Source organism: Ascaphus truei, chromosome 4 (assembly GCF_040206685.1).
Source record: "Ascaphus truei isolate aAscTru1 chromosome 4, aAscTru1.hap1, whole genome shotgun sequence".
NCBI lineage: Eukaryota > Metazoa > Chordata > Amphibia > Anura > Ascaphidae > Ascaphus > Ascaphus truei.
Window position 1 is genome coordinate 302,947,405 of NC_134486.1, and position 72,089 is coordinate 303,019,493.

The 72,089-nt window shown below is 43.9% G+C and overlaps 1 protein-coding gene across 3 annotated transcripts; it reads left to right on the forward strand.

Moving 5' to 3' along the window:
- Positions 1 to 19,693: 19,693 nt before the first annotated feature.
- RSPH3 (radial spoke head 3) lies at positions 19,694 to 58,578 on the forward strand. 3 transcript variants are annotated; one of them, XM_075597759.1, is made up of 10 exons: positions 19,694 to 19,903; positions 20,990 to 21,174; positions 27,517 to 27,604; positions 41,333 to 41,474; positions 41,791 to 41,936; positions 44,381 to 44,584; positions 45,514 to 45,676; positions 48,888 to 48,974; positions 55,656 to 55,760; positions 58,448 to 58,578. In XM_075597759.1, exons 1-9 carry the CDS (start codon positions 19,706 to 19,708, stop codon positions 55,736 to 55,738), a joined length of 1,296 nt encoding a protein of 431 aa, XP_075453874.1. In that variant the 5' UTR covers positions 19,694 to 19,705; the 3' UTR covers positions 55,739 to 55,760; positions 58,448 to 58,578. The 3 variants fall into 3 exon arrangements, with proteins under 3 accessions (XP_075453874.1, XP_075453875.1, XP_075453876.1); XM_075597760.1 differs by having other exon boundaries at positions 55,656 to 55,756; XM_075597761.1 differs by having other exon boundaries at positions 19,852 to 19,934.
- The last annotated feature ends 13,511 nt before the right edge of the window (positions 58,579 to 72,089 follow it).

Sequence of the window (72,089 nt, forward strand, 5' to 3'; positions counted from 1 at the left end):
TCCCCAAAAATATATAACTACTGTAAAACCCCAATTTAAATGAGATTAGAAATAAAGATTTGCAGGCATTTGTACACCATGATATAAGTAATAGAAATGATTTACTAATGTTTAAATATTGGATTTGCATGATTTTGGATGTTCGTTGATTTTGTGGGGGGAGGGGTTGCTCTTAGCTTTTTGGGTAATCTCAAGTGTACAACAAAAGACAGGGATGCCCAATGCTACATCCAATTGACAAAACATATAAAACAATAAGTATAAAGTTTAAATACTTCAATAATAATAATATTTACTTGGCTATTTAGTTAAACTACTGGCCAAAGTGTCATAAGCCTGAATATCAACGTCAAGGAATAACCAATAATGCAGGTCCTACACTCATACAGAGGTAAAGGGAAGGGTTCACAGTGTAGTGTAGGACCTGCTTTAATTTTGGTTATACCTTGATGTTGGTATGCAGGCTTATGACGCTTTGGCCAAAGGGTTTAACTAAATAACCAAGTAAATTATTATTATTGAAGTATTTAAACTTTATACTTATTACTTTATATGTTTTGTCAATTGGATGTAGCAATGGGCATCCCAGTCTTTTGTTGTATACATTTGCCACGCTCAGTAACACTCTTTTTGACATAAATATATATTCATGATGTGGTGGGTGTGGGAGTTTGAGCTACCTGGGAATGAGTGTGTTAACATCTCAAGTACACTCCAGCAAATTATAAACAAAATTGCAAGAATTGTTTGTAGTGGTTGAGCTTACCTTAACACATGAAACAGGATTAGTATCTCATGGCACCAGGTGAATGCTTAGACAAGTAGAGATCACCACAGCACTCCAATTATTAGGTACTCATTTATTCTTCTTTAGTTAACTTCTCTTGGTTATGCCATACAGTGCTTTGATAAAATGCTACATAATGCAAGTCATGTTAGTGCGAATCCCATAACATGTTCAGTACTGGCTTTTCAGGCCCGTGTGGTCCTTCTTCTGGTCTACCTGAGGACCAATTCTAGGCAATTCTATTATAACAATAACAAGCACAAACAGCACTAACACTAAGTGATGAATAAACTAATAAAGTGCTCCACTAATGATTGCTGCCCTTAATGGCCATCTCCAGAACCGTTATAACAAATTGTAAAAAAAAAAAAACGCAAATATAAGTTAATATAAAATAGGCAAATAATAACAAATTGCAGGAAATACAATGGTGAACTAAGTGCTCAAACTTGAGTAACCACTCACAACAGTCCTTAGGTCGCAATCATACCGGCTGCGACAGCACGTGCGTGTGCACGTGTGTCACGGACCACATGCCTCGATCCTATGAGGGCGCCCATAGTGCGTGTGAGAGCGGGCACGATGAGGCGCAGCTGCGTTTTGGACAGACAAATCAATTTGTCTTTCCAAGTGACATCCGTGTCACGTGAAGCGGTTCGACCTCATTGATTGAACCGCTTCACGTGACACGGATGTCACAGCCAGCCTCCGGATTCGCTTGAACATCGGTCTGAAGCACAGTGCGCATTCGCTCGACGACAGGCGTGCGCCAAAGAGAAAGGCAGGACATAGTGCAAATGCAGCTTTATTTAAGATACAAATTAGAGCTATGTACAGTATACATGCACACCTCCTAGATTCACTTGTTTTTATCTCACATCATGTAAGTTGAACATCTACAGTTTTAACCAGCACTTTTGTATTTTTTTCTAGCAATATTGCACCATGTTTTCTCTTCTTACCATTTTATTCTACAACATCTCCGATTTTTTTCGGGGATTTTTTTCCGAATTCCACGCACTTCACCGCGTTCATGCCGTATTCATGTTGCATTTATGCCGGCGTCACCCACGGTTGATGTGTTTATTGATGTGTGTTGATGTGTTTATTGATAATGGTTCGGATTTAATTGGTTGCATTTCTTCGCGTATCCGCCAGGTGGCAGATATTCGTGAATTGTAATGAATTCTAATGTTTACACTACATGTGGCTCACCAACAGTAAAGTATCGACTTGCAGGTGTTTAAAAAAAATACCACAGTGATCCATTGTGAATTGACCTTGGTACTGAAGAAGTTACAATACTGTATCAATTTAGGCTTTTCATATTAAAAAATAAATGCACAGTGTCTGGTGTTGTTTTATTGTCCTGAGAGTCCCGAGATGAGTGCACCACTGCAGTCCGTGTTCCAAAATCCCGACATAACATACGCTTATTTAATATGGGCCGCGATTAATGCAACTGATGATAAGATGGCAACAGTTGGTCAAATTTATCAATATTTTATCGAAAACTATGACTTTTACAAATTTTTACCAGATGCTCATGGGTGGAAGCGTGCAAAAAGGAAAAAGTTATGTATCGATCCGTGTTTTTTTCGTATTGATCCCGCACCCGGTGTTAAAGGAGGGTATTGGTGTGTAGCACCAGATTTTTCCCATATCTTTGATCATGGAGACTTCAAAAGGCGAAAGGTCATGTTAAAACCAACTAAGAAACGTCAGTCGCAGGCAAGCAATGGGCCAGCGACAGCGCCAGCTTCCAATAACGGTCCGACCGTCAGTGAAAACCTGGTGACCGGCAACCCTTGCTATCTGTCCCCGCCCGGATACCTGCAGCCTGAGCAGGATTTCGCATACAGATACCAGCAAGCTTGCATGTACCAAAGCGATTTCCAGCCTCATCAGCTGTCAACTACAGGTGTAGCAGTCCCGCTGTCACCTACGTGTATAATCAAGAATACGGGACTGGCAAAGGCTCGGCACCAGCTGATTGGCAAAGTCTATGGTGAGTACGGTTGCCGTATTTTATTCTTTTTTTTAAATATCAATATCAATGCACAGTAAAGTGATTAATCCTGTAATCAACCGCTTTGCTTATGGTTCTTTACAGTACTTTTATTACAGTATTGTAGGCACAATTCCAGAAAATGTAGTGCAGCAATATCATTGGCTGAGCAGCTTCTACAGTAGATACTGAACAATTGGTGGAAAGCTAGGCGCATGCGCATTGGAACCTTCTTGAAACGCATATGCGTGTCATTACATTTACAGTAGGCGCATGCGCATGTGAACAGGAGACGCCCCCAAGAAAATTATTGGTGGGACTGACTGTGGGAACTTCTTTAGGGGACTGACTGACCATTACAGTAAAACTTGTACTTTTCCTCAGAAAAGAAAACTTTGTCATCTCATGCGGAAAACGGCAAATGGAGGGATTTCGATGGATAATATCGCTTTGTGTAACGATGCCTGCACATTGCTGAATCGGATTTAAAAAACCACGTACCGGAGTCAACAGTTTAGTGGCCGTTGTTATTGATTAGGATAGAATAACTGAGAGCTTCATAGAAAACATGAAACAGTATGCTGCTGTTTTCAGACAGTATACAATACTTTTTATATACATACTGTATAATAAACCCGAAAAATAAAAAGTATGCATTTATTCTACATGTATTCCAGTACATATGTGTATTCTATACCCGTACAGCATGAATTGTTTTAATACTCTTGTGATGTACTGCGCATGCCTACAGTATACAGTACAGTACTGTATAGTATGCCTGGACAGTACGGTAATGTACGTTCTAGAAACACTGTATTTTGTTATAAAAGGAGACAATGAAACAATTTAAAACAAATCAACATTTTCTTTTATTGGTGGAGTAAGTACAAAAACATTTATGGAGTAAGTAAAAACATTTATTTAAAAATACAATTTAAAAACATTTAAAGTGTACAGCAATTCAAAACATTTACAGGTGTATGGTGTACTGCTAATAAAAACATTTACGTACAGTATGAATACAATTTCAAACTAGCAACATTTCCTTTATTGAAGTACAGAAAGTCAAAACATTTACAGCACAGGTGTACAGTATGGTGTTAGTAAAAACATTTATTTATTTATTAATACAATTATGTTATTAAGAATACAATTTATGAATACAATAAGTCAGGCCTGCACAACTCCAGTCCTCGAGGGCCGCAAACAGGCCCGGTTTTCAGGATTGAAAACCAGGCCTGTTTGCGGCCCTTGAGGACTGGAGTTGTGCAGGTCTTGTGTAAGTAAAAACATTTCTTTATTAATACAATTTAAAACAAGCAACAATTCAAAAATTAATCAACATTTGAACAGTCACGCAAATTCGATCCCCAGCAGATTGTCCTTCCAGGGCCGATGCCTTGTATGACGCAAAATGCCATTAATGGAGTCTCTCACTATTTTCATTAAAGGATCGGTAATTGAAAAATAGCGCCGCAATTCCTCCACAATAGTCTTTTGTAAATTTTCAGGAAGAGCCCTTTTGTCGCTATTTCCTTCGTAGTTTACATTGTTGGCCCACCCGCAGTACACCAAGTAGGACACGTGGTGCTTGAAAATTAACATGGCATACTTCTGGTGTATACCACCACTTGTTAACCTATACTTCTCCCTGAGTGGCTGGGGCAGCTCGCGCAGGATGATGTTGGGCACCGTCTCAATGCAAGCGTATGTGGGTTGGATTCTGGGAGTGGGTGTTCTTCTGGGAGCGGGTGTGCTTGTGGCGACGGGCGAGGGTAGGTTGTCTGGTAGGATGCTTTCCTCCTGTCTTGGTCGCCTTGTCAGTGTTGCCTCCTGGCGGGATCTTGACGGGGTTGTCATGTCATCCTCATCAACGGCATACATGAACATATATTCTTCTGATGGAGGGGGCGCGCTTGGTGATGGAAGGTTGAAGGTCCCATTCATCACTTCCATGCCACCCTCCTGCTCCGGTGTCAGAGATACAGGGGCATGAACACCAAGCAAATTATGTATCCCCGCTTTGTCAGTCTCTATCTTCTCCATGCGCTTATCCATCTTCTCTATCTGCTTCTCCATCTGCTTCTCCATCTGCTTGTCCATTTTCTCCATCCGTCGATCCATATTTAGCATGGTCTCTAAAAGAAGATCTATCTTTACCAGCATAGAGTTCCCAGGGATATCGACACTTAACCCATTCAGCATGTGGTCTAACGAGCTGGATCTTGTGCATGGGGTGCTGTGGACATCTGGGTGGATGGGTGCTAAGGAGGATGAGATGGGGGTTCCCTGGAGAGAAGCGGCAGCATCGTCGAAGAGGGATGGAGGAGGTGACCTGTGGATTTCCATGAGAGAAGCGGCAGCGTCGTCGAAGAGTGATGGAGAAGTTGACCTGTGGATTTCTGGGAGAGATACGGCAGCATCGTCGAAGAGTGATGGAGAAGCTGACCTGTGGATTTCCAGTAGAGAATAGAGAAGCGGCAGCGTCGTCGAAGAGTAATGGAGGAGGTGGCATGCGGGTTCGATGGGTTGGCTGCCATTTGTTTTGCTTTGAGTGTACATTTATTAGTCTTAGCCTTTCGCTTTGGCCTTGACTTTGAAACGGCTACCGCCTTTAGCTTTTTCTGCATGACAGGCACGGCAGAAGCGAGTGGGTTCCTGCGTCCGTAGAATCAGGGTTGATCCATGGAAGCAGATGGCACAATGCAGTATCTGGACAAGGGCAAGCTCAGATACAGATCATGAAGTGGTGGGCTGTACAATGTGTGTGACATTTTATGCATGGCAACGAGGTGCAGGTGTTAAAAGTGGGCGTATTCTAATGTGACTCATTAAAGTATAAATACACCATCCATTTTGTGGATTCACTGCACATTGAATACACATCGACTAAACATTGAATATACATTCTTGTGCTTGTATTTCTTTCTACTCGCAGCGATGCCTGTTAAAAACATTTCTAAGGATCTCAGCATGAGAATTAAGGATATGTACACGAGAGGACAACAAATTGCAGAGATCCAACGCTGGTTAGGTGCTTCTGGCCTCATTGTACCAGCATCCACCGTGAGCTATCATGCCCACGGTAAGACCAAAAAACGCACGAGGACACCAACGGTAACTACCGCGTAAGTATATTATACTGTGTATCTATTATTTTTATTGCTGCATATTTATATAACTATATATTATAGATCTATCTATTATTGTTTATATCGCTGTATATTTCTAAAACTATAAAACACAGTATATCTATCTATAATTGTTTATATCGCTGTATATTTATAAAACTATAAAACACAGTATATCTATCTATTATTGTTTATATCGCTGTATATTTATAAAACTATAAAACACAGTATATCTATCTATTATTGTTTATATCACTGTATATTTATAAAACTATAAAACGCAGTATATCTATCTATTATTGTTTACTGTAAATGATGTGGTGTACTTGTGGCCTACTGTACTGTAACTTACAGGATTGTTGTTTTTATTTACACTGTAGAGAGACAACTCTTCTGGTCGACAAAATAAGTGAAGAGAATGATGAGAAGAGTGCCTTAAGGGTCAAAGACACTCGCTGAAAAATCACAATCTCATTGTATCCGAGACCAGCATAAAGAAGATGAGACGCAGAATTGGATGGAAATATGGACGTGTGAGGTTAGTACTGGACAGTACAGGAGGTAAAAGTGTTGTTTAAGAAACTGTACTGTATCTATAAAATTATTCCTTGTCATTACAGAGCGTACCCTATGATAAGGGACGTTAACAAAATCAAGAGAGTGGTACAGGCACAGGCATAGATCGACAGTGGAGGAACTTTTCAGAATTGCATCTTCACTGACGAGTCTACTGTATCGCTGGAGAGATTTGCCACCTTTGCATTCCACATAAAAGGTTGCATATCTATAAAGCCGCGTCCAAAACACCCAGTGAAGATGTATGTGTGGGGTGCAATCTCTAGGCGTGGACCAGGATGCATTGTCATCTTTGAAGGTAAAATAAGTCACATGCTTTTGCCTTATGCACTGTACTGTACTAGTGTGCAGTATTTTGAGCACTTTTCTTTTCGTGTTATAGGAATCATGAATAAAGCTTTTTTCCAAGAGAAAATTGGGCCTGAGATTGTGGAATACATCACACGTGAGTTCCCAGATGGTCACCGTTTCTATCAGGACAACGATCCGAAGCACACCGCGTCAACAGCGCATATTCTTGCCTGCGGTATCAACTGGGTGAAGACGCCAGCGGAGTAAGCGCGGTAACCGTGTCTCATTTTTTCCCACTGTTTACTGTGTATCTCTTTAACTAATTCTCCTTTTTTTCCCCCTCCAATGACAGATCGCAAGACTTCAATCCTATCAAAATGGTCTGGCATCAGCTGAAGGATCATATCCGAAAAGTCGTGAAACCCTCCAAAAAGGATGAGTTGGGCAAGGCATAATGAGTTTTTGGACGCTGTACTCACTGTGGAACGATATAATAAATATATTAACCATATTGCAACTGTGTTGCCCATTGTGATAGAGCGTAATGGGCAAGCATCAGGAAGGTAATATGGTACAGTACTGTACTGTAGAATGGTAAGTACAGGCACACCAAGTACAGTATGATACAGGTAAGTATGGCACAGATTGTTTTACAGTATACAGCATGCACCTAACTGCACAAATTTTTTATTTCCGGAGAGAGCAGCACTAGCCATCTGGTTACAAAGTATTTTACAGTAGCTACAGTATACAGTACATTAGTTCCAGTATAGACTAGTTTGGCAGTACTAACTGCATAGTCCAATATGGAGTACAGTACACAATGCCATAATATGCACATAACTGCACTATTTTTTTCTTTTCTTGTCTTTTCAGAGAAAAAAGGATGGACAGGGGGAGGAGGGGTATCATGTGTAAATTGTGTGAACTGTGTGTACAGTAAAGTGTATCTAAAGTGCAGTCATGATTTACACAAAACCTTCCCTCCCTCAATGAACTACAGAATGAGGAATGAGGAAGAAGATAAAGACAGAACATTTGTATTACTGTTTTTATTATTATTAATGTGCATTATTCATGATTATCCACCGGCCCTCAATTTTCAACTGACAGAAGAACTGAATAAAGACTGCATTTTGTTTTGAACCGTCCCCCCCCCCCCACCAAAGAAAAAGAAAGAATGACAAAAATTGGTAACTTACTGCATCAAAAACATGAATCAGATCATGGTTTTTTTAACTCTCAATTTCACAGTGCTGTGCTAATCAGATTTACATATCAAATTCGAGAAGGGATTATCACAAGCGTTACCGTAAACAAAGCCTCAAAGGGTTGGGAGGGGGGATGGGTGTGTCATATGAATGGTGAACAATACAGTAGGTGTTGAAGTGAAATGGTGAAGTTATACTCGCATGCGCAGTAATCATCAACTATCTCCCTTCCCAAAGAGGATTACACGCAGGTGCAGAGATGTGACTCAAAGACAACAATAGGAAAATTAATAAATGGTCTGAGAGAGGTGTCGATAAGAGGTTGAAATCCTTGAGCGAGCCATGTGTGTGTGTGCGGGGGGGGGGGGGCAAAGCTGCCTTAAGGATATCCTTGAACAGTTCAAAGAAATATTTTCATAATGATTTGACCCCCACACCCCCAAATAAATAAAAATCACATAAAGCATGTGCAGTCAAAAGCACAGTGTCGCAGTCAAAAGCTACAGCTCCGATTGAATATCATAATATCAAGATGTTTTAGGCAGGCACATGTCAAGAAAATAAAAATAAAAAATTACGACAAAAAAAATAATTTTTTTTGTCAGTCTTGAACTTTTTTCCCCCCAATGAGCATTAATAATCAACACAGAAGAAGAAATCAAACCAGGCTCTGAACTGCACTGTACGTTATACACGCAGGAATGTGATGACAGGAATGTGATTGAAGCCAGAAAGCCATCCATTCAAAGGAATGGTGTGGGAGAGGTGTACTGTAGATAAGAAGTTGAAATACTGCAGTGCAGTACATTAGCATGTGTGTGCGGGGCGAGCGAGGGAAGAGCGCTGTATACTGTACGCCGAAATGTGATACTGTTACAGTACACGCCTATGCGTTTCAACAATGTTCAAATGAGACATACAGTACATGCATGTATAAATATGCAAATTTACAATTACTGCGCGCGCACACAGACTGTGTACTGACGTACTGTAGGTTGAACTGCTACAGTATTAGACTTTGAAGACAACAGCTCACGAACGCCCACCTGAGTTTTTAGACGGTATTGCAGTATTGCAGACAACGCTAATAATACGAGCGCTAAAATACCGTAACATATTCCGGAAAAAAAGAAAATATACCGCATCTACCCGCGGTTATCAGAGTTACGCCGCTACGGCCGCACTAGTATAAAGGGGGTCGCAGCTGTATTTTCACATGTACCCTGAGCATAAATTTACGCTTTGTATTTGCTGCTACCTAACCCTGTGGATGTTGGGAAACATCCTGAACTGAGATGCATCTTGCCCAAGGTTTTTGTATAATTATCCATTGTGATTCACATTCATTATCACTTTTATCCTATTCATATGACCTTAATCACTTGATTTAAATTGTATTCACCATTGGTGGTTGCTTTGCGCTTGTTCTCTTTTTCTGCATCATTCCGCCCAATGAGACAGAAAAATAACATAGTAGATCATCACTGGGAAGCTGCACGGAGAAGTGAGCACCATCGAAGGGGACCGTCAACAGTTGCAGTTGAAGTGGTACCAAAGTATTTTGCGAGGTACAGGCCTGCTACACTTTGACGCATTCAAGAGCTCCAACTATCACATAGGCCTAGATACCCAGGATTGGGTAGCCACATTCTCACTGACATTAACTCTACTTCACCCCCCACCTCTCCTTATATTGTGTTTTACATGATTTATTCCTAAACAAATAGTATACTATGTTATGAGAGGAAGAAATAAATGGCTTTCATTTCTTTCTTTTTTTTTCTCTTAGAATACTTGCTCTATAAAGGTTACCTACTTTTATTTTTTGCGTCTGTAATTTCAGTAACATCATATTTTCTATATAGAAAATGCTTCTCAGGTGTTAGTGCTTGTTCTTCATACATCCTTTTAGATGTACATTTACGCTTTGGCCTTCTAAATTGGACATAAGGTATATTGGAAATCCAATTATTGTATTGACAGCTATTTTTAAGGATATCATTATTGCTATCAACTTTCTTGAAGTTTTTTATATTTATATACAAAAATGATCCCCTGAGGGTGTCACAAAAAGTCCCTAATAATGAGCACTCAGTCAAGGTAGGAACAGTAGGAATAGGTGGGCTAGTTTGCCTCGGGGTGTAAAGCCCTAATATAACAATATACAGGAATCATAGAGCAAGGGGCCCAACTTCAGACTGATAATTAACATTAAAAGGAAAATAATAAAGTTTTAGTAGCACATAATAAACAATTAGATTGTAAGCTCTTCGGAGCAGGGATTCCCCTTCCTAAATATTGCTTTTATGTCTGAAGCACTTATTCCCGTGACCTGTAATTTGTATTATTTGTTATTTATATGATTGTCCCATGTATTCCTACTGTAAAGCGCTATGTACATTAATTTTATATACTCATTATTCCTGTAATTAAAACTATTTGGGATCAATTGAAAACAAGTGACTTGACCAGCACATACATATGATGAACATATTGACCATTAAAACAGCTGTATGTGTTTAAGTGTTAACCCTGTCCTCCCTTATATGAATCATAAATATGATACTCTTGTCTGGCTGATACTAGACACACTTCTGTTCAATCCTGTGGCTATCTTATATCCACCATTCAGTTACATTAACATCAGTTTATTTTAATACTAATATTATCACCACTATATTCAGAATCATATATATTTTTCACTTTATTAACATTATCACCATCACTAGAACCATTATCAGCACCCATCACATACAACACTGTTTAGTTAGGCACAACTATTTGATTGTATTGAATTATATTATACACAGATAGGGACACGTATATAGCCACCTATATAGTGAAATACCTACATTACCACTACTATTGCGTATATTCACACTATTGTATACCACTTATCATAAATAATCCCTGCCTTCATCACACTGGAAATATTCAGATCCTGGGATCATAAGATACATATACAGTAAGACCCAGAAGGTTCAGAAAAGATCCTATTGGTTGCACTCACTGAGGAATTATGGAAAGGGATTATATGAGACCCAAGAGATGTCAATATCTCTTCCACTATTAGTGGATACAATATTATTAGACAGCTGACTCGAAAAAGCCTCCCGAGGACATCCAAACTGGATCATAAAATGAAAACAATAACAATTTAATTGCATCAAACATTATAACAGTAACAATAGAAATGAATACTATACAGTGATGTGATATTAAAATCCTCCATGGGGTGGCAGCCCAGAGCTGAGTATTGGATCTGATGAATCTGTCACAGTATCTAGGACAATCCTATAAATCTATCTATTGATCAATATGGACATATAGTCACAAGATAGAGATATATTTTGTCTCTAATATTGGGACACAAGTTGTTTGACTGCCTGTGAGGAGCTGGCAGCATAGCTTCTTTGTATCATTATTTACCATCTATTTGGCGTATATACACTTTTGGATAGATATCTGTGACATATGTTTATACATGTAGGTCCTTGCTATATCCAATTGTACACAGCATGTGGATAACAAACACCATCATATTCAAGGGTTAATCCGACACATGAGGTTAACCCCTATTTACCTTTAACGCTACATCTGGCAGTGTTATACATGCTCCTGGGTCATACATGTACATTTATCTGTGGTTGCGCCTATCTGCTACGCAAGACACGCATACACCTACACCGATCCAATACCTCATTACCTCATCACTGGGTATTTTTTAACATTTCACCGTATATAGTATTTCACGTTGTTTATTATATGTTAATAAAACATTATTTTCCCTTTAATGTTAATTATCAGTCTGAGGTTGGGCCCCTTGCTCTATGATTCCTGTATCTGGTTATATTAGGGTTTTACACCCTGAGGCAATCTAACCCGCCTATTCCTACTGTTCCTACCTTGACTGAGAGCACATTATTAGGGACTTTTTGTGACACCCTCAGGGATTATTTATGTAGATATGCATCTACTTCTCCCGTTATGCACCTTCAATTTAATATTTGACTCAATGGTTACTCCCAATATTCATCATTGATATTAAGGTTGAGCGGTTAGGTCTTTTGTATAGTTCATGAGGTTTTCATATTAACTTGATTGATCTAAATGGATAAAGTAAAATCTAAAAAGTTGATGTTCTGTCTATCATAGTGAGATGTAAATGTTAAATTAAAATCATTGTTATTAAAATATTTTTTTTTTAAATAATTTATAGACCTGCATCTCCCTTCCAAATTAATGGAAAGTGATCAATGTAGCGCCGCCAGAGGGCCAGATTCAAACCAAAGGGGTTGTGATTATGCACAAAATCTTCCTCCCAAATTCCCATAAATACATTTGAGCAGCTTTGTGCGAACCTGGTCCCCATAGTGGTACCGCCATGCCATGCCTATAGAAAAAAAAGTGTCATTGAACATAAAATAGTTGACTTAATACAAATTGAATACCTTCAATGATAAAACTAAGCTGTTCTATTTTGAATCTATTGTCTTTAGATAATGTCCATTCATAAGCACACGTCAGCCAAATATAGTCATTTTTCCAATTCAATCCTTCAAAGGTATTGCGTCGTGTCCTTAAAGTACGCTAGTTTAAGGTACGAAAGAAGCTTTGATGCATAAGCCTGTAAGAATTGATCTATATAGTGCGATAAATTTGATGTAAGGGAATCGATGCCTGAAATCATAAGCCTTATCAGATCCTTATGTCATTTTGGAAGAAAGAAAAACAGTGATATTTTAGAATTTCTATTAAATACAGAACCATATTATCTGCTATTTATAATTCCTACACCCTTACTTTTATCTAAAATATCCTACAATTCTATGTTCTATTCCTTGGATCCTTCTGAAGCACACAATGCAATTGTATTCGATTCGGTTATATAAAAATATATACTGTTAATGACCGTGCCACAGCCTTTGTTGGCTGGTTAAATAATTGCCTCAATAACCATTTTTAACTTGGTTCTCAAAGCTGTGACCATGCAGCAAGCTTAAGCCTATAGGGAACCATGTTAAAAATGGTTATTGAGGCAAAAAGTGACACTGTGTGCTCATTTGCATGTCATTTCCCAGAATCCCTTGCTGCAGTGGAAGTGCTGTATGCTGGGTGATAATGGGGAAAGGCGGGGTTGCAGACCTGCCTAAGACATGCAGATGAGCATACAGTTATATTTGCATATTTGCTTTCCTGTGGAGGGTTTTTGTCACTTTTTTTACTCACCATAACTTAACTCAGTATTATGGTTTAGCCTATCCCATAGCCTCTCTTGCATTCCCAGTAAAATCAACCCCACACTGATGAGACCCATCAAGGTTGAAACAGCTGTGTAGCTGAGACTGTGCCCCCTTGGCCTTGAGTCATCGTTCCGGAAGGGACTTAAGACTCATGCTGCTATTAGGGGGGTACGCCATCTCAGGCAGCGGGAGGTGATCAAGAGCGGACAAGGAGAGAGAGAGAGAGAGATGGTGAAGGGCCGGCGCCTTGGCCTTGGGGGATCGTCCTGATGGACTAAACCCCCTCGCTGCTTTTGGGGTGCCGCACCAGATCCTTGACGGTTGGACAGACGGAGCATGACAGCTTGAGCGCAGGGGGCGGTCAGGAGCGGACAAGCACGTGAGCAGGAGAGAGAGAGAGTGACGGGCCGACGCCTTTGCCTGGGGGGATCGCCATAATAGGCTTAACCCCCCTGCTGCTATTAGGGCGTCGCACCGAAGCTCAGGATGACGAGGACAAAGACGGCGGCGATGGAGAACCGAAAGCAGACCATCAGATTCCTTGTGGTTGAGGCGGAGAGAGCCCGGGTGAGACTCCAGTATATCGTGGAGGAGATCTTGATTGACCTGGTGGAGATGAAGATTGCACAAGCCTGCTAAAAATAACTCATACTTTCTGGTGATAACACTGCAATTTTGTTATATTGCTATTTGATGTATCTAAGCCTTTGATTTTAAATGCTTGCCAATTTTTATGCAGATTGACACTTTTGCCCCAAAAGAGCACAAAACAGCAAAATTGCATCCGATTTGTGAAATTCAGCTGAAAAAATTGCACATCTTTAGTTAAAGGCTGCAGTACAGTTTTTTCACCTATATCTCAGCTTCTCTCCTGTCATTGATAATTGAAAAGAGGCTTTGTAAAGATCAAGGGAAGGCTTCATCTACTGTACTCACCTTTGCTCTCCATATTAATGTTCATACTGTGCAGAGGAGGATAAGCAGCAGATGGCGATATGTATGAACAAATTTACAGTGTTCATCCTCACCAATTCTAATGAACGTTGCGTTTGAAAAAAATACACTGCTGCCATCTAGCTTGCATTAGTGAATGCTACACTAATCCTTATTAATATGATGCTATGACATTGAGTTCTGAGTTTGTGAAACCTGAAACGTGGATGTTCCATTGTATCTTTGCCAAAGTCTGTAAAAAAAAAAAAAAAGATCTACCCGCAAATGAAGGAGCAGTTCAGTAGTTAGACTGATGTACTGTAAACAGATGACAAACAATCAAGTTTGCAATTGAAAAGGAAACAAGAACATAAGGGGGGGGGGGAACACAATTGAAGAAAATAATCAGGCCAAATAAAGAATGAACAATATACAAATATGTGAAAGTAGATTGCAACACATGTATAGCAGCACATCATGTAAGATCCATTGCTATGTAGATCAAAGGAGAGAAGCTTCCATGACATAAAACGTACATTGTGTAATATTGTTACTTAGCCATAGCCCAACAAATACTAGATGGCAGCGTACTGTATATACAGCTCAACCCCGTTATAGCGCGGTCCTCGGGGGCCACCCAATCCAACCGCGCTATAACCGGGGTCGCGATAAAAAAAAAATTTAAATGGCCGCCGCGCGCCCGATAGGGGGGAGGAGGGAAAGGGAGGAGGAGGGGTGAGGAGGGGGGAGGAGGTGGAGTGACGCGCCGGCAGCCCTACACGATACCCCAGCAGCCACCGTACTTCCCCCAGCAGCCGCTCTGCGCTGATCCCACCAACAGCTCTGAATCAATCCACCCCCGCACCGATCCCCCCCAGCAGCTCCGCACCAATCCATCTGCACCGAACCCCCCACCAGCTTCGTACTAATCCCCCCCAGCACCCCGCACTGAACCCCCCCCAGCAGCCCCACGATGCCCCCAGCAGCCATGACACCAGAGGTAGGGAGGTTGGGGGGTAGGGGTGTGTGTGTGCTGTGTGTGTGCTGTGTGTGCAGTGCAGTGTGCTATGTGCAGTGTGCGTGCAAAAAAACAAAACAATTTTTTTTTAAATTTTAATATTCGGGGTCCACGCTCAAACCGCGTTATAAGCGGATCCGTGTTACAGCGGATCCGTGTTACAGCGGATCGCGCTATAACGGGGTTGAGCTGTAGTGGTAAATTACTAAAAATGTAGCCAATAGTCTGACTGTGCATGGAGATACAAATATACACAGTAAGACCCTCCCTGCCCCCCCCTCCCGCCCCTCCTCCCTCCCCTCCCTGCCCCCCGTCCCTCCCCTGTCCCCCCTCCCTGCCCCTTGCCCCCTCCCCCCCTCCCTTGCCCCCCCTCCCTCCCCTGCCCCCCCTCCCTTGCCCCCCCCTGCCCCCCATCCCTTGCCCCCCCTGCCCCTTGCCCCCCCTCCCCCTTGCCCCCTGCCCCCCCTCCCTCCCCCTTGACCCCCCCTCCCTGCCCCTTGACCCCCCCTCCCTCCCTTCCCCTCCCTCCCCCTTGCCCCCCCTCCCCCCCCCTCCCCCTCAAATACCCCAACCCCCCCAATACATATAAAGATACCCCAACCCCCCCAATACATATAAAAAAATACACAAACCCCACCAATAAATATAAAAAATACCCCAACCCCACCCGGGACAAACCGGGACACAATTTTTTTTTTTTACATTAACTGTTTATTTATTGTATCACACTTATACTTTACTATCATTAGTCCTTGTAACATAGTTACGTGTGTGTGTGTGTCGGATGGCCTCACTAATCGAACAAAAAAAAAGCCAGATGTGAATGATTTCTGTACCCATTAACCAGTGTCAGGATGCCCCCTCTTCACAATTTCTAAAGCAGCAATCCCGCCTGGGATCTTACCTGATCCGCAGTCCCCCAAGGTACTATACTGGAGGGGAGGTGTTCCCTACCTGTCTTACAATGTCTCCCGCGTGAAACTTGAGAATCTGGAAGAAAGCAGGATAGGTTACTTCGGTGTAGTTATACGGCAGTTAAGATGAGGGAGAGGGAGACAGAGAGGGAGACAGAGAGGGAGACAGAGGAGGAAGAGGGAGACAGAGGAGGAAGAGGGAGACAGAGGAGGAAGAGGGAGACAGAGGAGGAAGAGGGAGACAGAGGAGGAAGAGGGAGACAGAGGAGGAAGAGGGAGACAGAGGAGGAAGAGGGAGACAGAGGAGGAAGAGGGAGACAGAGGGGGAAGAGGGAGACAGAGGAGGAAGAGGGAGACAGAGGAGGAAGAGGGAGACAGAGGAGGAAGAGGGAGACAGAGGAGGAAGAGGGAGACAGAGGAGGAAGAGGGAGACAGAGGAGGAAGAGGGAGACGGAGATAGGGAGACGGAGATAGGGAGACGGAGATAGGGAGACGGAGATAGGGAGACGGAGATAGGGAGACGGAGATAGAGAGACGGAGATAGCGAGACGGAGATAGCGAGACGGAGATAGCGAGATGGAGATAGCGAGACGGAGATATGGAGGGAGTGGGAGACGGAGACACAGAGAGAGAGAGAGAGTGACACAGAGAGAGAGGTGACACAGAGAGAGAGAGAGAGCGAGAGTGGGTGGCAGAAAGAGAGAGAGAGCGAGAGTGGGTGGCAGAAAGAGAGAGAGAGAGGGTGGCAGAAAGAGAGAGAGAGGGTGGCAGAAAGAGAGAGAGAGGGTGTCAGAGAGAGGGTGGCAGAAAGAGAGAGTGGCAGAGAGAGAGAGAGAGAGAGTGGTTGACTGACACGTGAGTGAGAGGGTGGTTGACTGACATGTGGGTGAGAGGGTGGTTGACTGACACGTGGGTGAGAGGGTGGTTGACTGACACGTGGGTGAGAGGGTGGTTGACTGACACGTGGGTGAGAGGGTGGTTGACTGACACGTGGGTGAGAGGGTGGTTGACTGACACGTGGGTGAGAGGGTGGTTGACTGACACGTGGGTGAGAGGGTGGTTGACTGACACGTGGGTGAGAGGGTGGTTGACTGACATGTGGGTGAGAGGGTGGTTGACTGACACGTGGGTGAGAGGGTGGTTGACTGACACGTGGGTGGGTGGGTGACTGACACGTGGGTGAGAGGGTGGTTGACTGACACATGGGTGGGTGGGTGACTGACTCTTTGGTGGGCCCCCTGACTCACCGGGCCCGGGACGCCAACCCCGCAGACCCCCCGTTGCCATCCCTGTGCCCCATTCTCTCTCCCTTCCCAACCCCCATTCTCTCTCCCTTCCCAACCCCCATTCTCTCTCCCTTCCCTCCCCCCATTCTCTCAATCCCCTCTATTCTCTCCCCCCCCCCCACATTCTCTCTCTCTGACCTGCACAGACGCACACAGCCACTGACCTACAGACACTCGCACAGAGAGATCAATACAGACACTGACCACACACACAGCCACAGATCCACACACAGCCACACAGATACACAGATACACACACTGATACACACACACTGATACAGACACACACTGATACTGACACACACTGATACTGACACACACTGATACTGACACACACTGATACTGACACACACACACACACAAAGTGGAGCAAGAGATGCAGCGACGGATGTAAGTGACTGGGGGCGGGGAAGGCCGCGATCCGAGCAGGCTGCTCTCGCCTCCCCCTTCACCCACTGCCTGCCAGCCAGCAGTGCATCACCACTGCCCGCCCCCGCGCTCATCTACCGCACCAGGGGACAGGGAAAGGGACCGGACAGAAGGCAAAGGTACAACCCCCTCCCCCCCTGGCGGGCGCACCCCCGCACCTACCTACTATCACCCCGGGCGGGCGGCCAGCCACGGGGACCCGGGGCAGAAGGGGGGGACACTGCGCAGCCACCAGTAGAGGAGCGGGAAGAGTCTGTGTCATGCGCTCACTAGCAGCAGGCACAGGAAGTGCCGCGAGCGGCTGTGAGCGGGCTCGGGGGGAGGAAGGGGGGCCAGGTGGGGGGGAAAGCAGGGAAGAGCCAAAGCCCCGCCCCATGCATCCTCCACCAATCCCCAGCGGTCCGACATATTCAAGTAAGAAACCCAACCCCCTGGCATCTGAAAGTACTCACCGGCCGGGCTGCCGCATCCTCGCGTCCTCCTCCTCACTGTCTCTGCTACCGCCGCCGCGCACCGCAAACACAACTAAAAAACGGGGCAAATGAGAAAAACCAGGGCAGGACTGAAAAAAACGGGACAGGACCGAAAAAAAACGGGACTGTCCCGGCAAAACCGGGACGACTGGTCACCCTATGGGAAAGGCCATTGGGGTCTGGACACTGGTGCCCCTGCACCCAAGTACTTGGGGGATATTCCGCGGGTTGGTATACATATGTCTATTGCTGTTCCTATTGATATCATTCTTTATTACCTCCCAGTAAATACTGTTTCCCATACTCTGTGTGTGTATTACTGGGCATATTGTCTTGGGAGGGGTTATCCTACTATGTGAGGATCCTTCTCAGGTGGAGGCGCTGTTTAGTAGATATAATACACCACAGGCTCCCCAGTGGTGGAGGATCAGGCCTCCTGTTTGCCACACAGGTATAGCAGCACACGTAGTCGCCCTGACACAGGTGGAAAAGGGAGCTACATATGTGTAACACCCCTACCCCACCCGGCTGCAGAAGGTAGGGTGTACACATTATCAGTCTCTTGCTTGCACTGCAAACAGGATTTCTACCTGCTTCAGCGTAGTTTCGCTCAGTCATTTACCTTTGGTCTCAGGGCTTCTCCAGTGGATCCAGGCCAAGGCTGTAGTGAATAGTAGAATAAGTAGAAAGGGCGCCAGGAACTTTTAACAGGATGCTTGCTTTATTATCAGCATACCAAACCGCATAGACAGGACAGGCTTTCAGTATCTCTTTCATGCAGTAGTTCCCCCTTTGCCTGCAGTTCCTCCCAGGACCCAACTTAACCCTGGATAGGAGTAGGCTCAGTCCCAGGTCCCTACTTAAACCTGGCTGTAGAACTGCTCCCTGCAGCATAGGAATCTCTGTTGCGTTGGGCATTTAGCACAGTTTGCCCCAGCACACTCTCTCTCTAGGGTGGGTCAACTCAGGTACACCCCAGGCTCCCAGCAGCAGAGGCTCAGGCTTCCTGTGAGCCACAGGTAAAGCATCACACATACCCTGTAGCCACACATACCCCACCCCTTAGCCTGCATGCTAAAACGAGCCTAGTTTTAGAAGGAGACTACATATGTAAAGCAACAAGCCCAGGACACTTGCCCATAGGGCGCTCCCCCTCATTGGCAGCCGGGAGCCAGACAGGGAGGGTTACATTATTATCTAAGTAAATTCAGAAATGTCAACCAAAATCAGTTACATTAGCTGTTTCTGGAATCAAAATGGTACTTTCAGTGAGATCCACGAGAAATTTAGAAGGACATTGATAAAAATCAGTGAGATCGATTTCATATCAAGTCACACAGGCAATCAGCCAAGGACACAGGTCTGTAGGTGGAATTAACAAACCCCCACTTCATTTACACACAGTATGCATCAGCGCTCCAGCAGTGCAATAAAGCTTGGTGAGAAAAAAAAAAAGCCTCTGCCAATTGTTTACAGTCTGGTTGCTAAGGAAGAGCTCTGTGACCAGGCAACAGCTCACACACAGAGTGCTGGCTTTGTTGTGCTTCTGGCTGAGGGAATCTATTGTGACACAAACTTCCAGCAGCAGAGATCTGAGACTGAGGTATTCTGTGACACCCACATATGAGACTGAGGTACCCTGTGACACCCACATGTGAGACTGAGGGGACAGAAGAGCTCTGTGGCACCCACATATGAGACTGAGGGGACAGAAGGGCTCTGTGGCACCCACATATGAGACTGAGGGGACAGAAGGGTGCTGTGACACCCACATATGAGATTGAGGGGACAGAAGGGCTCTGTGACACCCACATGTGAGACTGAGGGGACAGAAGGGCTCTGTGACACCCACATGTGAGACTGAGGGTACAGAAGGGCTCTGTGGCACCCACATGTGAGACTGAGGGGACAGAAGGGCTCTGTGGCACCCACATATGAGACTGAGGGGACAGAAGGGTGCTGTGACACCCACATGTGAGATTGAGGGGACAGAAGGGCTCTGTGACACCCACATGTGAGACTGAGGGGACAGAAGGGCTCTGTGACACCCACATGTGAGACTGAGGGGACAGAAGGGCTCTGTGACACCCACATATGAGATTGAGGGGACAGAAGGGCTCTGTGACACCCACATGTGAGACTGAGGGGACAGAAGGGCTCTGTGACACCCACATGTGAGACTGAGGGGACAGAAGGGCTCTGTGACACCCACATGTGAGACTGAGGGTACAGAAGGGCTCTGTGGCACCCACATGTGAGACTGAGGGGACAGAAGGGCTCTGTGACACCCACATGTGAGACTGAGGGGACAGAAGGGCTCTGTGACAACCACATGTAAAACACTTGAGGGAAGAGAGAGAGACTGACAATGGTGAAATAGAGGGGGGAGGGAGACTCTGTGAAACCCATAGGTGAGATTGAGGGGGGAGAGAGACTCTGTGACACCCATACAGTAGGTGAAATTAAGGGGAGAGACTCTGTGACACCCATATATGAGACTGAGGAAGCCTGTGACAGCAAGAAAACTGACAGATCTGATACTGCAGATACTTTGTGACCCTAAATCTAATACTGCTCCCCTCCCACCTTACCTCTTGACAACTACTATTCACCCTAACATCTCAATCCCTCACCTACGCTGACAAGCTGAGACCGCACAGCCACTTCATAATGCAACTCTCCCTCCTAGAAGCACCTCTCTCCTGCTGAACAACATATCCTAATCACAGTCCCCGGGAGTGCGCCAAACGACAGGGCAGCCATGACCTCTGTACTACCCAGCCAGAAGGAGGTGGGGAGCAGCACCTACAGCTTCTCCAGCAGGCCCAGGGTCGTGCAAACCCGCAGGAAATACAGAGAAATCCAGCTACCTATGTGAGTGCCACATCTCTATGCTGCACCAACATAAACACTATTTACACCCTATATGCCAGGTATCTTCAACTAGTTTCTAGGGGGACGGCATCAGAAAAGATTTAGGAACAGAAAGGGCCACACGCCTATTGTCATTTAATTTTATGCACTAAAAGGGACTTTATTTAAACATTTTACAAGCATCAATTCCATACATATATATTTATTTACATTGCATTAAATTACAAGTGGATTTCAGTGTGAATTACTGCACTTAGATGCTTAAGTAACTGGCATAAAATGACCATGGACAGAATGTCCAAGGAGTCACGGCAGGGCCCTTTGTGGGCAAGATTTGGCCCGCGCTGCCAGTTGAAGAGCCCTGCTATATACAGTACGCAGTGATGTTCTCCTGGGACGCACAATTAATGCCCTCTGCTTCTTTATAATCTACAGGTACAGTACTAGAAATTTGACTTTTAAGGATAAATTAAACATCTTATTCCTTCATTTGCTTTTTTATATATATAATGCACTAAAGCTGAAGTGCCGCTTAGCAACAAATCTTTAAAATATTCATTCAGATTACTCCATATCTGACCACTTTACCAGGGAAAAGGTGGGTGCTGGCTGGAAGCAGCCAATCGGTGAGGGGAATTGCACCTGTCATAGCAATGCTACCCTCACTTATCTGGCTATCATTTTATTTCCTGGAGCATTGGAAAATCATGGTCAAACTGTGCTGAACCGAGTTTTTCCATATACTGTAACAAGAATTCAGATGAATGCAGATTTTCCAAGACATACATAAAAGAGGTGTTGGAGCACTCGCTTAACAATCTTTGTAAATAGGAGGTTCTTTTTATATATACAGTTACCGGTGCTCCCGTTTTCCCAAGGCAGACCAACAGCTGTCCTTAACCCTTTGAGTGTCCGAGGGGTCGCGGGACCGGAGTGCCACCACAATGTGGTCACAGGACCCTGGTAGCCATTTTCCAGGAGTCCTCTGTTTACTTCCCTACTGGGCAGATTTGCATCCTGCGCTCGATGGGAACGCCGGACGTGATTTAAATAGGAGTGCCAGACAGCATGTTGTAGTGATTATGGTTTGGGGCACTCAAAGGGTTACTGTGTAATAAAATATCCAGATGAAGAAGGAAGTGGGCACTGCGAATTCATATAAAATTGCTTTTATTCTGTCATAATCTTATTGGGATGTTTCGGCTGTGAATACCCACTTTTTCAAGGACATGACAACTAAACATACAAATGTGGTAATTTTATAGGCAACACTCACTCCCCATGTGTTACTCTGATCAAGCTCAATTCACCATGGAGCGGTGTCCACCTGAAGATCAGTCTCCGAGTGGTGACATCAGCCGACCTCTTTACTACAGAGAGTCCCTATTCCCAGTCATGACAGTAGATTTTTATTCTTACTGATACACGATCATTTGCGGTCCCAGCGTGGTCCGATGACCGTAGCCCCCAAAACAGTAAAGATTAACGCTGCGGGGGTCCTTGCTTCTGAAGTGGACCCCTGCAGCATTAATCTTCTCATCTAAACTAAAGAAAACTAACCTGCCTCTCCCTCTCTCCCTGCTCTCTACGTCCGTGTCTCCCCAGCAGAAGCCGACTACGTCAGTGATGTGGATGCCCTAATAGAGATATGCCCATATTAGTTCATCCTACGTCAGTGACCGGAGCCGGCTTCTGCTGGGGACATGCAGGCAGAGAGGCAGGTTCGTTTTCTTTTGTTTCGGACTGTTATGTGTCAAAGTGAAAGTTGTTCGAATTTGGGGGGAAAAATCCAAGAGAATTCCTCCAGTGCACTGTACCGGCCCTTATTGTTTTACTGGTACTGTGTGCCGGCCTACTTTCACCACTGCATATTCCCCTTATACATACAAGTGCCAAACGGTAAAACCATGTGCATTAAAACAATTGCAGTATATCACACATGCCAGAGAGGGGTCATGTTAGAAGTAACACTCCCCCGCAGGTGTTACTGTGATCAAACTCAATACCCCGTAGAGTAGCGTTCGCCTGAAGATCGGTCTATGCGTGAGGATATCAGCAGACCTCCGTAGGCATATAGCCATGCAACTTTACTGTGGAGAGTCCATGGCAACACATTCATGTCCATGCTAACTCACATTTCCCCTGTATACATACAAGTGCCAAACAGTAAAACAATACACCTTCAAAACAATTGCAGACCAGTATATCATTACGAATATAACATGCTGGGAAAGTGTAATAACAATCAAGTGCTATCAAATGTTTTTAAACCACACTTTCTAAGGAAAAGAAGAATAGAACAGGAATACTAATATTCATTATATTAAACAAGGATTGTCAGACAATGTCTTATTTTTCATCATTCTTGTCTTGTTGGAAAGGATTAAAAAAAATGTACCATATTTTAATAATTTAAATGGAGAGATATCAAATAGTCTACCTAGTATTTTTGTTCAAACAAAACAAGAGGTTCATCTTACAATTGTTGCTGCATAACAGGAATATCTGTGTTTTTTTAACAACATTTTGAACAAAATACACTCACGTGTTATTATTAAATTACACTATTTGATATCTTTCTTAATATTTATACTAGGTGAAAGTACCAAGCGTTGCTCGGAAATTCTAAGAAACCAACGTCATCCCTCGTCTTCTCCTCTCACCCCACCCGCCTCCATTTCTCCCCTCCCCCCCATCTCTCTCCCTGCCATAATTTTCCTTTAAAACCTTATGATGTCTCCGATTTTTTTCTGCCTCTCTCTCCTTCTCCAGCATTCTTACTTTCTCAACTGACGTCCTCTTTCTTTCTTCGTCTGCTTTCTGTATAAACTTTATAGCTATCTGACTGTCATTATGATGCCACCAGTATGATGTGAAATGCCAGATATATAGCCTACCAGGTACAACAACCAGTAGCTGACGTGCTGTGAGAAATGGGAATAACTTATAGAACGCACCCCCTTTGTTGTGTTCGAGGATCCAAATCATGACAGTTCGTCTTATTTCAATACATAAAGTAATCCTTCCAAGTTTGGTTGCTCTAGGTCCTACAGTATGGGCGTGCGTAATGAGTTACACAGACAAAAATACTGAAATAGATATAAGATATATCAATTATTAATCACAAATCCAAGTATTGCAGTAAAGTATGTGCTCACCCGATCAATCTGGGGGTATCCTTCTTAGTACAGATCCAATGGTGCCGGCCAGGAGAAAAGCTGTGACCCGCTGCTCAGCGTCTCATTGAAAAAATCAATAATCTCCTCCGCACTCAACGTAAAGTTTTGCCGATACAAGTATTCCAAAAAGTAAATGCATTTATTTAAGCAGAAAAAATAGAAAACACACAACGCTTCGGGGGTAACTACTTCGTCACGTACAATATCAATTGTTAAAAGATGGTAAAAAATATATTTTTTTTTCCTTTTCCCAAGGAATTACAATCTAATAAATTGGGGGGTGGGGGCTTGAAACACAAGTCAAGAATGATGAAAATTAAGATATTGTCTGACAATCCTTGTTTAATATAATGAGTATTAGTATTCCTATTCTAATCGTCTTTTCCTTAGAAAGTGTGGTTTAAAAACATTTGAAAGCACTTAATTGTTATGACAGATTCCCAGCATGTTACATAGTAGATGAGGTTGAAAAAAGACGTACGTCCATCAAATTCAATCTAGTTACATTCGTAATGTATGATATACTGGTCTGCAATTGCTTTTAAGGCATATTGTTTTATTGTTTGGCACTTGTATGTATAAAGGGGATATGTGAGTCAGCACGGACATGAGTGAGTGTTGCCTGGGACTCTCCATAGTGAAGTTGCATGGCTATACATCTACGGACGTCCTCACTCGGAGGCCGATCTTCAGGCGTACGCTGCTCCACGGGGTATGGAGTTTGATCATAGCATGTGGGGCAAGGGTTACCTATAAAATGACCCCTCTTTTGCATGTTTAGTTGAGTCATGTCCTTGAAAAAGGCTGTATTCACAGCCGAACCGTCGTAGTAAGATTATGACAAAATAAAGTACATTTTATATAAATCCGAAGTGCCCACTTCCTTCTTCGTTTTCTGGATTTACGTTTATTACAAGAGATTCCATTCAAGTAAAATCACTAAATATTGTGTATGGAAACTAAATGTCAAGTGTCCGTCCTGCAGTTTGTAAAATGTAATAGACATTTAAGTACCTGTTTTTAATTGTAAGCTTTGATGTCGTTTTTGAGACTAAGGGGGCAATAGAGTAAGCTACTGTTGATTTCAATGGAAAGTATTTGTAAAGTGCTCTCTGTCGATGTATAACATGACCTGTTAGCAAAAAGGGTGTAGGAGATACAGAGAGTGGCTGACGGGCACTTGTGAATTACTGTACTTACATAGAAAATATATAAACAACACGAGAACTAAATCCTAAGAACAAACATTGGTTTTCATGAGGCTTCTACTTGTGTTAATGCATTAAACGTTTTCGCCCTCAAACCGCAAGCCGGGGAAATGAAGCAACATTGGAGCAAAGTACTTTCATAGATTGACATTACGAGGATTGAAGTAAAAAATAACTATTACCATTAAAATAAAAAAAAATTGGAGCTTTGTATCAAGCCAATTTTGGGTCACAGAAAGTGTTTCACATATTGCATCATTTTGTGGAGCAGAGTTGCGTCAAATCTTCTAAATTTGACAAACAGTGCTTCTGGTGCAGACTGACAGAAATGTGCTTTCTTTAGGTACTGTACATTAGATTGAAGGTAGAAAAAAAGTGAGGCCTACAATGTGATACATCTCATTGTAACCTGTGTGTCATGTAACGCCTCACTATTAACACTCCCTGAATCACAAGCTGACGCCCATGGATCCAAAAGAAGGAGCAGAGAGATTGACACATTGATGGATAGAGGTGCAATATGAAAATGAAGCTATTTTTGTCAATATTGGTACTAAATTGTCTAAATACATAGTAGCGATTGTGTCGCAGCTTGAAAGCCTGTTTAAACAAGCACAGTAGTTACAGACACTCTGATCTTTAATATTTGTTTGCACAGATGTAGCAAGACTTACTGTCTCTAGAGCCAGAGAAGCGAAAAGCTTTGTCTTTGGAGACCGTGTTTGCGCGGTCGCGCTACCAGGGGGGTGGGTCCATGCTTCCGGATCGGACCCCCACAGCGTTAATCCCCCCGACGCGGGGAAGCCGCAGTGATGTGACCGCAGCTTGCCCTGGTGGCGGAGACATTCTCTCTTGCTACCTCTGAAACTGTTAGCTGTAGTTGCAGTGCTCTCACCACCTGAGGGAGTATGTTATAGGCTGTGTTACAAGTTGGTCAAATACAATTCAAATGAAATACTATCAAGTTTCAATGTAGCAAATATAACTACGTTGACAGTGCACTGACCCCCCCCCCCCCCCCCAAATGGTATTGCAGTATTTTTGCAATCTAATTGCAATGAATAACTTTGAGCCCCATATTTTCTATATACAGATGATTCAGGTGCTATTGCACCTAGGTTAGGGTTGGCAAACTCCAGTCCTTCAGGGCCACCAACAGGTCAGATTTTAAGGAAATCCCTGCTTCAGCACAGGATGCCAATCTGTGGCTCCTTTAAAACCTGACCTGTTGGTAGCCCTTGAGGACTGGAGTTAGCAACCCCTGACCTAGAGGCAATAAAGTGTTTTCCCTGCCCCTTTTTCACACATGGCTAATTCTGCTCCCACTAACGTGTTGTGTCCACTGAGCATTAACGCCTGCTATATCTGTAACTGTTTATACATATACAGCACATATGAGGAGATACTGTAGATTTTGGAACATACAGCATAAGAAAGTACCTCTCAGTAAAATGTACTTGATGCCATTACAGTGACAGAAGAAAAAATATATACTGTCACAGTGGTTTCTTGTATGGAAATAGATGTCAGAACCATAAGCATAGACAAATGAATGTTTATTTAAACTACAATAAATAATTCATATTTAAATAAAGAAATATGGTACAAAATAAGCATGTATCTGCTCCCAGACCTTTTCCTGATCATTTCATAATCACCGTTTCTTATTCATCCATAAAAAAGTGACCTATTCCCCCCAAAAAATAGACCTGACATATTAAATCTGACAGAGAAACAGAGGACGCTATGGGAGTGCTCTTCATCTATCATCACCCTCTACGTAACATTATGGTAACTTCCATCTTGTGGTCAACATCAGCCATCCCTATTATAAGCAAGAGACAAACAGTGGTTTCTATGTTCTTGTTCCGCAGGAAACTAGATGCAGAGTGAACGCTTTTGCTGATAGTTGATAGTGACAGTTATTTATTTTTTATTTGTTTTGTGTCTCTCAGGATAGAAGAATCGTACAATTTTGGAAACATTATGTTTGACCGGAGAGTGGTACGAGGCAATACTTATGCACAACAAACATTACCTTTGGTAAGCAGAACATATGAACATCCTACAAAATTACCACAACCTAAATGTGATGTCCTTGTGTAGTGTATGAGCCCAAACAATGCATAAGTACAAGGTTCAACACCCTCATTCTCAAGAACCTCAGTCGCGGCATTAGTCTTCACAGAAAGTCTAACTTCTATGGGGTTTAAACGTGCAGTAGCAGGCAAAACAATATTTTAAACAACTGAACAGTGTAATCTGCTTCCTTCAATCACTTTTAATTACAATTTTAAATAATTAATGTTTTTGTATATTATTTGGGTACTATGAAATTTGTTCAAATACTTACTGGTACTACAATCTTAGCTGTTCACATTGTAACAATTCTTCAAAACATTTGGTTATCATGGAAACATTGTTAAAAACAAAAATATATTTTAAAATACCTATTAATATTGTTACATTTTTGGGGGTTTCAAATGGCCCAAACAGCGCTTTGAGCTACATATATAGAATATTCTCTTAGGCTCTCACTTTTGAATGGGGGGACTAAAATGTAGTCCAGCACATGGAAGTGGTTTCACAGCATACTGAATAAGAGCCATAATCGGATGTTGTATTTCAGGTAAGGATTCAAGAACTCCAAGATGCTTTCCATATAAACACCACCCCGATACCAGTTAAAAATCATTAACCCGAAATACTACATAGACAGTATAAAGACAGTGTAGGATGGAATAAGTTTAATCCAGTGAAGCATTTTTCATTACAGAAAGACCTGGTAGTCCATTTCTTTATTCAATTCCTTTGGACTCAGTCCAATCCAAAAAACTTCCCTTTGTAATGATCTCCTCGGTCTATTTCCTTCTCTCGTACCACATGAAACTACTGTCATTCCAAAGCTAGTGACAAGTTTTGTATCCAATGGGCTTTTCCCACAAGGAGAAGAAATTGCGTACAGATGTAGCAGACATCATTACCCCCGTTAACACGCGTTAACACACAAAATAACTTGTTAAATAACACATGTTATCTCGTTAATCAGTGTTTACAATAGAACTACTGTTATATAACGTGCCAGCGTTGACGCAACACATTGAGGTAATGGGTGCAATAACATCTGCATGTAAAATTCTTTCTTTATATAGCATGATTTGTGTAGGCTCATAAACTTGTTGTTTGAACATACAGTATCTATTTTCCACCCTATATATTTAAACCCAGATTTACTACATGTTTAGATTGAAAATTCAAAAAAGAGTCAATGTACTATAGTAACTCCTGTAGTTCCTATTGTCCTGATACAGTATATATTATTTCCCATAGCAAATTTACATTGAGAACAAAAACCATGCTGAAGCAACCTTTTGGCTTGTTAGACATCAATGGCATCAAAGTCCCGCTGGAAACTACATCTGCTTTCTTTAAACATTCTCACAGATATCTAATCCTCTTATTTCTTAGAAAAATCACTTTAGTTTTATTTATTAATAATAATAACTTTATTTCATATTGCGCTTTTCTCCCAATGGGACTCACTAGCGCTTCAAAGTTACAGTACAGTGCTCAGTAAGCAGCATATAGAACCACAGGTTTCCAAAACCGGTTGACATTAAAGAATAATACAATCATAAAGCTATTGTGCTGAAGATCCTTAATATCCCCCTCAAAGATATCCACAAGCTTAAATACTACTTTAGATAGTGGGAACTAGTGCTCAAAAAAAAAGATGTACTCACAGAGCCCGAGGAAGGGACACTTCGTCCCGAAACACATATCTCCGACTGTGGGGTGAAATAATCCCATTCTCCTGCCGATGCCATTTTTCCAGTAAACCCACATGACATTGGATATTGTGTGTTACCGTTTTTCTTTTTTTGTTGAGTGCTGGTTCCAACTATTGAAGGCACCTTTAAGAATACACGTGTTGTTACACAATATGTAATATCCCCACAGAGAGAGAAAAAATGTGAATATAAACTCATGCATACGTTTTCTCTTATCGTATTACAGGCTCTTTGTTACCCTGATATGAGAATATCTTACTTTTTATTGTTTAATATGAAAATAAAATATTGCTTATTAAATTCCTCAATCGAATAATTCCTTTACAAAAATAATTCACTTGTAGGGATATTCTCAGCTGTCATCCTTGGATGAAAACTTTTCACCAGTAACAGAGTTTCTAGCTGTAGGCTTTTTATACACGGCAAACCTATGTAACTAAACATACTGTACCTGCTGCGTCTTGTATGTTGTAACCATACAAGAATTGCGTTCATGGGTGAATTTTTTGGGCCAAATTTGGATCTGCAGCTGATCGGCCGGTTCATTTGGTCCGCGGATTACAGCAGATAAAGTCAAAAAGGGCGATTCGCGTTTTGCAGATTTTTTTATTATTATTAATAAATATTAATCCACTCTGTGAATTCCGCAACCCGTGGACGGATTTGTAGAATCCAAAAGGATTCTTAATAATTCGCCAACGGATTGCTGAATCCGCGGTATGGATTCTACAAATCCGTCCACGGGTTGTATCCAATGGCGGTTTTTGATGAATCCGCGCGGATTAAAAGCGACCAAATCTGTTTGCGGATTGTACACCGCAAAACTGATTTTGGGGGGGAAATGTGAGAAAATCCGTGAAACGGATATGGGCGGATTCGCCCATATCTACCTCTGGCAGCATAGGGGTTAAGTCAAACGCTACAATGTCCTTGGATTATCAATTGTTTGTGAGTCAACCGGAAGTGCACAGGTGACAAGTATAGTAACTTGGTAACATAATAAGTTAGGAGCTGTTACAAATGACATGAGTCATAACCATATATAACAACACAGTAACTTGGAGACAGGAGAAATAGTGGTCGGTGCAGCTTGTTTCTCTCACACCACACACCCAGTTACTATTCCTGGGAAATGTATACTGCCTTATGGAATTTGTATTGCAGCGCTGCTATTTGTTAAATGATAAGGAAATACGCCTTATACCTAGGTGTGGCCAACTCCAGTCATCAAAGACTACCCGCAGGTCAGGTTTTCAGGATATCCCAGCTTTTGAGCCACCTGTGCTGAAGCAGGGATATCCTGAGAATCTGACCCATTGGTGGTCCTTCAAGACTGGAGTTGGCCACCCCTGCCTTATACTTTATGTGAGCTCACTCCGTTATACTGCTTTTGCGGCTCATTTAGCGCAATTGATATTTGTGCTGTTCAACTTAAAGCAGATCTGACATGCAGTCTGTACTCTACATATAGAATGAACATGCTACAATATGAAGTATACAGACTTGGATTTCTCCACACCAAAATTATAAACAAATTATTGAAAAATCAGTGTGTACCAAAAGGCAGCCAGCCAGATCATAGTAAAGATCATCCCAGCCACACTTATCAAATGCCTGCAAATATTATTAGAAAAGTATGGCCTATAGATGACAATGTTTGTTCTACAAAGCGACCTTAATCAGTATGCTGATAATGATTGTTGCATCCATGTTCCAATAATAATCACCATGTCATAAAGAATATCAACTATATTAATGCTTTACTTTAGAACAGGGGTTTCCAAACTGTTCTAAAGTCCAAAACTCCACATCAGGCCCCCCACAAGATTTTATCCATCCCGCAGCAACTTGAAATATATATATTTTTGCTCATTATATATAATTTCCCAGTGTAAGCACAGCATCCTTTCTTTGCAATTGTCACATTTCTCTTTTGTTCTGAATCATATCATGCTGATTACCCCCCAAAAGATCCAAATAAAACTTATTCTTTCATTTATGATAAATGATAAAAAGATTTTTCCTTTGGCCCGCGAAAATGTGTAGAATATACGATGTGTCCCTCGTACTGAAAAGTTTGGAGACCACTGCTTTAGAACAATTATACTTGTACTTGCAGACAACCACACTACAGTCTCTTCATATCTATCTCACTCTATTTCTTGGTTCCTTTTTCCGCCTATTCAGGGTCATACTGTATATCTGTTCTGTGCCGATCACGATTCGTAAAGATAAAGCAACCTGGATAGATTTGTATATTTATGGTATAAACTGTATCCTGCATCTCCCTCTTTCTTTCTTTTTAACTGTGCGACCTTACATCCAGATATGTATAGCATGTGTACGTCATATGCAAACAATTATAATTAAACTTAAATACCCCCAATTGCGGATAAGCATTACACTTTAGGGCACTGTAGGTCTGGCCGCACCAGAGGCCACCGAACCTCTGGCTCATGTGATCGTCTTTTTATTTCCAGTGCCTTTAAACATATGATCATATTTCTTGCATATTTGGTCTCAAAGAAGAAAAGCCATTGCATATTTGCACCATGGATTCAAATTATCTTTGTAATGGCAGAGGTTGTGTATTCCCATAAGTAAATATCTTCACATTAGTTGTTGTTAAAAGCACCTTGCCACTTAACTTAATGCTGATAGCGTCCAGCAGGTTCATTGATGCCCCTAAATGTATAAGAAATTGAACTGTAATGTCTTTGGACTGAGCTTGTTTTTGCCAACCTGAAGTATCATATATTTATAGGCAACCCTTCTGGTGTGTTATCACTTGCAGACAGCTCTTCAGGTGTGGATGATGTAGAGCAAGCATGTCAAACTCAAAGGCTAACACGGGCCAAATAAACAAGGTTTAAGTTTAGGTGGGCCTCAAAAAAACAAAAACTTCAATTTTCATAGAAACGTAGGTTTATTTCGAAAAGTACAGTATAAAAAAAAAAAGAACAACGATAAAATTAATGTTTTCTTCCTGACACTTGGCATCTCTGACTCACTCTCTCTCTCTGACTCTCTCCCTCTCTCTCATCTCTCTCTGACTCCCTCTCTCCCTCTGACTCTCTCTCTCCCTCTGACTCTCTCCCTCTCTCTGACTCTCTCCCTCTCTCTGACTCTCTTCCTCTCTCTGACTCGCTCTCTGACTCTCTCTCTCCCTCCCTGACTCTCTCCCTCCCTCTCTGACTCTCTCCCTCCCTCTCTGACTCTCTCCCTCCCTCCCTGACTCTCTCCCTCCCTCTCTGACTCTCTCCCTCCCTCTCTGACTCTCTCTCTGACTCTGACTGTCTCTCTGACTCTCTCTCTGACTCTCTCCCTCCCTCTCTCTGACTCTCTCCCTCCCTCTCTCTGACTCTCTCCCTCCCTCTCTCTGACTCTCTCCCTCTCTCTCCCTCTCTCTCCCTCTCTCCCTCCCTCTCTCTCTCTGACTCTCTCCCTCCCTCTCTCTCTGACTCTCTCTCTCCCTCTCTCTGACTCTCTCTCTCCCTCTCTCTGACTCTCTCTCTGCCTCTCTCTGCCTCTCTCTCTGCCTCTCTCTGACTCTGTCTCCCTCTGACTCTCTCTCTGACTCTCTCTCTGACTCTCTCTCTGACTCTCTCTCTGACTCTCTCCCTCCTCTCTGACTCCCTCTCCCTCTCTCGGACTCTCCCTCTCTCTGACTCTCTCTCTGACTCCCTCTGACTCTCTCCCTCCCTCTCTGACTCTCTCCCTCCCTCTGAGACTCTCTCCCTCCTTCTCAGACTCTCTCCCTCCTTCTCAGACTCTCTCCCTCCTTCTCAGACTCTCTCCCTCCCTCTCAGACTCTCTCCCTCCCTCTCAGACTCTCTCCCTCTCTCTGACTCTCTCCCTCTCTCTGACTCTCTCCCTCTCTCTGACTCCCTCCCTCTGACTCCCTCCCTCTGACTCCCTCCCTCTGACTCCCTCCCTCTGACTCCCTCCCTCAGACACTCTCTCCCTCAGACACCCTCAGACACTCTCTCTCCCTCAGACACTCTCTCTCTCAGACACTCTCTCAGACACTCTCTCTCTCTCTCAGACACTCTCTCTCAGACACTCTCTCTCAGACACTCTCTCTCTCTCTCTCTCTCAGACACTCTCTCTCTCTCTCTCTCAGACACTCTCTCTCTCTCAGACACTATCTCTCTCTCAGACACACTCTCTCTCTCAGACACACTCTCTCTCAGACACACTCTCTCAGACACACTCTCTCAGACACACTCTCTCAGACACACTCTCTCTCTCAGACACACTCTCTCTCTCTCAGACACACTCTCTCTCTCAGACACACTCTCTCTCTCTCTCTCAGACACACTCTCTCAGACACACTCTCTCTCTGACACACACTCTCTCTGGCACATACTCTCTCTGGCACATACTCTCTCTGACACACACACACTCTCTCTCTCAGACACACACTCTCTCTCAGACACACACTCTATCTCTCAGACACACACTCTCTCTCAGACACACACTCTCTCAGACACACACTCTCTCTCTCAGACACACAATCTCTCTCTCAGACACACACTCTCTCTCTAAGACACACTCTCTCTCTCAGACACACACTCTCTCTCTCAGACACCCTCTCTCTCTCAGACACTCTCTCTCTCTCTCAGACTCTCTCAGACACTCTCTCTCTCAGACACTCTCTCTCAGACACTCTCTCTCAGACACTCTCTCTCAGACACTCTCTCTCTCTCAGACACTCTCTCTCTCTCAGACACTCTCTCTCTCAGACTCTCTCTCTCAGACTCTCTCTCTCTCAGACACCCTCTCTCTCAGACACTCTCTCAGACACTCTCTCTCTCTCTCAGATACTCTCTCTCTCTCAGACACTCTCTCAGACACTCTCTCTCTCTCTCTCTCTCTCAGACACTCTCTCTCTCTCAGACACTCTCTCTCAGACACACTCTCTCAGACACTCTCTCTCTCAGACACTCTCTCTCTCAGACACTCTCTCTCTCAGACACACTCTCTCAGACACACTCTCTCTCAGACACACTCTCTCTCAGACATACTCTCTCTCTCTCTCAGACACTCTCTCTCTCAGACACTCTCTCTCACTCTCTCTCTCAGACACTCTCTCTCAGACACTCTCTCTCAGACACACTCTCTCTCAGACACACTCTCTCTCAGACACACTCTCTCTCAGACACTCTCTCTGACACACTCTCTCTCTCAGACACACACTCTCAGACACACACTCTCTCAGACACACACACAGATACACACACTCACAGATACACACACACACGAGAGCAGTGGAGAGCAGAGGCAGCGACAGATGTGAGTGACTGGGCGGAGGAGGGTGCGGGAGCAAAGGCAGGAGATCCGTGCAGGCAGCTCCCTGCACACAGTCACTGATATACACAGATACGCACACACACACACAGATACACACACACACAGATACACACACACTCACAGATACACACACACACACAGATACACACACACTCACAGATACAGATACACACACACACACACACACACAGATACACACACACACAGATACACACACACACACACACACAGATACACACACACACACAGATACACACACACTCACAGATACACACACACAGACAGGAGAGCAGTGGAGAGCAGAGGCAGCGACGGATGTGAGTGACTGGGGGGAGAGGGGGGGAGGAAAGGCATGCGATCCGTGCAGGACAGGCAAATGTACAACTAACTCCCCTTCCCCCCCTCCCATCACCCCCCCTACCTTCTCCTATCACCCGGGGCAGAAGGGGACGGGACACCGCGCAGCCACCAGCAGACAGGAGCCAGGAGCAGGAAGGCAGACACACACACTCACCGTGTGCTCTGCACAAAGCGGAAGCCCCGCCCCCGGCTTCCTCTCTGCCTTCAGCCAATCCCATGCGGCCCGGCCGGCATGAAGGAGGGATGGTGGGGAGGGATAATCGCGGCGCCCCTCTAGGCAAGCCACGGCGCACAGATCGGGTGGGCTGGGCCGCAAATATGTTCCTTGTGGGTCGCATGCAGCCCGCGGGCCGCGAGTTTGACATGCTTGATGTAGAGACTATCTGCACAGCGCTCTGTTTGTATTAGTAATGTGAAAACCCTGGTAGTTTCTTGTTAGTAGCTTTTATTATATTGAATTAGCACACTTTTCTCAGGTCTGCTTCTCCCAATGTGCTTGTCTTTCTCTGTAACAGTACTATATGTATTTTGTTGCAAACGTGCAGCTTGCTCATGCCATCTCCATGTCTTTGGCAAGTAGTTCTGAGACTTCAAGACTCCTAGCATCTTGTTGTAGCTCTATCAGTGTCATTTCAGACATGAGCGCACATCTGCTCAAGTTGGCAGAGGTTCCCAATGCAATTAGCTGCTGCTTAATTTCATCTTCAAGATCAGTGAATTGACATGTCTTTCATTAAGTTCTCAACCTGATAGAAGTACAGTATATTCATCAACAGATTCTGTTTGCAGTTACCTAGCTGTCCTGAAAATATATTTTGCACGTGAAAGCTGCATTTTGGAGCAAAATAAGAAGTTAAAGCATGTATACAATTGATATGTTGTTTAGTTTCTGTCTCGGGCTATGGCATCATATCATTCATACATCTTGGGGCCAGCATGCTTTTCTTCTTACTGCAAGGATTTATGCCCATAGTTTCTATGAGAGGATCAAACGTTTCCAAGCCATTATCTCCACAACCCAGGAGCATTGAGGGCATCAAGATGCATACATTGAGGCATGAGGGGCAGCAAACCTGACTTTCCCCCCCCCCTTTTTTCTTTTCACTGCGTTCAAGTCGTATAGATAAAGCTAATCACATAGAAACTGCAGTGCTTTCAGAATGAAAGAAAAAACTTATTTGCCATTTTTAAAATCTATGGAAACAGTTCCTCTTGTTTTTATTAATAGAGGGTGCAGCATGCCTCCGTTACTGCAGTAAGAGAGACACAATAACACACCATAAAGAAGGAAGATATTGCACTCCAGTGGGACACCACTTGTCACTAGAGTTGCCAGGTAGCTTCTCCAAAAATACTGGACACAATGGTGAAAGGTGCAACGTGCTTGAGACACCCACACCTCTCTCCGCTCCATGCTGTTTCCATCTCTCCTTGGCCCCACCCGCATGCTCCTGATACTGCCTCCTGATTGGCTGCATTACCCAGCAGCAGCCAATCAGGATGGAGGAAGCTGGCTACCCCTCTAGCAACAGAATGAAAAGGAAAACTGCCCTCTAGCAACAGCCCTGTTCTCTCCCTGCTCTGGGAAATCTCGTGGCCCCCCAAGTCGGTCAGGTCACTATGTTCAGAGAGGTAATACCAGACACACACATGTCCACTATTACCTCTCATGTTTTACTGGACAGAATGTCCAAATACAGGACAGTCCAGTTCAATATTGGACACCTGGCAACCCTACTTCTCATCATTCTATAAATAACTTCAAAAATTCAAATCCCCTTTCCCCCCTGCATCCCCACTCCCCTGCACACTGCTGATGGATGTAGGGTCCTTTGTATCATTGATCATTTCATCCATTTATTGCCCTGTCTTTATTGCATTTATTCTCTGAATCATTTGGCGGGGGTAGGGGGTAAATTGTAAAATGCTCAGGGAGGAAGGGAGAAACATTACAAAACTATAAAGTAGTCGGTTAAAAACCCCATATCAGCATTAAGTCCTCTTAAACTCATGGAATGTTTGTAAATCAGTGTTGCTGACCTGAGGAAAAGAGGAGAACTCTTGAAAACTTGTCTTATAATATCAAATGTTGGTCCAAAGACAAAAGGTATCACCTAAGGCTGCGCTTATAGTGCCGTTCTATATATAATATTTTATCTGTATCGCCTGTTGTATCCCTGTTGTTCCAATAATAAATTACCATGTCATAAATAATATATTATATTGATGCTTTATTGCTTTACAGTACGTTAGGTAAATAAACAATAGAAACCTTGATTCCACCCAAAAGTACAAAGTACGTTTTGGGAAATTCTGTTTTGTATGGTTTATTCACCCAGATGTAAAAAAGAAAGATAGCCATTAAAGGCAGATTATGCAGAGAAGGAATAAGACAACTAGAACTACAACTCTGCCCTATTCTCCACTCTTGATCTATATGCCCCGCTTTCTCTCTGCCATTCTCGCCCTTTGAACCCCAGACCCTAGCTAAATTCCCACACGTGCGTGCTGCATTCCTGCACTCGTTCCTCTGAACGCCTCTGGAGGAAATCTCACACAATCGCAGACTTCCTTCACTACAAATGTATGCTATCCTGTTTCAACGCTGCCCTCTCTCAGGCTAAACAAACCTATTTTTCTTCCCTAATCAACACGCACAAGACTAATCCATGCCGACTCTTGTCTTTGACTCCTTACTCAAACCACCCTCTGCTGTCTGTTCTTCTTCCATCTCTCCTCAGGACTTTGCCGACTATTTCAAGGAAAATGTGGAATCCATACGTCAGGCCATCCCCTCTGTATCCTCCTCCCATCGTACACCTCTTCCTAACTCTCCTCCTGCATTCCTTGACTCTTTATCCGCTGTCACGGAGGATGTGTTGTTGCTGCTCTCCTTTTCTCCCTGTACCACCTGCCCTCTTGACCCCATTCCTTCCATCGCCTAAAACCTCTTGCTCCTATTATAGTCCCTACGCTCACACACATTTTTAGCTCCTCCCTCTACTCTGGGACCTTTCCCTTTTCCTTCAAGCATGCAACAGTCATACCATTACTCAAAAACAGCAAACTTGACCCTACCCGTCTTTCTAACTATCGGCCTATCTCCCTCCTGCCTTTTGCCTCTAAACTCCTTGAACGTCTTGTATTCTCTCGTTTGCTCCATTTTCTCAACACCTATTCTCTCCTAGACCCTCTACAATCTGGCTTCTGCACTGCTCACTCCACTAAAACAACCCTCACTAAAATAACTAATGACCTCCGTGCTGCCAAAGACAGAGGTCATTACACTCTGCTCATATTACTCTACCTCTCTGCAGCATTTTATACTGTGGACCACCCTCTTCTCCTTCACATTCTCAATACTCTTAGCATTCGTAACAAAGCTCTATCCTGAATCTCCTCTTACCTCTCCCATTGTACATTCAGTGTCTCTTTTGCAAACACCTCCTCTATCGATCTCTCTGTGGGGGTACCCCAGGGCTCTGTCCTGGGACACCTTCTCTTTTCTCTTTACACACTCTCTCTAGATGACCTAATAACATCTCTTGGGTTCAAATAGCACCTTTATGCTGATGAAACACAAATTTACCTTTCTACCCCTGACCTTACACCTGTTGTACAGATTAAAGTTTCTGAATGTCTCTCTGCTATATCATCCTGGATGGCCCTCCGTCAACTTAAACTTAAGATTACAAAAACAGAGCTCCTCATACTTCCTCCCAAATCTGGCCCTAGTTCCTGCTTCCATATTACTGCTGGAATTACTATCATTGACCCAGTAGCTCAAGCACACTGCCTAGGGGTCACACTCGACTCCGCTCTCACATTCTCTTCTCACATTCAAAAGGTAGCAATAAACTGTCCTTTTTTCCTCCACAATATTACCGAGATACGCCCTTTCCTCTGTTGCTTGACTGCAAATACTCTGACACAGACCCCCATTCTCTCCCGTCTTGACTACTGTAACCTCCTGCTGTCCGGCCTTCCTGCATCTCACCTGTCTCCACTACAATCTATCATAAACGCTGCTGCCAGAATCACTCTACTCTTTCTGAAATCTGTCTCGGCGTCTCCCCTGCTGAAATCCCTCTCCTGGCTTCCTATCAAATCCCGCATCTCGTACTCAATTCTCCTCCTCACATTTAAAGCTTTACACTCTTCTGCTTGTCCTTACATCTCAGCCCTAATTTCTAGCTATGCATCATCCCAACTCTTGCGTTCTGCTCAAGGATGTCTTCTCTACCCCTTTTGTATCTAAAGCTCTCTCCCGCCTTAAACCCTTCTCACTGACTGCCCCACACCTCTGGAATGCCCTTCCCCTCAATATCCGACTAGCACCCTCTCTAGCCACCTTTAAGCCCCACCTTAAAACACACCTGCTTAAGGAAGCGTATGAGTAGCACCGTGGCTGATACTATACACCTCATACAGTAACCTTGGCCCCTTGCAGCCGCACTTACCAGAATGCCCTCCTACTGTCTCTATACGTTCTTCCTACCAACAAATTACTTTTATGTGTTAAACACTTATTCCCTTTATGTGTTATTTATATTATTTATTATTGATATGATTGTCACATAGATTACTGCTGTGAATTGTGATGCGCTGTACATTAATGGCGCTTTATAAATAAATACATACATAGCAATAATGTGTTGGCCACACATACTGTACAGGTTTGTCCTCATTCAAATGTGTGTCCCCATTTTTTCTGTGTGAATTGCTTTACTTTAGAACATTAACACTTACAGTTTTACTTGTGCTCCATCAGACAACTGATATGCACTGACTTTGGCCATTTGCAAGCACACTTATCAGAACACCCTCCTTCTGTCTCTGCATGTTCTCCCCACTTAGATTGTTAGCTTTTCAGGCAGGGACTTCTTTTCCTACTGTCTTAATTTCTGAAGCGCTTATTCCCATTATGTGTTATAATATTATGTCACGTTTATTATTGCTGTAAAGTGCTATGTACCTGGATTGCATTATATAAATATAGATATGCATACCTGCATACAACCACACTGCACCCTTTCCATAGCCATCTCACTCTATTTCCTGGCTTCTTCCTCCTACCTGATAGTCACATATTTGTCCTGGGCTGATGAAGATTCTTAAAGATACAGTAATTTGAATTGCTATCAATCGTGATGATATACACCGGAAACTGCAATGATGAAGGTGTTTATCGACCGAAACATTGGTTTAATTTTTTTCACGCATTTAACGCACTCTAAAATCTACATATATTTGGGGAATGTAATTGGTTATCTGGGATTTCCTTCCCATGTTGCTCACAGCCCACTTTTAATTATCTAAATCTTGTACATGGAGAACAGAAATCCAAACCATTATTGACAGCTGAACCTAAATACACATTCTATACTGTATGCATCTCTGGTATTCATCTGCTGACCATTATTGTCTGGCTTTATTACCTAGTATCATGTTCTCTGCACTCTTTCACGTGATCACTATGCAAGTGGTTCTCAGCCATCTCCTCAGAGAGCTGCACAGTTTAGGAAGACCAGGGGATTAATAAATATTAGACTTAATTAAGACTATGTTAAAAAAAAAAACAAAAAAAAATGAAAAAGGCGTTGCTTGGTTATCCTCAAAACATGACATGGCTTTGTTTCCCCAAGGAGAGGGTTGAACACCACTGCACAATGACAGATGTAGTAAGACTTACTGCCCCCAGCACCGCGGTCTAAGAAGCAAAAGTCAGCAGCGCTGGGGACAATGTCTGCCACCATCGTGCTGCGCGGAGTGCATACTTTTGAAGGGGACCCCCGTGGTATTAATCCTTTTGGTGCCGCTCCTAAGACGTTAAGGCTTGCTACATCTGTATTGTATCAATTCAGATACAATTTTCCAGAAAGTACACAAATGTTTAAGGTGGTTAAAAAATGTATTTTTAATTCATTGTCAATAGTAACCACACAAATCAAACCATGCCGTATAATATGAAGATAATAATAGTAAATATATTAAGTAATATATTTTCTAGTGCTGATATTGTACACTACTCTGTACACAGTATAACAATACAAGTACAGGGATCTTACAATTATGTTGTTAGAATCTGGCCCACAAGAAGTTATGTAATTTATAGTGGGTCCAATGATTCTGGCTGGCCTGGATCAGTGAGTTATGGGGCATGTGGCGGAACCACAAGTTTGGTTCTCATCTCTGTGTGATTTGTGAGGTCTTAATAGTGTCTGTCCTATACGGTTTACTTTATATATTTTATGTTATGGATTATATGGGGTACTACTGGGTTTCCCACTTGTTTGTTGTCCCACAGTCTTCTCAGCCAGACCCAGTGGAACTCCACAGGCAGCAAGAGATCCAGAGGAGAGCTATGGCAAAAAAGCGAGCCCGGGAGCTGCTGCGGTTAAGAACGCCAGAGCCAATAGAGGGCAGGAAACACATTGAAGTTCAGACAGGTATTGGACTTGAAGGGCGCTGTGTTCCAGGCAGACCTATTTAACTACATAGAGTATGTGAGTCGCTAACTATTTGTGTCCTTTTTATAGCCTGCTTTATACCTTAAAGTTACATTTATTAGTACTTACAGTGCTGTGTTTTGTTGTCTGACGTTTGTTACAATGGTATAATGCACCTACTTTGTTATTTGCTATTACTGACACATGTAAGAGCACCACTTACAAAAACAGTATGTGTGGCGGGGAACATGATTTATAGGCATCTGACTCAAAACAGAGCAGATTTCTGCATCATCTTTTTTTCTCATCTTCCCAGAGTTATACTTGGAGGAGCTCAGTGACCGCATTGAGGAGAAGGACATGGAATGCCAGACAGATGCCTTTCTGGACAGACCTCCCACACCTCTCTTTATCCCAGCAAAGACTGGCGCTGACATAGCTACTCAGATACTGGACGGAGAGGTAATGTATGTGCTGAACAGCAAAGCATTTTATTAGAGTCCTTTAAGTCTTGAAATTATGTTAGTCACAGCTCAAAGCAGCTTGGTGTTACAACATGAGTGCAAAGCTGGTGGCACATTGCATTATTTTAGTGCTGGTTTGCATCCAAGTACTAGTGTTAAGTACACCACACATGACTTATTTAGGAAGGGAAGTATAATGAGCCATATAGCAATGGTTAATTTGCTAGGTAGATGTCATAGCAAGAAAATAGCACGGTCAAACTTATCTGTGTCACTTTACAATTGCAAGTTCAGTCCATGGTATAATGCACTGTGGTGTTTTCAGTAAATTATGAGTTAATATGTTGCAAAACAAAGATAGCTCTAAATAAAAGAAAATGACTAAGTATTGTGCCACTAGTAATCTTTCTGATGGGTCATGAACTACATGAATAGAAATAAACATTGTTCCAATTTTAATTGTGTGACTGTACAGATAGTAGAGATGATATTCCAAAAAAGGCAGTTTGTGTTAACTTTTGTTGCACCGACAATACAACACAAACCTTTTTGATAGAGCTATATGTGCATACTGCAGAAAGCCAAGAAAGAGACACTAAGGCCCCAAACTAGAAAGCGCTGTTATTGACTTACTGAGGCGTCAATTTAAGTTAATGCATCACTCAGTGCTCATTTTCGCAGTGTCAAGTACTTTTTTCAGCTGTTACAGGGACATTCAAGTTAATGATATGCAAAAGAGGTGTTCTCTCTAACAACGCATATGCACAGAGTTCTGTTATAGTTAATGAAGGGATTCAATGATGCGTTAGTCGGGTCATATCTAAACTTGGCGTTACTCCAATCCAGACCCTGAAATAGTCTTTTACAGGGTCTGGAGAAGTGTAAGACCAGTTAGGTATCATTAAACTATCATTGTTATTTATAGGGTTATTTTCCTCTCGTTTTCTGTTTTTGAACTTTAATTAAACACCTGTCCAGGGTCTGAATGGGAGAAACACGGCCTTAACTCCATGTTATTTGAAGCTAACACAAGGCAGTGCTAATTTATGGCATTAAACCTATGCTAATGAGATAACTAACAGCCGCTGTTTTTGCACAGATTTAGCTTGTTGGATTACTGTTAATCTTGGGGAACAGAACATCTGTTACTAATGTTGATAACATGACTTTATGAGCCCAGAACTAACAGACCTTTGAAGATCTGCGCCTAAATCTCACCGTGTTTTCCAGCAATAGTAAACGGTCAAGAATTATTCTATTGATAGTCATGTCGAGTAGGAGAAATATTGGGTAATGAAATGAAAACCAAAACATTTTGCAGTACTTTTTTTAATGCTGTTTTTATTACTTGTAGCCAGGCCACCTGTGGCTACTATTCTGCCCTTGTACTGGCAATAAGCCCTGGTACACGCAGGCCTTGCCAGTAGTTGAAATAGAGTTTTCCCCCTCCTAGGGGCTGCACTTGAATGACAGCGGGAGGTGGTGACATCAGGCCTGGGATGACCAATCACGAGACAGACCTGGTGCCCTCCTCCTGGCTGTACTTAAGGGCAGTGCCGACCCAAATTCAGGAGTGCCTTTCCCCACTTGAGGAAGGTGGGTCACACAGTGGAGAGGCTGAGTATTGTGCTTTCTTCAGTCCTTTTCCCTTCTGGGTGAGAGTGAGTGTGGACCATACCTCTGCCTCTGCTAGGGAGGAAGGGAAGAGCTAGGACGGCTCTGGGTGCCCTTGGCCTGTAGATGGTCCAGGGACCATCCTTCAGTGGTAGCTGAGAAGTACTGCATTGGGCAGAAGCCTGCCTTGTTACTGTGCTGTACAGAAGAGATAATAAACCGTTCCTGTTGTTATACCTCCTGCCTGGTGCGTGACCTTACTGGGGGGAGAGGTAATAGTTCCACCGTGGAGATCACCTCCAGTTTCTGGAGCCTACAGCAGATGGAGGCTCTGCACTGCTAAAGAAATATGTAGGGTATGAACCCCAGAAGCCTAGTCTTGTGTCCCCACTACCACCGGCGGACGACTCAGCCCTCTTGCTACCCGCAGGTATCATGCACCACACGATCCGTAATGGCCACATCTCCCACCGGGTGGGGGAAACACCGTTACATACTCTTACCTCTCTTTTTAAATTCTGTAACAGTCGCTGGATATCAGCTTATATAGTTTAGATTCTGGGTGAATGTTTGCTCGCAGAGGAAATATTAGTTGTGGTGTCTGGTGATTAGATGCCTTATCATTCTAAGTAACACAAATAAAAATAAACAACACAGAAAAATCCTAAATGTTTAAGTGCCATGCTTTCCTTTATTTTACCTAAAGATACTTTTTGCCAGGGTTACAGCTTCACAGAATGCTAAACAATCACCTTTATGTGTGTAAAGTGTCAACATTATTCTCAAATACATCTGTAGCATTATTATATTCTGTGCTACTATTTGCAGCTGTTTGACTTTGACCTTGAGGTGAAACCAATGCTGGAAGTTTTGGTTGGGAAGACGATTGAACAGGCTCTCCTGGAAGTGATGGAGGAGGAGGAGCTGGCGAACCTTAGAGCACAGCAGTGCGCCTTCGAGGAGCTGCGCAATGCTGAATTTGCTGAAGCGCAGCGTCTGGAAGAGCAGGAGAGGCGGCACAGAGAGGAAAAGGTGGGAAGATACGTCTTTATTTTCCCTCTGACATATGTTAAAGATTCAAAATACACAAAGAATTAGCCCATAGAAGATACATTTTCCCATGATAAAACAGGTACAGGCATACCCCGCATTAACGTACGCAATGGGACCGGAGCATGTATGTAAAGCGAAAATGTACTTAAAGTGAAGCACTACCTTTTCCCCACTTATCGATGCATGTACTTTACTGCAATCATCCTATACGTGCAGCACTGATGTAAATAATGCATGTGTAACAGGCTCTATAGTCTCCCCGCTTGCGCACAGCTTCGGTACAGGTAGGGAGCCAGTATTGCTGTTCAGGACGTGCTGACAGGCGCATGCGTGAGCTGCCATTTGCCTATTGAGCGAGATGTACTTACTCGCGAGTGTACTTAAAGTGAGTGTCCTTAAATCGGGGTATGCCTGTACCACACATTTTAAGGTTGGTAGCACCTAGTTTCTCTGTAATAGAAGGTGCCTTACGCAAAGGATTTCTGTAAGTCAACAGAATACCTTAAAACACCAGACATACAGCAAAAAGGGCAATGCCTTGATTACTAAAAATGTAGATTTAAAAACAATGTACCTGTAGAAAACTGGTGGCTGCCTGTTGAATGTGCACACGGCCAGTGCATAGAAATATTCTGCTTCCAGATCAATCCAAAACCCTATGAACAAAATGTGTCACATTTATTAACTAGTTACACAAGTAATGTGCCAGTGTTTCGGTCTGGCATAAAACTTTCCTCCGTGCAAAGATCTGTGTTGCAGATCACCGTGGCAGCAAAACGATGGTTGAAAACCAGACCTTATCAGGGAGGGTTTGGAAACATTTGACGAAGGGTAATTTTTAAAAGGAAACAGGTAATATAAGGTAAAAAAAAACAAAACAATAATTAACATCGTTTTATCTTTATCAGCGACGGCGCAGAAAACAGCAACAGGAAATACTGCGGAAGGAAAAGGAGACGGCAGAGAAGGTTGCTGCCCGAGCATTTGCTCAACAGTATTTGGCTGATCTTATTCCTCCTGTGTTCGGCAGGCTGAGGGATAATGGATACTTCTACGATCCTGTGGAAAGAGGTTAGCATTTTTATGGAGAATAGCCAAATTATTGCATCTACCCCCCTTTTTACACACTGCAGTATCACACTTCCAGGTGAAAGTGTCAGTGTCACACTATGAGAAGGGAACACTTGATGCATCTCCTGTTGATAAGACCGGAGATAAATGCTGAAACATGCAGGGATCGGCACAGACCCGTCTTTCAGTGGCTACTGCTCCAGTCCAGCTATTATTAAACTAGAGAGAATATTGAAAAGCCTGCATCATTCCCTATTACACTTTTTAAAAGTAATTATGGTCTAAATCCGGGGTCTCAAACTCAGTCCTCAAGGGCCACAAACAGGCCAGCTTTAATGGATATCCCTGCTTCAGCACTGGTGGCTCAATCGACTGCTGAAGCAGGGATATCCATAAAACCTGGTCTGCTGGTGGCCCTTCAGGACTGAGTTTGAGACCCCTGGTCTAGATGAACTAGCCTCTATTAAATCAGGGAATATAACGTGACGTTACATATAACGAGATTGGACGTTATGATCCCTGAGTTAAGATAGTGAACCCAAGTGATTTAGAACGGCGCTTAAGACACAAAATACAAGTGATAAATAAGTGTCAGGATGGCTGAGCGGTCCAAGGCGCTGCATTCAGGTCGCAGTCTCCTCTGGAGGCGTGGGTTCGGATCCTACGTCTGACAAGGTTTCTTTCCATATGCTCCCTTCAATACTTGGACGAATCACCCCGAGTTAACATGGCATACACAAAGCTAATTACATGCAAGAACAACATCCGAAATACATCTCATGAGAAAAGACTTGGTCACATTATTGTGTAGCATAACTTTGCGTTATCGTCCGTATAACATGACGTTATGTCAGTCATGGCGTTACGCCAATCCAAACCCTGAAATCGGCCGAGATTTTGAGCAATTTCCCGTATCTCTATTCAACCAAATTGAACTGTGAGTTACAAAATCGCACACTTTGGAGCGTAACCATAAACACACTGCAAAGCCAAATTTCAGTGTCTGGCTATGCATAACTCCAAGTTTAGCTTTGACATACCTTACGTAATACTAAGTCCCTGCGTTACTCTTAACAGACTTTAGTGGATAGAAGATGCTATGAAAAAGCGTAATTTAGTTACGTCCATTAGTTAAGGCAATGGAGAAATACGGACAAAATATGACGTTTGTAGATACAGCGTTACTTTTAATATGACGTTAAATGAGCTAATGTCACATTTAGTAACTTTTAGGAGTTTAATGCATCTAAGCGTTAGGGCTTATAGCCCTGTTATTAACTTAAGCATACCAGAAATAAATGTGTAATTTTAGACAAACCATGACACTTTTTATTCACTTGCTTTATTTCTTTTTTATTCAGGCCTTGCATATTTACTTGTTCTGGGGGGTTAATGTGCTTCAGAAATGTAGTGTGATTCCTTTTGGAGGTGCTGGAGGACATGCAAAGTCTGGCAGCGCAGAGTTTTATGTAGCATATCTGTCCTTGCCTCTCTTACCTCAGAGCAAGGGCTTATTTCTCAGTCAGATTGACTGAATAAATGAAAGCCATGGAATCTTGGCCGCTCAGTGCTGTTTGTCTTGCAACCATATCATAAGCTAACAAAGGCACTTGCTGACTACCTCATGGTTTAAAGCTATCACTCTGTATTCTTTTGTTCTGTATCGAAGTCAGCCCGGTCACACACTGCTACTTCTGTAAACTTTGCCAGACCCAAAAAAACACTTAAATTCTCTCTTACAAAAAATTCTGGTTCATATTTACTAATCATTCCTACACCGTAAAGGAGACCCAGCTTCCGCTATCAGTGAAATGAACAGGCCCCTACCTCACGACAAGAACACCACCCCACTCCCCCCACCTCTCCAGTCAAGAACCTGTAGGGCTCCGCCACCACCCCTGCTCAACAACCTTTAAGTATATAGATTTGGGTGTGTAATGCAAATACTGCAATCGTGCACTAACACGGGTTCAATTTATAATCAGGTCAAGCATTAGGATAGTGGTCGTTATAGGAAGGTCAGTGTAACCGGAGTAACTTCTTCTGCTACATTGCGCCAAGTCTCCCTAAATTTGAGCTACTAATACATTTGGAAACTGAAAGGGACAACGACAGTAATATGTTCAACACCCCAGGGACAAAACATTTTTCTGTGCTCCAAACAACTTCTATAGAGAATGAACAAAATTTTTCATTTTTAGCCAAATTAAAATTATATTGCAAGTGATCAGTGTATTACTGCCCTGGGTCCTGGAAAATGGAGTGTCTAATTAATTTAAGAACATTGGTACCAAAATTCACATTTTAATTTTAATTATTGTAACTTAAATTGGGATTTCAAACTTTTGTCAGTATACGGTACATTGAAGCAAGTGATCATTGCTGCGCTGGAAACACTATGTTGGCTGAGTGAATGGAGTGAATATTACCTACATCTACATCAGGGGAGGCCAACTCCCGTCCCCAAGGATCACCAACAGGTCAGGTTTTCAGGATATCCCTGCTTCAGCACAGGTGGCTGTCGCAGACGATTGAGCCACCTGTGCGGAAGCAGGTACATCCTGAAAATCTGACCCTTGAGGATTAGAGTTGGCCATCCCTGATCTACATCTACAAATGCTATTTAGGCAAAACAGAGCTTAATAGCCTGACTGCTGAAATAAAACATGAAGCCAGTCTCTTTCTGGACTGTGGGCTTCAGAAACAAATACATGAGATTATTATCTTCTGAGTCTCTAATATTCATAACTTTAATGAGATCAGTCTCATTTTGAGTAATGTCACCCTACACTTCGGGATTAAAAACCTGTATTATTTATTGTATGTCATTTATGATCCATAGAACTCTTTGTGTATACTTTATTAGTAGGGTACTTACATTGATGCAAATATACCATCATAATTACTATTGGAAGAAAACAAGAACTTCAAGTGCAACATTAGAACAATGTAGTTCTGGAGGTAAACCTAAAAGTTATATAGAGTAACTCCGCCACTTGTCTTTAGGTGATAACTTTAGCATGACTACTAGAATGTCTCTAGGACTCTGGCTCTATAATTCCGGGATCTTTAGCAGACACAAACTTATTTTGAGGTTATGGTTTAGCCACAATAATAACATTACATTTTTTGACAGGTTTATCGTTTTCTTTCACTTGTGAGCTTCACCAAAAAAGTTATAAATACGTATTTATATTTCTGTAATTAACAGATGTAGAGACAGGATTCATCCCATGGCTGATGGAAGAGGTAGAGAAAACATTGGAGAAAAACAATCTGGGAAGAACAATGCTTGACCGTAAGTTATATTCCTATACAGTTAGTTATTGCCATACAAGTAGTTAGTACTGTATACCTGTGCATTTTTAACCTGTTTAAGATAGGGTGATATTAGTGACCTGAGTGTTCTGTGAACATATTTAAACAATGTAAACTTGTACGTACATTATTCATATGGAAGCCTGGCTGATGGGTTACTTAACCCCTTTAGGCCCAGATACACTGATCACCGCTAAATCAGGGCATATAACGTTAGGTTACCTAAATTAGTAAACGAACGTTATTTTCCCTGAGTTTAATGCATAGCCAAAAATATAATGCTTGCCCTGCACACCATATGAAGAAAATAGTAGTGTATCCTGATGCCTGGTGGTGCGGTCCGTTTTTCGTGGCACGAACCCCCTAAAAATGTCACCAAATTGAATCTGGTTATTTTCAAAAGAAAAGAGGATAAAACGCACAGATCAAGTGCAAAGGTGTATTCTTGATTATTTATTAATGTATACCGGAGACAAGAAGCACAACATTTGGGGTACAAAACAAATCTCTTCTTCAGGTAAAAGAAGTAGCCAATGTGTACTTTCAAAATATATAGGTGTATTTGTATCAGTATACTTGGGATATTTCACGTCCAAAATATGCTAATGAGATGACATCATAGAAGGTCTGACATAATGACGTCACCATTGTGATATATATATATATATATATATATATATATATATATATATATATATATATATATATATATATATATATATATATACTATATATTTCTGAAAGCACTGTATGTCTGCGTCCCTAGCGGCAATCTCATTGGTCCCTTGGCCCGCCCGCCCCCGCACACCTCTCATTGGTCATTGGGCTCACACACTCACACCACCACCCCCTTGGCCCGCCCCCCACACCTCTCATTGGCCTGAGGCGGAGTGACGGGCCAAAGGTCCAAAAAAAAAAAAAAAAAAAAAAACACACACACACACACACACATATATATCTCTGTCCTCTGCCCCCCCCATCACACTCACCTCCCCCCCTCCCCGGTGCTCACCTCTCTCCCGCTCCACTCCCTCCCCGGCGGGGGGACACGCGCCCACCTAAGACGCGCCCGGAAGCCGCTCCACTCCCTCCCGCACTCACCTCCCACTCCACTCCCGCACTCACCTCCCTCCCGCTCCACTCCCTCCCCGGCGGGGGGACATGCGCCCACCTAAGACGCGCCCGGAAGCCGCTCCACTCCCGCACTCACCTCCCTCCCGCTCCACTCCCGCACTCACCTCCCGCTCCACTCCCGCACTCACCTCCCTCCCGCTCCACTCCCGCACTCACCTCCCGCTCCACTCCCGCACTCACCTCCCGCTCCACTCCCACACTCACCTCCCTCCCGCTCCACTCCCTCTACACACCACTCCCTCCCGCTATACACCACTCCCTCCCGCTACACACCACTCCCTCCCGCTACACACCACTCCCGCTCCACTCCCGCGCCACTCACCTCCCTCCCGCTACACACCACTCCCTCCCGCTCCACTCACCTCCCTCCCGCTACACACCACTCCCTCCCGCTCCATTCCCTCCCCGGCGGGGGAACAGGCAGGCTGCCATGCGGCGCGTAAGATGGCGGACCCCCTTCCTCCCTCGCGCTCCACTCCCTCCCGCTCCACTCACCTCCCTCCCGCTCCATTCCCTCCCTCCCGCTCCATTCCCTCCCGCTCCACTCACCTCCCTCCCGCTCCATTCCCTCGCGCTCCATTCCCTCCCGCTCCACTCCCCTCCCTCCCGCTACACACCACTCCCTCCCGCTCCAGTCACCTCCCTCCAGCTCCACTCCCTCCCCGGCGGGGGAACAGGCTGCCACGCAGCGCGTAAGATGGCGGACCCCCTTCCTCCCTCGCGCTCCATTCCCTTCCGCTCCATTCCCTCGCGCTCCATTCCCTCGCGCTCCATTCCCTCGCGCTCCATTCCCTCGCGCTCCATTCCCTCGCGCTCCATTCCCTCGCGCTCCATTCCCTCCCGCTCCATTCCCTCCCGCTCCACTCACCTCCCTCCCGCTCCACTCCCTCCCTGGCGGGGGAACAGGCTGCCACGCGGCGCGTAAGATGGCGGACCCCCTTCCTCCCTCGCGGCGCCGAGTGAGAAGATGGCGACGGCCGGAAGTACAGGTAGGTGTCGCGTGTGTCGCTCCCCCACCTCCCCCCCCACCTGCGGCACCGCACGGAACTGAGAAAGGGCGCATCACGGGACTGAGACATGTGTGTGTGACTTTGTGTGTGTGTGACTTTGTGTGTGTGTGTGTGTGTGTGTGTGTGTGTGTGTGTGTGTGTGTGTGTGTGTGTGTGTGTGTGTGTGTGTGTGACTGAGTGTGTGCGACACTGCCCCCCCTCCTGTCCACTGCCCCCCCTCCTGTACACAGCCCCCCCTCCTGTCCACTGCCCCCCCTCTCCTGTCCACTGCCCCCCCTCTCCTGTCCACTGCCCCCCCTCTCCTGTCCACTGCCCCCCCTCTCCTGTCCACTGCCCCCCCTCTCCTGTCCACTGCCCCCCCTCCTTTACACAGCCCCCTTCCTGTACACAGCCCCACCCCTCCTATCCACTGCCCCCCCTCCTGTCCACTGCCCCCCCCTCCTGTCCACTGCCCCCCCCTCCTGTCCACTGCCCCCCCTCCTGTTCACTGCCCCCCCCCTCCTGTCCACTGCCCCCCCCCTCCTGTCCACTGCCCCCCTCCTGTCCACTGCCCCCCCCCCTCCTGTCCACTGCCCCCCCCTCCTGTCCACTGCCCCCCCCTCCTGTCCACTGCCCCCCCCCTCCTGTCCACTGCCCCCCCTTCCTGTCCACTGCCCCCCCCTCCTGTCCACTGTCCCCCCCTCCTGTCCACTGTCCCCCCCTCCTGTCCACTGTCCCACCCCTCCTGTCCACTGTCCCACCACTCCTGTCCACTGTCCGCCCCCCCCTCCTGTCCACTGTCCGTCCCCCCCTCCTGTCCACTGTCCGTCCCCCCCTCCTGTCCACTGTCCGTCCCCCCCCCTCCTGTCCACTGTCCGTTCCCCCCCCCTCCTGTCCACTGTTCGTCCCCCCCCTCCTGTCCACTGTTCGTCCCCCCCTCCTGTCCACTGTTCGTCGTCCCCCTCCTGTCCACTGTTCGTCCCCCCCTCCTGTCCACTGTTCGTCCCCCCCCTCCTGTCCACTGTTCGTCCCTCCCCTCTGGGGAGAACGGAGAAAGAGGGAGAGAGAAGGGAGCGGGAAATTTAACTCACGGGCAACGCCGGGTCTCTCTCCAACTCACCTCTCCCCCTCGGCGCTCCAACTCACCTCTCTCCCTCCCCGCCGGCGCTCCAACTCACCTCCCACCCCGGCGGGGGAACAGACAGGCTGCCTCGCGGCGCCTAAGATGGCGGCGCCCGGAAGGACCCCCTTCCTCCCTCGCGGCGCCGAGTGAGAAGATGGCGGCGCCTGGAAGTACAGGTAGGTGTCGCGTGTGTGTCGCTCCCCCATTTCCACCCCCCCACTTCCCACCCCCCACTTCTCCCCCCCCCCCACTTCTTTCCCCCCCACCTCCCAGAGCACGCTCTCTACGGCTCAACATCCCCGAGGAGCAGGAGGAGGGCGGCAGGGAGTTAATACCTCCTTTGTGCCACCGGGAGTCGGTGGAGGCCACGAGGGGGGAGAGAACCAGTGGCAGCCCAAGGAGCGCGGCATGCTGCCACGTGAGGAAATGCAGGGGGAGGAATCCATGCCTTTGACGCCCCCCCCTGCCTTTGATGCCCCCCCCCTGCCTTTGACGCCCCCCCCCCTGCCTTTGACGCCCCCCCCCCTGCCTTTGATGACCCTCCCCCTGCTTTTGACGACCCTGCCTTTGACGGCCCCCCCCCCTGCCTTTGACGCCCCCCCCCCCTGCCTTTGACGCCCCCCCCCTGCCTTTGACGCCCCCCTGCCTTTGACGCCCCCCCCCTGCCTCCGGCCAACGCCGGGTATACACACACACACCTCTCCTCCTCCCCATCACACTCCCCTCCCCGGCGCTCACTCCCCCTGCCTTTCACGCCCCGCCTCCGGCCAACGCCGAGTATACACACACACACACTGACTGACACACGTACTGACGCACGCACACAACCCCTGACAGCCACACGCACACAACCCCTGACAGCCACATGCACACACACCCTGACGCACGCACACACACTGACTGACACACACACTTACTGACACACGCACGCACACTGACTGACGCACACACACACACTAACTGACGCGCACACACACACACTGACTGACACACACACACTGACTGACGCGCGCACACACACACACACACACACACACTGACTGACACACACACTGACTGACACACACACACTGACTGACACACACACACACACACACTGACTGACACACACACACACACACTGACTGACACACACACACACTGACACACTGACTGACACACACACACACTGACACACTGACACACACACACTGACACACACACACTGACTGACACACACACACACACTGACTGACACACACACACACACTGACTGACACACACACTGACTGACACACACACTGACTGACTGACACACACACTGACTGACGCGCGCGCACACTAACTGACTGACACACACACACTGACTGCGCACACACACACACCGACTGACGCGCACACCCCCACACACACTGACTGACGCACTGACGCACACACACACACTGACTGAGGCACACGCACACACAGTCAGTGTGTGCGTCAGTCACTCAGTCTGTGTGTGTTTGTGTTTCTGCGTCAGACACACTGACGCGCGCGCGCACACACTGCATGAAGCTGTAAAGGAGGGAGGGGGGAGACTGGATTGATGTGAATGGGGGACAAACAGAGAGAGGGGGGAAGAGAGAGAGCGGAGCGGGAACATTACATCCCGGGCAACGCCGGGTCTCTCAGCTAGTATGTATATATATATATATATATATATATATATGTATATATATATATATATATATATATATATATATATATATATATATATATATATATATATATATATATATATATATATATATATATATGCAGTGGTTGACAAATCACCAAAAAATCTACTCGCCACACAAAAAAATCTACTCGCCACCTAGTACCAAACGTGTGCTGCTTGGGCCAATATTTACTCGCCCGGGGGTTAAATCCACTCGCCCGGGGCGAGCAAATGTATAGGTTTGTCGAACACTGTATATATGTATGTATATATATATATATATATACACACACAATGTTCTATAGGGAGCATAAAACCAGTAAAAGGAAAAAGGAACATCAATGGATAATCAAGTGTAATGTGTGTCTATATTTAGAATATTTTGTGACAATGATTAACCGTGTAGAGAATTCACAGTAAAAAAAGGAAAATCTATGAAAAGTCTACATCAGTAGTCGGCAAAACTTAAATATCTTTGCGGTATAAACAGTACTCAATCAATGAAGTACAAGTCATTCGTTCTTAATGCATCTTTCAATATAGCCAAACACTATCAGCAAAATATTACATTGTTTAAACTATTTCCTTTCCCCCAAGGGATAATTGGTATATGTCCACTATTGAGAAACAAAATTGTCTAAAGAGGGACCACATAAAGGATATTTTAGTTTGTGAGGGTAGGCGCAGCGTGACATAGTACAATAAAGGTAACGCCTGCTCGCTGCCCCTACTAGTCAAGATGGCTACCCAGTCAAGGGTTAAGTTGCCATCTCGGGGCTATAAAATTGCTGCCAGCCCTGGCAATAGTTAAGCCAGGTTAGGTATCTGACTTCCACTATGTATTCTGTGACTGTTATTATGGGATGTTTATTGTATTTCCCTACGGTATCTGTGTGACTCGTATGCCTAAGCAAGTAACAATGGCTAAGTGTCCAGCATACAAAGGGCTAGCCTTTATGTGGGGCCAGGTGCAGTGCTTATGGACAATGGTGAGGTGGGGAAGGGCGAGCCCACCTGCGGGGAGAGTACACACTCAAAAAAGGCTAAGCATTGTTCTCTCCCCGGCAAAGTCTACCCCTGCGGGAGGTATGGAGCTCAAATTGGGAACTGGGGACTAGATACTAGCCCCGTTGGCTTGGTTTTTCCATTGGTCTGCTCCAATTTTCCACGCTCCTAAGCTTCGCTGTCCTTAGGCACTGACACTGCCCTGATTCATCCGTTCTGGATACACCCTTGGCTCCTGATTGGCTCAGTAGAGGAAAGGTCTTCACTGATTGTTCTGCACCTGGTTCTCCATGTTTCCAAATGGAGACCAGGAAACTATAGAAGCCGACACCAATCAGGGCTCCACAGTTGTTCATGGTCAACAGTAATGTGAACTGTGCGGACCTGGTGCATTCATCCCTTGTTACTAGAATAGTCTGGAACGGTTTGATCGAAGCATATCTACAAAAGGTAAATTATATGTAAAAACAGTGCCGGTTTTATATCTCATTAGCATAGGCTTAAAATAGCGTTAAGTTAGCACTACATTGTGATAACCTTAAATAACATGGCATTAAGCATGCCTCACCTAGATGTACTGTAGGAGAAAGACGTAGGAGAGAAAGAGTATCCTATTTTACTAAAGTGTGATATATTTGTATTAATGTGTAAAAGCATATTGATTTCACCACGTGACTGAATAAATATAGACCAAGAACACAACATACTAATAAGTCTCTTATTCTAATGCAGTGTTAATTCGGGAAGTGGTTGAAATGCGAATACACGATTTCAAGAAACTGGAATCCCAAGATCCAGCGTTGGCTAAAAAGTAGCAAGCTTGCAAGAGACTGGTAGGTATGTACAGATCACAAGTGACATTACACCTGTTTTTTCACTGCAATCTGTAGTGAATGTTTACAGTCAGGTTAATTATAATTTTTTTGTTTCGAATATGAAAAATTGCAGTGTTTTTGTTAGAATGACCAATTCAAAGTGCAGAGGTACACGGATTTGCCTATAGTCAGGCCCAGCCCTAGATTATGTGCCGCCCTTAGGCATGCACTATTAAGGACAACTACAGTAACATGTTCAACACATGGACAAAACATTTTTCTGTGCACCAGACAACTTCTATCTAGACAATGGACAAAAATTGACATCATTTTTGACACAATTAAAATATAATGCAAGTGATCAGTGTATACTGCCCTGGGTCCTGGAAAATGGAGGGTCTCGTTTATTTAAGAACATTGGCACTAAAATTCACATTTCAATTTTAATTATTGTAACTTGAATTGGGAATTCAAACTTTGTCAGTATACTGTACATTGAAGCAAGTGACCATTGATGTGCCTGAAACACTGGTGTGTGAGTGAATGGAGAGAATATTACCTACATCTACATCAGGGGAGGCCAATTCCAGTCCCCACGGGTCACCAACAGGTCAGGTTTTCAGTATATCCCTGCTTCAGCACAGGTGGCTCAATTGTCTGTGACTGAGCAACTAATTGAGCCACCTGTGCTGAAGCAGGAGTATCTTGAAGACCTGACGGTGACCCTTGATGACTGAAATTTCCCACCCCTGGTTTATAACCTTGTATCACCTTATTTGAGTATATACCATTATCAAAATGAGCCTGTAAATTTTATTGTATTTGATGTTCTGTTTGGAGATAGCCTCAGGGAACTAGTTTTGTGTACAGTTATAAACATTTGACCCCACTTCATTAACATTCTCAGGCACCTTTTATCAGTGAATGTCATTTGTTTACATTCCATTCTTTCCCACGTCATTTATTGCGATTAGGAACAATTAAGGACACCACCCTACTGAGTCCTGGTGAGATCCCACGGGATACAGTAATTCCAAAAGATATATTCCTGGTCTTAGTGCATTAATAGGTCATTAGGTGGATTTCAACATTGTCCTAACTGGTACAAGCCTTTTTGTGTGTTATAAAATCATGCTTAACTTTTGTTTTTATTGTTATCCAGTCCTGAAGTACATTATGTATTTACATCTACTACCCTCTGACCGAATTAGCATTTGACTCTGGATTAGCACCACATTAGTGCTTAAAATGTTGGTTCACCCTGTTTTGCACAGACCCACTACAAGTACAGTAGCATCCAAACTCATTCCAGTGGCCAGTCTGATAGTACCAATAGCCACAACCACTTTTTTGATTTACAAACCAAACCTCCCCAATCTTTTCTTTTCTTTTTTTTAAAGACTGTTTGCTCTTCCTTCTATAGAACCCACATCATATAATACTTCTGAATATGGTGTTTAAATATTTAAAAGGATTGTGCTCTCCTGCATCACAGCTACTTATTTTAATGACGTTGGGATTTGCTACGGTAAGGTGCGATTGTCTTGAATGGCAGGTAACACGAGAGTGCGGTGCAGTGAACCATCTGGCACCTTTGTGAGTCTCCCCCTGTGACCGCTGGCTTACCTAGACAATTAAGCAAACATCATGATATGAATCTACCAATGATTCAAAACAAATTAAGGTTAAATATATGTGCCTACACCTGTCTCTGTTTTCTGTGCTTAAAGAATTCTATGGACAGTTCTACATACACTGTGTAAGTATGTAAAAATAGAAATCCCTACATTTATTTATAATATAAATATACAGTCACAGTTAATATTTTAATTTATTTTTAATTTTATTTAAAAGAACGTGAACAATGCAATAGAAGCTTTTTTTACATTGTATAAGCATCACAGCATTGGTGTTAATTCCTTAGGAATATATTTTTATTCTTATAGTGCTTGTTTATCAAGCTAAACTTAAAGTTGCAGTCTGTGCTGATCGACGGTTTCTTGCATTTTATTTTTACTTATTTGATGTATTTATTCAAGAAATATGTGTTTGAAATGTGTGGAGCCCTATATATCAGCTGGTACAGTATGTGTGCCCTGAAACATTTGCGTCAAAAAGCAAATGTGTCTGAAATGCGACATACTGTATTCATGAAGTTGTATTTTTACTGTTTTCGAATTAGTCGTATTCTGCACTAAAAAATAAAGACTTGCGACACCTTTTAGGTGACAAAGAAAAACCAACGTAGATAACCCTCAAGAAAAATAATACAAGCCACACACAGACCTGCACCAATATGTAACTCCTCTCACTTGCTCCATCAACCCCTCATCACGACGTAGACATATCCGAGAATAGCGCAACATTGAAAATGACAAACAGAAAGAATGGCCCTCCAGCGCTCTTATAAACATCAGAGAAATGTAATGAAAAAAAAGATCATTTTCGGTCCATCCTTCGACCTTTAGGAATGCAGCGGTGACTCATGAAGTTGAAGAAAAGGTTTCTTTATTCAATATACATATTCCTTCTACGCGTTTCAGTCTCAGTTTCGTACCGAAACGCGTAGGAAAAATATCTATATGACATGATTACCTACATTTGAAGCTGACGTAGCTGTAATGCTGAATTTGTAGTAAGACATTGATCATAGTTTTAGCTTGATAAAACATGTTTTAATAGTAATTATGATTTTCCCTTTTTTTGCAGGAACTCCAACCTGGAACACTCATTTCACTCTTCTGCATACAGCATATCTTTAACCAAATAAACTTTGGGAAAGCATAAATTCTGATTGTTCCAGTCAAAAGATTAATAAAGTGACATATATTTTTTTTGTAGATATTTTTTTTTTTTTTTTCATATTTGCTTTGTACTGACTTAAACTATGTAGTTAACAAATATCTCTGCATATATTGACTCTTTGTCACTCACATCTAGATGATTTTAGCTGTTTGTATTAGAACGTTCAGTCTAGAGCAGGGGTGGGCAAAGTCCGGCCTCACGTCTCATATTCCCTCTCGTGGGATAGTTGCCTGTGGCCGATCACAGGTAGGGACCCGCTCCCCGGGCCCTACCTGTGGTGCAGGCAGTAGGGGCAGCAGTAGAGGAGGCAGCAGCATGGTGGGAGCCCACCCAGGTGGTCCTAACATGGAATTTAGGACTGACTGGAACTCGGGCCCAACTTCCGTAATCACAGTCTGGGTGGGCTCGCGCTGCTGTCCCCTCTTCTGCTGCCTCCGCTGCCAGCCCCACAGGTAAGGCCCAGGGGACAAGGAGAGGGAGAGTGAGGAGGATGGGAGTGAGAGAGAATGGAGGCGAGTGAGAATGTAGAAAGAGAGTGAGAGACAATGAAGGGAGGATAGTGACGAGTAAGAGAAGGGAGGGAAGGGGGGGGGGGCAATTAAAAGAGATGGGGGGAGAGAAAGGAGTGTGATGGAGAGTGAGAAAGGGAGGCAGAGTTGCAGGGGGGTAAGAGAGAACGTGTAGGGGAGATGCAGGTGGACACAAGCTGAATAGTAGAGGAGCTTTGAGAAGCTTTTCGGGCCACAAACTTAATGTAGATTCTACATTGTGTGTGGCCCACGAAGCTGCCCAAAGATTGTCAAGTGGCCCTCCAGCCAAAATAATTGTTCACCCCTGTTCTAGAGAGTACGGGAATAATGTTTGTTCATTTTGCAATAAAATGTAATTAAAAATAAGACTTTACATATAAACTGAATTTCTGGGATAACGTAATTTGCTTGCATATAGACAGATGGTTCTACAGTGAGTAGAAGCTTTGATATTACACTTTCTGATCCTCAAGAAAATGTCTTGGCTATCAATGACTCACATCAAAACACAGTGAACATTTTTGTAAAGACTTCAATAGTTACATTTTTAAAATAGCAAATAAGAGTATACTAAGATAGATAACATCGGGTGTTGCTTATGTACAAGTAGACCATTGTGATATTTTACTTTTATTCCTGTTCTAACTGACTCACAGCTTATCTTTTATTTCACATCTGGTGTGGAGCAAAATATTTAACTAGAATATTAGTGACATAGCCTATAATGTAGCTATACTTAGTTTTTTGGTATAATTTTGTAGACTTCTACCTATGTTATAAAAGATGTATGTTTCTATTAAGTTTCATTATCCTCGTTGAACACACAACGTTATGCTGGGTAAAAAAATGGCAAAAACAAAAAACCTTTCCTGTACAGGATGCAGTGAAAAGAGAAAACGCTTGAGTTCATGTACATCTCGTAAACTTTGGCCAAGCGTGTCCCAGCCTTTAAAATACACCCCTTATTTCAGCTCAGGCATTCAGATGTGAGGGGTGGGAATTTAACAGAGTGCACAGCGTGTCACTTTTTAGCATACAAATGTCCTTTTAGACAGGGATCTCCCTAACCTTCTGCCTGATGCATTACACTTCTTGCAAAGCCAATGATGTCACTATGGCTAATTGCGCTTGACAGAGAAGACAGAAGATAGCTGGAGGTAGAATTAAGAAGCCATGCTAAAATGGGACATGTATAGTTTAAGGAGCATAAATAGTGCCATTTACAGTTTGAGTGTACATTTGTTTTTATGTAAGTCAAATGCATTGGAAAATATAATATTTTTTGTCACTAGGTGGGATTTACTCTTTAACTCCTTCACTGTGAAAAGGAACCATCAGTGCAAAGCACAGAAGTGGTTATAGGATTCTGCTGGAGCATGAATGGCAGTGAATATTATTTTATGTAATGAGGTTTTAACCTCAGACTACTGCAGCTTAACATAACCCTCTTAGGTATCCAACAGCTAATCAGGAGCAGGCTTTCAAATCCACTTTCCTGTAACTCTGCATTGTTTTATGCAGCTCCTAATACTTGGGGCATTACCAGTCTTTTACAGTTATTAGCTCTTGCATTATTATGGCATAACTACTACTGTATAATGAAGAGAATACCATATATATATATATATATATATATATTTGCAGTAACAGCGCACAAAGGAAAACATTGTGTTTCTAGCACAAACGTTAAACCATCCTTAGTCCATTTATTCGAAATCTGTGCAATCAATGTACCAGGCAGGGATTGTGTAAAGTTGGGTGTTAGTCACATAGTAACACCAATATTATGTTCTAATTTGGAAGCATACTCTTTAACCTCTTCCAGGCCTCTGACAGAGCAAGAAACAAGTATAAAGAAATACAAAAAGATGTTCCGCTTTTAGATTATAAGGGCATCGTGACACTGGCAATTCAGGTACATGTGCACTGTACCATACATTTTGCTTGCTGTCTTGCAGCAGCCTGTGTGTATTCGATTTCTAACCACTTTGCTGGCAGCGGGGCATGCAGTACATTGCAAACCTGTTGCAATTGGGTCAATTCTGGCAGTGAGTTACGAGAGAGATCAGATAAAGGAGGTTCCAGAACATATGCAGTGTCAGTTTAGGGGGCATTGCATAGTTTATAAAATATGCATTTTTATTGATATTAAGTATTCCCTATACACTGTCAATATGTTTGTCACTAACTAACCTCCTAATCTTACAAGAATTTAAAAAATAAAGAAGCCAACATTTTATGAGCATGGTGCTGTTTGAAGTGTTTCACTGTGTTATCTATGCTTGCTGCCCACAGCGAAAGTCCTTCACAATTCAGGTTCTTATTGGTGTTGTGAAAGACCAAATCATGTTATACTGAGCAGTGGGAATCTGCACCTATATTTTTGAAGAGGCTAATATTTTTTTTATATATATATATCATGGTTAGTCTACTCTGCCTCTCTTTCCCCCCTGTCACATAATTCCTTATCAGTCTAGGCTGTGACAGGCAGTCCTGTGGGCAATTGACCCCCCCCCCCCCCCAATGCTCCTCTCTGAGTGACGGAGTGGTGGTGGTGACTTATGGTCTGTGTGTAGCCTATCAGGGTACAGACCTTGAGCCCTCCCCTTCTGGTTCCTCAGAGGGGCTGTGCGAAATTTAGTTGGTGCTCTCCCACCCTTCTAAGAAACTGGAGGTGTGTGGGCCTTCTTCTCCTCCTGGCTTGGAGTGAGAGGTCAGCCAGGCCCTCCTGGTTGGATGGCTACAGGAAGATCAGAGGCCTTGCATTATGGAAGAGCCAGCACCATCCAGAGGCCTGGAATCCTCTGATACCCTGCATCCGCTGTATTGAACCATCTGCAGTGACTGCTCAATAAACCCTTCTGTTCTACATACTCCTGCCTGAGTTTCCAGTATGTTGGGCAGGGCTGTATATGATTGCTTCGGTGGGGACTGCCTCTAGTACTCCTAGAGTCCACTGAAGCTGGAGGCGTTGATCACCAGAGAAAGAACATCAGATGACACCAAAAGCCTGTCCTGGTCTCCATATCAACACAGACAACTCGGCTCTCCTGAACCCTCACAAGTATGCGCACCACTGACACCTGTAGCCGCAACAGTATCTCCTAGAGGGTGGGGGTATATGTGCTACATATATATCAGAAAAAAATATCTCTGTTGTATTGGGACATTACTTGGTTGTAAATGTATAGTTATAAAAAAAAAGTATCTAATTGCAACACAACCAGTGAACAGATTTTGACGGTGCAGGGGGTTATAAGGAACTATTTTGTTTTTTACATATTGTATGTCTTTATTTATATAGCACCATTAATGTACATAGCGCTTCACAGTAGTAATACATGTGGTAATCAAATAAATAACAGATAATATAAATAACAGATCATGGGAATAAGTGTTTCAGACATAAAAGTAACATTTAGGAAAAGGAGTCCCTGCTCCGAGGAGCTTACAGTCTAATTGGTAGTTAGGGAGAACATACAGAAACAGTAGGAGGGAGTTCTGGTAAGTGCGTCTGCAGGGGCCAAACTTTATGTATCATGTGTTAAGAATATCCACAGTGCTATTCATATGCTTCTCTAAGCAAGTGGGTCTTAAGTTGGGTCTTAAAGGTGGATAGAGAGGGTGCTAGTCGGGTATTGAGGGGAAGGGCATTCCAGAGGTGTGAGGCAGTCAGTGAAAAAGGTTTAAGGTGGGAGAGGGCTTTAGATACAAAGGGTGTAGTAAGAAGACATCCTTGAGAAGAACACAAGAGTCGGGATGGTGCATAACGAGAAATTAGGGCTGAGATGTAAGGAGGGGCAGAAGAGTATAAAGCTTTAAAAGTGAGGAGAAGAATGGAGTGTGAGATGCGGGATTTGATCGGAAGCCAGGAGAGGGAATTCATGAGGGGAGATGCTGAGACGGATCTAGGAAAGAGTAGAGTGATTCTGGCAGCAGCGTTTAGGATAGATTGTAGGGGAAACAGGTGAGAGGCAGGAAGGCCGGACAGCAGGAGGTTACTGTAATCAAGACGGAAGAGAATGAGGGCCTGAGTCAGAGTTTTAGCAGTCGAGTAACAGAGGAAAGGGCTTATCTTTGTTATATTGCGGAGGATAAAGCGACAGGTTTTAGATATGTTTTGAATGTGAGGGGCGAATGTGAGAGAGGAGTCGAGTGTGACCCCTAGGCAACATGCTTGGGCTACTGGGTGAATGATCGTAGTTCCAACAGTAATGTGGAAGGAGGTAGTAGGGCCAGGTTTTGGAGGAAGTATGAGGAGCTCTGTTTTGGCCATGTTGAGTTTAAGGCGGCGGAGGGCCATCCAGGATGATATAGCAGAGAGACATTCAGAAACTTTGGTTTGTACAGCAGGTGTAAGGTCGGGTGTTGAAAGGTACATTTGTGTGTCGTCAGCATAGAGGTGATATTTAAACCCAAAAGATGTTATTAGGTCACCTAGAGAGAGTGTGTACAGAGAAAAGAGAAGAGGTCACAGGACAGAGCCCTGTGGTACCCCCACAGAGAGATCAATAGAAGAGGAGGAGATGTTAGCAGAAGAGACACTGAAAGTACGATGGGAGAGGTAGGATGAGATCCAGGATAGAGCTTTGTTCCGAATACCAAGAGTATGGAGAATGTGGAAGGGTGGTCCACAGTGTCAAATGCTGCAGAGAGGTCGAGTAATATGAGCAGAGTGTAATGACCTCTGTCTTTGGCAGCATGGAGGTCGTCAGTTAATTTAGTGAAGGCTGTTTCCATGGCGTGAGCAGTGCGTAAGCCAGATTGTAGAGGGTCTAGGAGAGAATAGGTGTTGAGAAAATGGAGCAAGCGAGAGAATACAAGACGTTCAAGGAGTTTAGAGGCAAAAGGCAGGAGGGAGACAGGTCGATAGTTAGAAAGACAGGTACCATTCCATACATACCATACCACTTCTTTTTGCTACCAAACGTATTCCAGTTTATTGGTTTAACATGGGATTCCCTTTCATTTTTATAGAGCATAAATACGATAACTAAATCTCAATATGTTACCGTTGCGGTGCCCTATAGATATACAGCATACATCATGAAAGGTTGCCCTCTGGGAGCCCTTATGACATATGCTGTGAAGGTAGTCCTCGTTATCCGTTTCACTTTACAACGAATGGCATATCCAATGCTTCACAATACAACCCTATGGGCTGTTTTTCGATGCAGGAATGAGTTATCAGACGCCTGAATGCGTTATCCAACGCTCACCGCCACTGATTAACATGGGACTCACTTTACACCGGTTCACTATCCAACTCTACTTCCAGAACGGATTCCGTTGGATAACCGAGGACTGCCTGTACATTGTCTTGTGTCATAGGGAAGGCAGGCCCACCAACAGGAGGGGAGCGCAAGGATATATGTTCTGGTTCCTTGGTGGACAAGAGCCCAAATTTGGAAATCTGGCCCAACGTCCGCTATAGACCGCCTGGGTGGCCCCTCCTCCAACACCGCTGCTCACCATGCCTCCTCAACAACACGGTGGGATAGCAAGAGAGAGGGCAGGTAGAGGGTGGAAACTCATAGGGACAACGGGAGGAGCAGACATGTCAGCCTCAACAACCCAGGGGGAGAGCAAGAGAGGGAGAATGCGTGGTGGGGTGAGAGAGGAGGGGGGTGAGTGAGAGAAGTGTGTGAGGAGGAGAGTGAGAAAGAAAGGGGAGGGTGAGTGTTGGGAAAATTGAGAGGGAGTGACTCGCAGGGCTGTCATCAGAAAGCGGACACCCCAACCCTCCCTCCCACCCCCCCAGTCTCCGTCCTGGTCAAAAACCTGGGACAAATGTGGACACTCTAGTTCTGGGAATGCTGTTGTCAGGTTTGAGGGGGGCGTTCACAATCAGCGATTCCGGTTAAACCGCAAAGACATCACTGGAAGGAGAAAGTGATCACCGCGGGAGGAACTGTGGCCACCAAGACACTTTGGCACAGGGGTTATCAGACTTGGAATTTCTTGAACAGTAGCCCTCTCCTTGAAAAGGGCAGTTATACGCTGCCGAAACGTTGGAATCTTTGGCACAATAAATTTGTATGCATAAGACTGTGTGCCTGTTTCCCCTCTCTTTAAATTTATTGAACAGTATCATTATTTGTTTTACAGCTGCAACACGTGAAATCTTAGGTGTTATATATATATATATATATAACAAAAACATTAAATCACAGTGCCATATGATAAAGGATGGATCAAAGTAAAATCCTAACTAAATAGAAGGGAGCAGAATAGCTAGTAATGATTGACATGTAGCAATTGCAGACAATACAAAACAAACACACAAACAGACAAAACATTAGACAAGGAAAAATGTACTGTGAGAGGGAAATGGAAACAGAAGGAAAAAAACAGGGATGGGAAAGCCAAAAAGTAAAATAAAACCTAAATAAAAATGATGTAAAACACTGGAACACCCGGACAGCTATCTGCAGGAACAACCACCTTCCTCGATACTTCTATAAAACAAAAAGGGACAGCACGGGCTCCATAGTGTAAATGGTATAGGTTTTATTAACACGAGCTAAAATCAGGTCACTCACAGCAATGAGGTAGGACATGCGCATCGAACATAGACATCAGTATCCCGTTGTTTGTCTGTCGGTATGGAGCTGTAGAATCGTGGCAGCATGCGTGTGGATCTCTTCCTCTCCCACAGCAGGGCACCTCCGTAATGTGCATCCACTCAACGCCCCCCCCCCCCGGCTAAGCGGTACACGTACTCTTTGTTCCGCAGCACAACAGCTCCCCTCCAATATAGCAAAAACACAGTCAAGTAGATGCCTGGTGCTGCCAGTAGCGCTAAAACCCTTACGCGCTTCATCACAAATGTACCGGCGACTTCTTCAGCGAATCCTCTGATTTAGCGCTACTGGCAGCACCAGGCATCTACTTGACTGTGTTTTTGCTATATCGGAGGGGAGCTGTTGTGCTGCGGAACAAATACATGTACTGCTTAGCCGGGGGGGGGGGGGGGCGTTGAGTGGAGGTGCCCTGCTGTGGGAGCGGAAGAGATCCACACGCATGCAGCCACGATTCTACAGCTCCATACCGACAGACAAACAACGGGATACTGATGTCTATATCCGATGCGAATGTCCTACCTCATTGCTGTGAGTGACCTGATTTTAGCTTGTGTCAATAAAACCTATACCATTTACACTATGGAGCCCGTGCTGTCCCTTTTTGTGTGTATTTGTATATATATACATACATACATATACATATACATATACATACATATATATATATATATATATATATATATATACACATATATATATATATATATATATATACACATATATATATATATATATATACACACATATATATATATATATATATATATATATATATATATATATATATATATATATATATATATATATATATATATACATATATATACATACATATATATACATATACACAGTGGTCGACAAATCACTCAAAAATCTTCTCGCCGAACAAAAAAATCTACTCGCCACCTAGTCCCGCCCCCAACCCTGCCCTAGTCCCGCCTCCAGCTCCGCCCCGCTTTTTAAAAAAAAACAAATAAAATAAATTGAATAAATTCCTGGTAAGAACAACATGCGTTTTTAACATAAGTTTATTTATTGTAGTACGTTATACTACAATTAGTCCTTGTTACTTGTGTTCATGTGTGTATGTGTGATCTTACCTGATCCGCAGTCCCTCAATGTACAGGTACCCTCATTCCTACAATGTTATATGTTGGAGGGGAGGTGTTCCCTACCTGTCTTCTGAGTTAGGGGGGATTCCATGTGAAGCTTGAGAGTCAGGTCTGGAAGAAGGCAGCATAGGTTATTTCGGTGTAGGTATAGGGCAGTTAAGAAATATACTGTAGGGTAAATAAGATATCGAGAGTGAGTGTGAGAGAGACAGACAGGCAGAGAGAGAGAGAGTATGTGAGAGAGACGGCGAGAGTATGTGAGTGTGTGAGATGTAGACAGAGAGCGAGGGTGTGAGAGTGTGTGAAAGAGAGAGTGTGTGAAAGAGAGACAGACAGGGAGAGAGGGTGTGAGAGAGGCAGACAGAGAGAGAGGGTGAGTGAGAGAGAGAGAGAGAGAGAGAAAGAGAGGGTGTGAGAGAGAGGGTGTGAGAGAGGGTGTGGGAGAGAGGGTGTGAGAGAGAGGTGTGTGAGAGAGACTGGGGGGTGACAGAGAGAGACAGGGGGGAGGGGGCGACAGAGAGAGACTGGGGGGAGGGGGCGACAGAAAGAGACTGGGGGGAGAGGGCGACAGAGAGACTGGGGCAGGGTGGGTGACAGGGTGGGTGCCAGGGTGAGACTGGGTGGGTGACAGGGCGAGACTGGGGGGGTGACAGGGTGAGACTGAGGGGTGACAGGGTGAGGCAGGGGGGTGCCAAGGTGAGACAGGGGGTGCCAGGGTGAGTGACAGAGAAAGACGGGGGTGACAGAGAGACATGGGGGGTGACAGAGAGAGACAGGGGGGTAGGTTACTGACTGTAGACAAGGGGGGGGGGCATGGGAGACCAGGGTGGGTGACAGGGTGAGCCAGGGTGAGACTGAGTGGGTGACAGGGTGAGACTGGGTGGGTGACAGAGTAAGACTGGGTGGGTGACAGGGTGAGGCAGGGGGGTGACAGGGTGAGGCAGGGGGGGTTGGCAGGGTGAGGCAGGGGGGGTGACAGGGTGAGGCAGGGGGGTGCCAGGGTGAGTGACAGAGATTGACAGGGGGTGGCAGAGAGATGGGGGGTGACAGAGAGAGATGGGGGGTGACAGAGAGAGACAGGGGGTGACAGAGAGAGACAGGGGGAGTGACAGAGAGAGACATGGGTGGTGACAGAGAGACAGGGGGGTAGGTTACTGACTGGAGACAAGGGGGGGCATGGGAGACCAGGAGGGGGCCAAGGGTGACATGGGGGGGGGTGCCGTCATCGGACACAAGGGGTGGGAATCGGACACAAGGGGGCAGCCGTCGGACACAAGGGGGTAGGTGCACTCATTAGACTCCTCTCCCACCCATGCCCGTTCAACTTAATAGCCCTCAATACCTTCATTTTGCGGGGGGACCCTCTGCAGATTTTCTCCTCTCCCTCCTGGTCGTCATGGGACAGACGGAGCTCAACTCAGCTCCCCCACCCCCTTCTGGCACATGGCATCGCACACATCCCCAGAATACACACATACACCCTCCCCCCCAGCATGTCACACACACACAGATCCCCCATCCTCCCCCCCAGCATGTCACACACACCAAGCTTCCGTTTGGGAGGGGAGGCGTCTGACACAAGGGACTGGCTTTGTGGATGTAATGCAGGAGACAAGGGGGAAGGCATGGGTGGGTAATTACTTTCTCTGAAAACGGCATTAGGAGTTGGCAGACCACTAGAGCCTGCGCGCCAAAAAAAAGAAAACAAGTCTTGGCAGCGCGCCAACTCGGGACTGGCCAATCAGGTAGGGGGATTTTTTTTTTCTCGCGAGCGAGCAGGGGAATTGGAAAAGAACCGAGTGCGCTGCATGGGCGGCCATGAGGTCGCCACGGGGTCAAATCCAGTCGCCCCGGGCCTGTGGGCGACTGGATTTGTTGAACACTGATATATATATATATATATATATATATATTTCGGGGCAGAGATTTCCTTTCCCATTGTCTGATTTTTGCTGCACTTATTGTATAATTATAATTCCCTGTACTGTATTCTTTGTGAAGCGCTGAGTACACTTTTGGCGCTATATAAATAAAGACATACAATACATACTATATATGAGTGTGAGAGACATCACATCATATATATATAATCAGTTCTGTAGTTTATGATTATACTTACTGCTTTTTTTTTAAATTATTGTTATTCATGTTAATGCCATTTTTAATGAGTTTTAAAGCGTCCTTTAATTTCTATAGCAGGTTTTAGCCCACCTCCCCAGCAGTGCAAGATCTTTGTAACACTTTCCTGTAAGGTGTCCAGTATGTTTGTGATAATTTGTTACCAATGTTCCCAGCAGTTTGACCTATAAACTGGAACAATAGATAATGTTACCTTAGTAATATCAGGATACATTGTAGCTGCTGAGTTACACTGACTGAAGCAGCTTTATATTAGAAACACCATAAGGAGTTTTACAGATTTATAACAGGAGCACCAAACGATTGCCAGCTTAGGTACGAACGTAGAATTATACATTGCCACCTGCTTAACATAAACAAAAAAGAAAAAAGGGGGGAATGTAGTATTCCTGCTTTAAATTAATCCAAGCACTAAGATGCATGTTCATTTTTAGGAGCTAGTCTTCAAGTAGCAATTTACTTGAAGGAGCTGAAATGTATTAATCCATTTCTGTCAATTTAGTTGGGACACTTCAGGATCTCCTCTATATTGATTTAGCGGTACCTTCAAAATGAGAATTACCCCATGAGATGCTATCAGTTGAAAAACAACCACCCTCTACCATTAACCTACAGCTTCAAAACATTTTGTTTTATCAGCATATTTTAGTGGCTTTCTACCTTTTTCCACTCCAAGCAGTTTCAGATGTTTAGCACGCACAAGTGATAATACTGCTGGTCTTTACAGACTACAATCAATAACCAGATTGATTTCTTGCTCTTCTAAATATTCAGAATGTTACCTAAAAATAGACCATCTCCAAGAACTTCCAAAGTCACAAACTCATTAGAAAGTTCCAATTTTTAAAGGTTTTTTTTTTTATTATTGGACTAAAAATAACCTTTTACGTGGGTTATTCTTCCATCGCTGATCTAACAGTAATAATAATAAAAGGTTGGAGTTGTGCCTCGCGCGTTTCTAGGCGTGTACCCACATACAATGCGAGCTGTTCCAGAGAGTCAGCTCCACTTGTACCTGCAGCTCTGCCCTCACTGAGACCGGCGAGACAAGGGGCCCGATTTATACTGCGCTATTTTTAACCCGCCCTCCAATTGGCTGCCAGGCCATTGTGACGTAGGTAGCGTTCTCTCCGTGCAGTTCAAGATTCCGTCCGCATTGTGTAAATGAGAACGCTGCGTGCCCGCGTGTTCTCCCACACCCCTCACCCACAGCCACAGGTGCTCTGGCTGTATGCGCTGTGCAGAGCCCCCATCATATGGTGGTTAAAGGGTCTGCCCCTGTCCCCACCACACGTAGCTTTACAAAATGGCATTGGATGTAGGATCCGTTGCCCATGTATGCCATATGGTAGAAGTCCAGCATTTATCTTGAAACTCTTCGCTGCCAGTGAAGAAGGAGCCTATTTGGCTGTAAATACATGCATAATAAAATGATATAGTATTTATACCCGTTATTAAATAGTAGTGACATACAAGTTTAGAAAGGGGCATCGTCATCTGTGCACAGCCCCAGAATCACCTCGGCCTTCCGCAGGTTTGGGCAAAACAACAGTGCCTTCTAAAGTCTATTATTCTATGGCAAGAAATGAGCTTGTGCAGCACTGGCATAACTCACATGCAAACGAGACTTTGAGCGGATTATATTAAACTCCATGACATGTTGCATTGATCTGACATAATAGATAGAAGCCAGCAGTGGGCGCTGTGCCTTTGCTCTAATAATACCACATGGGATAATGTGCTTCCTATCATCAAGCAGATAAATGCCATTAACCTAACAAACTCCCATAGTACACTGGTTTGTATTAGCCACCTAACTGACCATTCATTTCTCCCAGTTCTAACTCAACAATAAATGTAAGGCATGATGCTAAGTTTGGAGTAAAGTTATGTACTAAGATGATATTAAATATTTAGGGTTCATACAGTGAAACTAGGAGACGAAATATGGGGATATTAAAATCACTGGTTGAAAAGTAGTACATGGGGGAAAGTATCACTGCTTTTGTTTTACTAAACTCCCACTTTTTAACAATTGAAATTAGCATCAATTTAAAAAAAAAAAAAGGGTTTTCAATCCTCAAGTTTTGTTCTTAGTCATATATATGAAATCGGAATGTAGGTGTCTAAATACTCTGGGACGAAGCATAATGCTAATTGTTTTTGCATATCGTTTTGAGCATGAAAATACCACATACCTGCAAAATAACATGGTTATTAATCTCTTGTTTTAGTCTGCAGCTTTTATTCACGTTAAGGTACAGTAACAACAAATGTCTGAATAGGTGACAAAATAGAAAAATGTAATAATAAAAAAAAAAAGCTTTTAGATTAAAAAAAGGAGCATTGTAACATACATTTTGGATGCCTCTTTTACACATTGTATACTTTACCTGTCTGCAGAATGTGTAGCTGATGTGGAATTTAGAGAAACCTACAGGACGTGTCAAACTACTTTTACAAATACTGTTTGTGTACATGCAGATGAGAAGACATTACTCATTCACAATGCGATAAACCATTACAGCGAGCGTGGCATCTGGAAACAAATAAGCTTGTAAGACTTCATTAAACTGTACCTGTCAGCCCTACAACTACTAGATGGCAGAATTATTAACAATGCTAACATTATGTTTCAATAGGCTACAGGATATTTTTGTTGTTGCCTAAAGGCTGCACATTATAAATGTATTTACATCTACCAAAAAGGGATAAATATTCACACAAATTATGCATATGTTCCATGTGTAGTTTACAATTGAAATAATTTTATACTAATCAATGTTTTATTGATTATTATTTGCAAAAAGCATTGTCAAAATGATGAATAGGCACACAATTATGCAAATAATTTAATATAAATCAATTAGCAATTAACAGAATGTATATATATATATACACACACATACACATTAGGCACAAGTATGAACTCTTAAACTGATACTTACCTGACCTGGTCCCAAAAAGTATCATCACAGTATTGTACTGGCAATGCCACATATTCAAGTGCTGTTACAATATGTCAGTTTACTGTATACACATTCACTCAGCTTTTTGGTCAGTCATCTACTGTCAGTGGTTTTCATCCTATTATGACCTTTGAAACCCTTCACACATTTATGTAGATTATACAGAAAGCCTCAAAATGAAGTTACTTTGCGTAACCCCAACTCATTTAATC

Excerpts from the sequence above, each read along its gene's own strand:
- RSPH3 (XM_075597759.1), top strand. The coding sequence starts at position 19,706 with ATGCATCAGCGCTCCAGCAGTGCAATAAAGCTTGGTGAGAAAAAAAAA. Across the intron at positions 41,475-41,790 it reads ACACATTGAAGTTCAGACAG|AGTTATACTTGGAGGAGCTC; the intron begins GTATTGGACTTG and ends TCATCTTCCCAG. Across the intron at positions 45,677-48,887 it reads CTACGATCCTGTGGAAAGAG|ATGTAGAGACAGGATTCATC; the intron begins GTTAGCATTTTT and ends TGTAATTAACAG.